This window comes from Malus domestica, chromosome 17 (assembly GCF_042453785.1).
Source record: "Malus domestica chromosome 17, GDT2T_hap1".
NCBI lineage: Eukaryota > Viridiplantae > Streptophyta > Magnoliopsida > Rosales > Rosaceae > Malus > Malus domestica.
The window spans coordinates 17,495,761-17,567,849 of NC_091677.1; the positions used below are offsets into that span (position 1 = coordinate 17,495,761).

The 72,089-nt window shown below is 37.3% G+C and overlaps 3 protein-coding genes across 8 annotated transcripts; all 3 read right to left on the reverse strand.

Moving 5' to 3' along the window:
- Positions 1 to 32,426: 32,426 nt before the first annotated feature.
- Positions 32,427 to 34,313, reverse strand: LOC103401754 (protein BIG GRAIN 1-like B). The gene has a single exon (XM_008340471.4). The coding sequence runs from the start codon at positions 33,909 to 33,911 to the stop codon at positions 32,535 to 32,537; it is 1,377 nt and encodes a 458-aa protein (XP_008338693.3). The 5' UTR covers positions 33,912 to 34,313; the 3' UTR covers positions 32,427 to 32,534.
- Positions 34,314 to 52,329: 18,016 nt separating this feature from the next.
- On the reverse strand, positions 52,330 to 52,944 carry LOC139193401 (secreted RxLR effector protein 161-like). The gene has a single exon (XM_070816398.1). The coding sequence runs from the start codon at positions 52,942 to 52,944 to the stop codon at positions 52,330 to 52,332; it is 615 nt and encodes a 204-aa protein (XP_070672499.1).
- A 7,596-nt stretch (positions 52,945 to 60,540) lies between these two features.
- Positions 60,541 to 70,373, reverse strand: LOC103401755 (cell wall protein RBR3-like). Of its 6 annotated transcripts, none has more exons than XM_070816735.1 (10): positions 69,170 to 70,373; positions 68,377 to 68,432; positions 67,397 to 67,610; positions 64,549 to 64,684; positions 63,659 to 64,233; positions 62,916 to 63,252; positions 62,509 to 62,776; positions 62,186 to 62,266; positions 61,271 to 61,717; positions 60,541 to 61,044 (listed from the first exon to the last, which is right to left on the reverse strand). In XM_070816735.1, exons 1-10 carry the CDS (start codon positions 69,342 to 69,344, stop codon positions 60,706 to 60,708), a joined length of 2,628 nt encoding a protein of 875 aa, XP_070672836.1. In that variant the 5' UTR covers positions 69,345 to 70,373; the 3' UTR covers positions 60,541 to 60,705. The 6 variants fall into 6 exon arrangements, with proteins under 6 accessions (XP_070672836.1, XP_070672838.1, XP_070672835.1 ...); XM_070816737.1 differs by having other exon boundaries at positions 64,549 to 64,678; positions 69,170 to 70,369; XM_070816734.1 differs by having other exon boundaries at positions 62,186 to 62,269; positions 69,170 to 70,348.
- Between the last annotated feature and the right edge of the window lie 1,716 nt (positions 70,374 to 72,089).

Below are 72,089 nucleotides of genomic sequence, written 5' to 3' on the forward strand. Positions count from 1 at the left end.
GAGCTAACTAACTTTGACAACCCTTACTCAACAGTCGCCTCGCCCTCATGGTAGTGATAACTCCATGCTTTAGACCACCACGTTCACCAACAAACGTGACAGTAAGCAGGCCCGGTTGGTGAAAAGTAACAACCTTTGCATAACAATCTAACTTGGCACGATTGTAGTGTAACCAATCTATGCCTAAGATAACGTCAAAATCAATGATATCCAAAGGGACAAGATTAGCTAACATGACTACATCTTCGACAAGGATGGGACATCCTTGATATTCCCAACTAACATAACAGATTTCACACCTAGGCATCGAGAATTCCAACTCATAGCCGAGTGAAGTAGGGTGTGGTTGAGTCGTTTGAGCAAACTTATGGGAAATAACTGAATGTGCAGCACCAGAATCAATTCAAACTTTAGCAAAATGGCCTAGAACATTTAACATACCCATGATCAAGTCCAGATTAGCCTGAGCATTCTGTAAGGTGATGTTGTTGACTCTTCCCTGAACTTGTTGCCTGCCTCCATGACCCTTATTTGCTTGAGACTAATTACCTCGGCCCTGATGGGGTAGATTTGCATGTCTGCATGAACCTCCACTGCTAGATGCTACGTCTAGATTCTGATATTGTCTTCTAGTATACATATGTGCTCCACCACCCTGATACGACGTATAGTCTCCCTAAAACTGTGGATAACCTCCCTGAGTCTGCTGATAGCCTCCCTAAATCTACTGATAGCCTCCCTGATAGTAGGGAACCTCATGTGTGTACTGGTATGGTCCTCCTTGATACGGGGCTACGTCCTATTGATAGTGGAAAGCTTCACTATGGCCTATCTATTGACGATTACCAGGTGCTGGAAACTATTGTAGGGGGACTGCATGTGGTAGATTAGCAGGCTGATTTTTCTGATTTTGAGGACAATTATAGGCCATATGCCCTGCCTATCCGCAAGTGAAACATCTTCTACTTCCTCTCTTACACCTGTCACAATGATGGGTGTTACACCTGCGACAAAACTGAACACCTGAACTGTTGGAGTTTCTTTGATTCTGAAAACGAGAACCACCAGTGGATCTGCCTCATCTCTGAGGTGTACCAAAGTTAGAACCCTCGCTTGACGACCCAGAGCTGTTTTCACTCCTTTTAAAATTCTGAGCCTTTTTCGGGGCAAGTGATGATGGTCCTCTGTTACTGTACCTCTGGGCATTCCTACCAAAATCTCATCCTCATCGTCAGGAGCATTCTCTGAATCTTCAACCTGAAGCAAGACCTCAAAGAATTCCTGATACGTAGCACAGGGAGTAATGGTTACCATATAACGCCATTTCTTGTAAGTTTCTCTCTTAAACAGACAAAGCATCTCCCGAGGATTAGTAACAATCTCGGGGCAATAACGAGATAAGTCTGTGAACTTTCGATGATACTTAGTAGCTGACATTTTACCCTGCCTCAGATCTGAAAACTCATCATTCTTATGTTCCAAATACTCTAGAAGAACAAATTTGGTCTGAAATATCCACTTGAAAACATCCCAATTCATGGCATCCTCATCAGATAATGATTTCTTCTCCTGATCCTACCAAGATTCTGCTCCCAAACAAAAGAACCAGGTCATTATCTCGACCCATCTCTCTAGGGGAAGATTACCATGCCTATGCATAACTCGAAAGGTCTTCTCAACATGATCGAACTATATCTCTGATTTCTCTGATCCCTCATTAACAAAGAAATCATTAATCCTTAGACGAGATACAATATCCAGAGTATTCCTTGGGGCAGGACGGAGTGAAGACTGAATAGCATCGGTAATAGCCTTACCAAACTATCCAAAGTTCGAAAAATTATTTTCAGCTGAAGTATGTAGCTCTCTACGAGGTGGCATGGTTTTGATATAAGAAGACAAGAGTTAAAACACACTAGGAAGTGTAGGACTGTCTAAACCTATGCTCTGATACCAAGCTGGCCATCACCGTGAGGTGAGGTAACCATAAGGGTAAGTGATGTAAAAAGTAAATAAATTTAAAACTAATTAGAACTAATTATACTAGTGCGCAAGCATGGGATGAACCCACTACAATTATTTAGAGCGTAATAGACAATGAGACTACAGAATAGTAGTCAAAGTAACTAAAGTACACTTATTACACAACAGTGATAAGTTTGTACGTCTAAACATAAAAGAATGTCAGAACTGCCGAGATTCCTCGAGTGCCACAAAAGAGTACAGCTATGTAGGTCCTGGAGGGGCGAAAAACAAAGTTGAGTGGGTTAACAAAACAATGCTTATACGAAATCCTTTATGTTCGAATATACTAAACCCTCATTGTAAAACAATATAGTTTCCTTAAAACATACTACGTAGGTATGTAAACAATAAATCAACAGCATTATAATAGTATTATAACCAGAAATATGCCAAGTCATGATGTATTAAATGCCACAATAATATAATCATGTGATAATCAAGTGTAGCTAAGTGCTCATCCATCTAGGCTAACACACGAGTTCGAACAGATAATTTCTGACACGAACAAGACTGGTGTAATCAATATGCTCTAGTACCATGATCACGTGAAGGCTGGTGCAGAAGCACAATCACATACAAGTCGGATTGCCTAATGGAATCTACCCGAAACGACTGGCACCTAACTTGGATCCAAAGAGAGCGAACGGTACGATGTGAACATACACGTGAAGGACTGGCCCTGGCCCTAGGGCGAGTACTAACACTAGTGCAGCAAGATGAGCATGTACAAATATATATAAATGTCATGACAGTAATAACCCAACCATATAGCAACATTTATCACAATTATATCACAACAACGATACTTGGCAATATAAGCATAAAAGTGAAGTAAATACACATTTATGGAAACCATAATTATGTATAGGTATAAAAACAAACTGTCCACTCACAAGTACGTCGCTGGGTCATAGCCCCCGAGCCTAGCTTGGCCTTGAACGTCCTTGGGATACGTTTCCCCTATATGTGAAATAACTTAAATAGAATTAATTAAAGCACATATACGGAAACCTAAATAAAACCCCCATAGTTTGCTCCAACCTAGGGTTTAAATATACCATCGTGACCTACTTGACGTCACGAACATCCCCAAATTTTTAAAATAATTTTTGGATGGCTTACTCGCCCCCACACGCCGTCAAAGGCACTGCCAAACGGGCCTCCACGAGCAGGCCAGTTTCGTTAGTTAGCCTAACGCCATCAGGAATATTCCGTTAAATGCTAACAAAAGTTAATGGCGTTACCTAACACCGTCAGGAATATTCCGTCAACTCTGACGGAATATTCCATCTTCTTCTACGGTTGTCCTTGCCGTCACCGTCGTCTGCAACTTGATTTTTCGCCGGTTTTTTGGAAAATTTTCAAACTCACTATTATCTTTCATTTCTCAACCATTTTTGACGTACTTTATATGGATTTGAAGCTAGTAAAGTGTAGAATCGCGCTATAAATGTTTAGTGTCCAAAAGGTGGACGAAGGTTGTTGAAAAACACCTTGAAAGTTCCAGCCAAAAGTGAACTCCTTGAAACTCAGTCGTTTCATGTCGACCTTCTTCCAAAACAAGCTTAGGGCCCTTAGAATGTCATGTAGAAGCCTTCCCAAGCTTTAAAACATCCTAACTCATTCGAAAACAAGTCGAACTCAGTTTGCCCGAGTTCGGACCTTCCAAGTTAACGAGTCAAAACTCGTCTAAACCAGGTTTCAAAAACATGGTTGTGATCATGAAGATGACAGGAGTATAATGGTGTGGCTTTTGGGTTCAATCTGTGAGCTTTGAAGCTCGTTTGAGTGTTTTGCAGAGAAAGAGAGTATACGGGAGAGAGAGAGAGTGTGTGTCCCTTTTCTCTTTTTTTGATTGGAGGACAGAAATGAGGGAATGGATGGGATTGGTGGAGTGCACAGGATGGCATAAATAGAAGGCTAGGGATAGAGTTTAGATTTTGTACAGAAAAGGGTATCGAAAATCTATCCAAAAAAGTGTTTTCACACTGATAAAAATTTACGTATACTCGTAACAACGTGTACAATTTAAATGCGATAGCGAGATATACAATAAAAACGATATGAATACATCCACGTCACTTGCCAATAAGGCACGGGTCGTCACAAATTAACCCTAACCTAATTGTACAAATGTAAATAAAACTAAAAATATTAATGTAAAAATTTAAAAATTTAAAATTAACCCTAATCACTAATCTAATCCGTGCCCTACCCTTAACCTAATCCCCTTAATTACATTCCCCTAATTTGGAACCCTAACCTAATCTAATTACCTTAAATTTGACGCTAATCACAGTAAACCCTAAGTAATTTAAAATGAATTTTAAAAAATAATTACAAATGTAAATTATACCTGTATATATATGGAGGACGGCAGCTCTGTGTCAAGGGAGAGAGGGATGGCAGGGTTGTTGGGTTTGAGAGAGAGGGAGAGTTGCACGAGAGAAAATAGAAAGTGAGGGGAGATGAGAAGGTTTTTTTTATTCACACCCCATAATTTGTTGAAAACACCCCATAATTAAATTTTCTCCCTACAATTCCAACTTTACCCTTCGTTTTGTTGAATTCACCCCACTTCCCAAATACAAAAAAATCTAACACAGCCACCCACCCACCATCAACACCCTTCTCCCGTAAACACATCCTAAACGTTCTTGATCATAGGATTGCCAATTGGGCATTGACAATCCGTTAAGATCAGTACGTGCTGTGTCTTCTCTCAGGGAGAGTGAATAGTCTCGAGTTATTGGTGTGTGTGACATCAAGACAAGTACGTAGGTGCTCAATAGAGAATGAGTTCACTGAACACGATCAATGAAGAGTTCTCATATTCATGTCACATGAGAACTCATGGTTGGGATAATGCAAAGTAGTCATTTGACCTGAGGCATCATAGTTGTCTTGTGGTTAGGTACTTGATCTTTGATTATGTCAAAGTCACCCCATCCGCGGGTGTCTACCGCATAATCGGGGTTAAGCCACTTAGTCATGGAGGCAAGTGAATGCGCAACAAGGGATCTCTAACCTTCAAACCGTTTGGGGGAGAATACTCTATGATATGATTAAGAATCTCTGGTCAGAGTATGAATGAGATTTAGGAAGTAGTTCCAAATCACATTCAAGGTAATCATATAAGCACACGAATCACATTGGATAGTAGACATGAATAAACTATCAAACCAAACAATGTGGTCAAGAGTATTGTATTAGAGAAAGACCGTATTGCATTTGTAATCCTAAACTGAATAGGTTCTCCACCTCTTCTGATTAGCTTGCGTAACCATGATATGCTGCTAGGTGTCACTCATGGTTTGTGGAAACCCTGAACGTGTATAATCACTAGAGGGAGAATTGAAAGTAAGTTTCAATTCACAATCGATTTGAAATGGTTTTAATTGCCCACTGCCTCACTAAAAGGAACTTAATGGATCGTACACCGTGTAAGGTGGAGATTGAAGAAACAATGGAGATGAGTAAGAATAATTAAATGGTTTAATTATTTATGGCAAGGATTAATTAATATGTTAATTAATCAAACGAATAAGTTCGTTAAAGACCTCGGGATAGTTTTGGACCCTAAGGCCCAATGGGCTTTGAACGTCAAGCCCATTGACTTAAGTTGTATGACAACTTAATGAATAATGATTCACAAAGGCCCAATTAGCCCAAAAATACCCCAAGGCCGGCCATTTAGAGATGGAGTGAGTTTTGGACTTATTTACAAGTTTGCCACTCCAATGAATTAAGGTATAAATATGACTTTATAGCCAAAATTCATTTAGGGTTTCTTTTGGAGAAAATTGGAGAGAACATGTCTCTCCCTTTCTCTCTAAAGAGGCCGGCCTCCTTTGGAGGGTGTAGCTAGCAATCCTACTACTCCAAGGTCACTCATTTCTTCTCTAATCTAACCTTGGTGAAGAGACTTAGAGGTTCTCAATTTTGGGAACTTGGAAAACCATTTCATCCATCCAAATCCATAGATCTAAGATGCAAGGAATGAAGGCCATCTCTTTGGGTGATTAGCCTTTGCTTATGCAAAGAGGAATCTACAAAGGTATAATTTCTCATAAAGACTTTGATTTGAGTTGAGTCTTGGTTCACCAATCTACTAGGCTTTGAATTTCATGGGTAATGTTTTGTTTTTGAGTGCATGCAAGCATGATTCCGCCTTTTAATTGTTAATTGCATGCTATAGATGTTATTCAAATGAACATGTTTTCACAAAATCATCCTTCACGTTCCCCTCAATCCTATGTCAAATGCCAAACAAAAGCATAACTATGAAAGAAACAAAATTAAGAGTGAATGGGGTCATCGGCGAAGTTATGGGGTGGGTAGCTGTGGGATTTTATTGTTTGTGGGTGGAAGGTGAGGTGGAATCAACAAAACGAAGGGTAAAGTTGGAATTGTAAGAAGAAATTTTGAACGTGGGGTGTTTTCAACAAATTGTGAGGTTTAAATAAAAACAACCTTGTCTGAAATAATTAAAACGAACACTTTTGCACGACGAACGTTTCATCTCGTGAACAACTAAGCATCGTAAGGTCTTAGTCACACAACGCATTAATTCGTTGCGCAAATTTTTTGAATTTTCGTGAAAATTTAAATTTTCATTAAATATTAAATGGCTCGTCAAATATTACGGACTGCGCGATGAAACAGGGATATTAGTAGCACTAAGTGTATTTGAGTGATGAATTATTGGTATTTATCGCGCAAATGCCTGAAATTTAAAAAAAATCAAATTTTTGGGCTAACCCCACATAAAATTAAAACACTTGCGTAACGAAGTACAGGAACTCGTCGTGGAAACATTTTAAATAAATAAATAAAATTGAATTTATTTGATTAAAATTATTTTATGATCAATACAATTGCATTTAATATAAATATATGATCAACAAATTAGAATAAATATCCTTTCATATTATTTAGAAAGCAATTCACATTTAAATTACATTAATATTAATTCGCCTCTAAACTGTAATAACTTTCATTATCATCGATGTCATCATTTTCAGTGTCTCATTCATCCTCATCCATAGGTACTTCATTGTTGTCATTCACTCCCTCTGGTGGATTGTATTAGGGAAGATCACCGAGGTCAATTAAAATTGACTGAATCGCTCTATTCCATAAAATAGTTTTCGCGACGAAATAAAAATCGGCGCGTAAAGAAGATTTTTGTCGCCTAAAATGATACACGACGAATACTTCGTTGCCAATAGTTCGCCGTGCAAGGCTCATAAAGAAAAGTATTGCGTGACGAAAAGAAAAACAATCGTCACGCAAAATAGTTTGCACAATGAAAATAGAATTCATCACATTAAGTTCAAAGGGACGAAGCAGACAAGATTACTATCATGCAATGTTTCCACACCAATTTCTATCAAAGATTCTAGACGTCAGTCAGCAACGTTGATGTCGTCGTCAGCACTAAGAATACAGTATGGTATAGCATATACATTCTTATGAGCAATCCTCTGAACAACTTTCCAGCCTCTTCAAGCCTTAGGGTCATCTACATAAAAAAACCTATTTTGCCATACTTGCCAAAATGTAAGGGTCATTAGCAAAACAAGTTATGTTAATGTTCACAGATAGTAAGCCATGGTCTATTTTAACACTTTCTTTCCTATGTAGATTTATCAAACCATTAACACTTAAACAGTATCACTTGGCAACGGTCTTTGTAAAGAACTTGTATAACACTTGATAGTTTGCCATAAAACTCGATGTCTGTACTTTCGCCACCACCCAAGACATGGACACCACTGTTTTACGTACATACCTTGTCATCACGCTTAGACCCCAAAAACTTGACGCCATTAACATGACAACCTGAGAACAATTTAGTCCGAATATAACTCTTTAGTGTAAACGGGTGCATTGGATGCTTTCAATTGATTCACCTGACACTATACAACAACATAACTTGTTAGAAGTATTGGTGTAGTTAGTACAATATGTTCAATGTAAACGCATAAAATGTACATATTCGAGAAACCACCGAGGAAACAATTCATGGTGCTTCTTTGTATATAAATTACAGGGATATTCTCGCTTCTTCATATCTTCATACTCATCCAAGTATGCCATTATCTCATCACAATTGTTGAGTATGAACCAATGCACAACCTCCATGTCTTTTTTGGAAAATAACTTGCCTCGTACGGTTCACCAAAGCATTGTGTGACTTGGGCAAAAATCGAAAGTTTCTCCTTTCTCACACCTCCATCATTATTGCAATGAGGACGATTGAAAGTTGTCTAAATATCTTTTAGATACATTCCACAAAATGTAAGGGACTCGTATGCAACCAAAGCCTCTATAATAAACCATTCGGACTTTACCTTGTTTCGTATACTCTTTTTTAGGTCTTCAAGAAGCCTGTAAAAATAAAATATTATCGTACAAATGAGATAAAATCGTTGTATGACGATGAATAAACAATTTAAGAATGAGTTTATACCTTTCTATTAGGTACATCTATCAATAGTTTACTGGTCCAGCAAGCAATGCCTCATTAGGTAAGTGAACAATAACATGGATCATACTTGCGAAAAAATCTGGAGGAAATATATGTTCGAACTTGCACATGACCTGGACAATGTCATGACACAACTGATTAAAGTCTAACTTTTGTAATTGAAATTAATTACGAAAAAAATTCAGATAACAATATGATTAGCTTGACCACATCAACGGGCAGCAGGTATCGAATACCAACCAGAAGTAGGGGTTGTAGAATCACATGGTAATCATGACTGGAAAGTTTACCCTCGTCAATGTTCACGCAATGCCCAATATTTGAAGCATACCCATATGAAAACTTGATAGAAGATAGAAACTTCAAAAACTTTCTTTTGTCTTTCGGTTTAAGTGAAAAAACGCAAAGAACCTTCTTGTTATGTCGCCGTCTCTATCCATCCATAAACCGGGCCATATGCCCATTTTCTCCAAGTCGAGTCGAGTTTTGACCGTGTCGTTAGTCTTCCCCTCAATATCTAGAATTGTGCCTACCAATGTGTCGAAGACAATTTTCTCAACATGCATAACATCGAGGTTGTGTCTGAGTTTTAACTTAGACTAGTACATGAGCTCAAAAAATATAGACTTGTATGTCCAGTTTAGATGTATTGTTGGTTGAGGCCTAGTTATAGTTTTCTCGAACGGAGCAAAATCCAAACGGTTAAGTTGTTCCAAAATTTGATCACCAGACCATTCCCTGGGTCTTAGGCGAAGCTCTGTTTTGCCATCGAACTATTTGTCCTTCTCACGCCACTCGTGGTCCCATGGCAACCATCTCCGACGACCAAGATAGCAAACTTTTCTAACGTGCCAACCAGATGTTTTTCTATCCTTGCAAACTTGGCATGCCATATAACCTTTAGACCATCTTCAATCCTGGCCTATAACCTAAGTTTCCACTTCTATTCACCCCCCCCAATAAAACCCAACCCAACCCAAGTTAAAAATGTGGCCTAAAACCTAAAACTCAAATGAAGGCCAAATACCAGCCCGTTTTTAGGCCAGAAACTTGTGTAGGCCCCACCAATGAGAGTGAAAATTGAGCTGTGAAGCCTAAATGCCCAAACCGACTTGCCCAACGCGCTAGGCCGAATCCCAGCGAGACCCTACCCACATGGGCTTGTCTCCTAAATGTCAAGCCAATTTTTTAACCTAATGGCTACTTTTGGTAATCCAACGACCATATTTAAATAAGCCGTTGGTTGATCCAACGGCCTAAATTCAAACTTTTTTTTTAGTTTTATATTTATATATTTATTGAATCCAATGGCTAAAATAATTAAAAATAATTATTAATACCTATGTATTTTTTCAAACATCCACACAAAACTCACTATTCTCCAACAATTCTTCCAATTTTTCTTTCAACCATTTCTTCCCATTTCCAAATTTTCAAGATGGAAAAAGAGCATATTAGAGGTCGTAATTGGACATGTGAGGAAGATGTTGCTTTACGATAGGAGCATGTTTATGCGACTTAGTTAGCTTGTTTTCTTGCATTTATGTTGTTAGTTCATAGTTATTTTAGTATTTTAAGCTATTTTTGTGTGTTTGTAGGTCCAAAGGGCTAGAGAAGCAAGAAAGTGCAATTTGGAACATTTTAGAGCAATTTTGGGCTTGGAATGGATAACACATGCCTAAAGCAAGGTGGATGGATGAATTTGAAGTTTAAAATAGGCTAGGAATGTGCTGAAGAGATGAAGGAAATAAATTCAAAATAAGGAAGACAAGGAAGCTCAGCAAGAAAGAAGGAATGTTAACCAAGTTACCTTATTTTGTCCTAATCCTTTTCTAATCCTTTACCACCAAGGTTTCAGCTTCAAAAGATGATCCTTAATTATTTTAGGACACTTAAATAATGATTCTAGAAGGCCTAAACCCATTCCTATAGGGTGCCGCACCACCTTTCCCTTTCCCTTTTCTTTTCCTGCTGCATATCCTTTTCCCTTTCTCTCTTGGATTCTGACATTTAATTACCCTTTTTCTTTGAGGATTTTGTGTACAAATCTGTCTCCAAAATTATGTAGGGTTTGAACTCTATTTCCCTATATATATTAAACCTTGCCGCACCATTCATACATATCATCCTTCATCATCCATTCACTACTATTCATACTTTCAGCCATTCCTCCATACAATTCATCACTCAAACCTTCACCCACACCTTGTGCTACAGCAAGGAAGAAGGAAGACCCTTGGACGTGCTTGCCATTCAAGTTTGTATTACTGGAACATTCTTAGGTGTAATCCATCTTTTGTTTTCAATGTTTAAGTTTAATTATCTTTGTTTTACGAACATGAGGAGCTAAACTCATTTTAGCTAGAGGAGAATTCAAAGCCATGAACATATTTGCAATATGAATTGATTACTTCCAATTGTGATTTCATAAATCGTGAATGCAATCTACTTAACTGTTTGATTCAGAACTTATTCTTGTTTGTTGATTAAGGATGCATACTTAATTTGCATGCATGAATTTGATGTTAGAATATAAGGGAGTTTCACCTAATTGTTATAAACTTATATTCATAAGTAGTAGAGGTTGCTAGTCATAATCGTGTTAAGTAAATTCCTGGCAAGAGCATCATGTTGTTTATAGTTACGAATGCCTTGTCAATGCTTATGATTTTCACAAAGCTTAATGATCTTTGATTGTATCTATATGATGTTGTTCATGTAGGGAACTACTGAAGAATAATCTGGTTGCCGATGCGTTATCCATCCAATTCAATGACTTAAGGAAAATCTGAGGGTTAATTAGTGTTGTTCACAGTTAATATGGGGCATTGAGGTTCATGGTTTATTGGAAAAGCAACTGGAAATCATTTTGTATGCAAGTGTGTCATGTGTGGAGAATGACCCTCTAGCTAGCCAATCACCCATATTTTCCCCCAATTTCATGCCAAACTTGTTTAAGTTTTTAATCTACTTGTCTTTACTTTAAATTCGTCAAAACCCCAATCCTCTTTACTTTGTTGTGTCAAATTAGTTAGAATTTGTCCAAACTTGTGTTTTTAAGTGTTTTGAGTGAAGTTAAAATCAATTTTCGTCCAAATCACCCTTTAGTGTCCAGTTTGAGTCTATTTGATTATTTTGTGCTGTTTTGAGTCTTTTTAGTTTGTTTCGAGTTCTTTGAGTATAGTTAAGTGTTTCCAAGCCTAGTTTTGTGTTTTTGAGTAAGTTTAAAGTAGATTAGCAATCCCTCCTAATCCCCAGCCTAGAACGATCCCTACTTACATCTTTACTACAATTGTCAATAAGAGGGTTTATTTTGTGTGCTAGTTTTTAACGCATCACTTTATGCTTGGCATGGGTTTCTATTAACGAAGATGGTGTCGTTGGCACGAATCAAAATAAAAAGGTTTTGTGGGGTAAAATCGTTGATAAATTTCTTGAAAACTTCAACGCCAACCAAAGAGAAGGTGGTGGTGTTTACGATCAGTGGAAGGTTATCAACAAAGTGTCCACTTTATGGAAGGGAAGCTTGGAGAGAGCCATGGTTGGCATGGCTAGTGGAAGGAGCGCCGCAAAAATTGTGAGTTTCTTTGTTGATATTTTATTTGTCATGTACATAATATTATTTTGCAACTAATTGTTTTTATGTATCTTTTGCATAGGGTGACAAAGCAATGGCAATTTACAAGACAAGAGTAACACCAAAAATCAATCTTTTAAGTGGCATCATGCTTAGGACGTCCTTAAGGATTATCCTAGGTGGGGAACCAATGCGGACCAACAATGGGGAATATTATTTCAACGTGAAGCCACACCAACAAATGATGTCAATGAAGGTGTCGATGAATTGACCCAACTTCTTCTTTTGCAAGGCCCACGGGAAGAGATAAGCAAAAAGAAGCAAAGAGAAAAGGGAAGTCCCAAGATCCCATTAGTGAACAAATTGCTACAGGATTTGCAAGATTGATTGAAAGCCATAAATCTCAGGAGGAAGATGTGACCCGAATGCATGTGGCTATGACACATGAAAGGGATAAGGAGCAAGAGAGGTTCGAAATTAATTTCATGAAGGAGGACCTCAATAAATACACTTCATAGAGGAAAAAGTTCTACGTGGTAAGCAAAAGGAAATTTTGCGAAGGTATGCCATAAGTAGTATATTTCAAGATGATGATTCATCTCAAGGCTATATCCCAAGTCCACCACCAAGTCAAGATGGTGGATATCATTATTACGTTTATGTAGTTTATGAATTTTCGATTGTATTAAGTTTATGTGGTTTATTAATTGTCCTTTGTATTAAGTTTATATGGTTTATTAAATGTCATTTGTATTAAGTTTATGACTTATTAATTATTTGTTCCATTAATCTAGATGTCTTCAATAATTATTGTACTTATTGTTGCACACTTTGATGTACAATAGATGCCTTCAATAATTTTGACAACATACTAGTGAAAAGACTTGTCACAAGAAGACATTTCAATTTATTGCTATAAAATACCAACATAGTACCTGCAAAATTATTACATAACATAACACATTAATACACTTAAGATTATCCATCATCAACGTTCTCCTCAGCGCCTAATATGCTTAACCAAATCCTTGCAGAGTGTGTCATGACTTTAAGGAACTTGAATTCTATTTAAACGTCTCATATACTCATTTAGTGTGACCTTATCCTGTCGGGTCTCATATGTTGTTGTAGCGAGATATTCAACATTTCTTGCCATAGCTCTGACATATATTGGTTGATCATCATCCACATCTTCGTCAAAATCTTCCTCAATTTCGATGTACTCATCTTCCACAGTCATGTTGTGCAAAATTATGCACATCATCATGATTGAATGAAGGTCTTCCACATTCCACAAGTGTGCAACCTCTCTAACAATGGCCCATCGAACTTGTAAGATCCCGAATGCTCGCTCGACATCCTTCTTGTAAGACTCTTGTTTCTGCGAAAATAATTTCTTCTTTGCACTATCGGGATGAGAATAACTTTTCACAAAGGTAGACCAACTAGGATAAATACCATCAGTTAAGTAGTAACCTAGCTCATGCCTATCACCATTTACTTTGTACCTCCATTCTGGTGCCCATCCATTGATAACATCATCGAACAAAGGGGAAGAAAGCTTCATTGTCTATAGGTGCAGGCACATCATCCCATTCCTGATTGGTGTTCATCAAGGAAAATGGAAAAGTGTCATTTATAATATCCATAATTTGTTCGTTATGATCCACATTCGTTTCAACATTTTCCACTTGTGTGATGTTTGAACACGAAGCATGGTCTAATTGTTCCCCATGATGATTCCAAGTAGTATAGGTACTAAGTGGAATCGAACATTTTCAAAAGTCACCCTTAAGGTATTGTTACACCTACTACATGGACACCGAATTCTAATTGCCAGAGATTGGGTCTAGATGTGAACTCAATAAACTTATTTATTGAGTTCGCATGATGATTCCAATTGGTCGGCTGCACATATGTTCAGATTCTGTATCCATAATGTCTGCAAGCACAATAAAATTTCAATGATTACAACTTTAACGATATATTGTCACCTTGCACCTTCAGTCAAGGCCCTATCTTATCCGGAAGTCCACTGTAATGTGACGTCATTTACGGCTCCATTGAATTAGATTTCAATGTGGAAAAATTTCGGCAGCATCTCTCTACAGTTCTTCAAGTCCATGACATATATATAAAATACCTATCTAGCATTCGAAGAACGTAAAGAGATATGACCGTAATTCCCACGATCGAAACACAATCCTTATATCGTAAACTAGGCCCAATAAACTGTCCAAATAATGAGACAATTCAAGAATCATTCAGACTACAGTCATGCTTTCACATCCATGCGTGAAATTCAACTAATCTTTGACAGGAGACTAAGATTTTATTGAAAATACGCGTACGAAGTTAATTACTATTAACTTTGTACAACACAAAACAATTGTGTAAGTGACGTGTACATTTGGTTTTCATGCAAAAACCAAATAACGAACAATACACCTCTAAATAACAAACAAATTGACACCCTAATTAACCAACCTCATTAACAAACCTAATTAACAAACACATTAAATAATTTAAATAAATTGAAATGTAAAAATCAAATAATATACCTCTAATTATGCGTTCAATGAGCAATAATCTTATACACCAACCAATAGAAAATAAATTTAATGGCGTTAGTTTGAATTCGCAACGAAATTTTGAAATACAAAATAAAAATGCTTACCGAATAGAGCGAGCTATTGATTTACGGAGAGAGGATGGAGATTGAGTTGAAGGGAGTAAGAGAGGATGATGTATTTGAGAGTAGTGGAAGGAGGATTTTGCACTGCAATGTGCAAGGAGAAAGGCTAGCAAAGGCAGCAGATACAAAATTTGCAGTTTCTGCCTTTGCAATTGAGGAATCTAATTATAAAGGTGAAGACTTTGTGTGACGAAGCCTTCGTCTCGCAAAACACATACTCTCAAAATTTGGCACCAAAGCTAACCGCTTTTTTTGCCCACTTTGCGCGACGAACATTTCGTTGCACAATAACACTTTGCAGGACAAAAAGCAATGTTTGTCGTGTAAAACATTAAACGACCAAATATTTAAGTATTTGTTTATAATTATGAAGTTTACGTAAACATAGATCTAAATTGTCTATGTTTACAGAAATTTCATAATTACAAACAAATACTTAAATTCAATATTTAATCTTATAATTAAAAACTTAAATCAATTAAATTAACCAAATAAATTAATTAATCATGCAACAAAACATTAATTAAACTAAAATTTTAATTCAAATACATATCATAAAGAGAAAATTAAAAACATCGTCCTCAAATACATAAATTTAAAAATATGTTTGGCCACAACCCTTAATTAACACTACTGCTCCGCTAGTTCGTCAGGATTTCCCTGTAATGCTGCTTACCGTTGGACGTCAGAATGCCACTACCGGTAACACCTTTTGAGCGTCTCATCGATCAAGTTCATCAACTCTTGGTTTGTAACATGAATAATATAGTTACACCGTTACACAAAAAAATAAGTACAAATTAATCATTATAATTAATATACATTTTAACAAAAATAATTATTTTTTAATTGTTCACACTTACTAATAATTCATCTAGCACAGACTTCTTCAGGTCTTCGGGCACATATTTCCAAGACAACCACTTCGCCGTAGAACATTTGAACCACACTACTACCTCAACGTCGTGCGCAAACTCCGTATTGAAGGAAAAATTTTGTCCTAGCTAAGAACATGTAAGAACATTTGAATACATATGCAAACTATTAACACTTTAAAGTAGGCATGCATTCAAAAACAATTCATAAAACCCATGACTTTCAAAGCCTAGTATATGGTGAACCAAAAGACTCTTTAACAACATAAAGAGAAGTAAAGATTTAGAGTTTCTTTACCCTTGAAGCTCATCCTTGTTTACACAAGGGATTCACCCAAGTGGAGGGCCTTCAAGTCACCTCCAAGCGACTTGAATCTTGCTTGTGATTTTCCCTTTTTAGTGCTCCTTTGCTCCTTGACGATGTGAGGAAAGGATCTCCAAAACACCAAAGGTTTGGTGTCTCTAAGTCTCCACACCAAGGGTGAGGTGTGAAGATGAAATGGATGACTTAGAGAAGAAAAGATTGCTAGCTAAATCTCCTCTAAGTGGCCGACCTCTTTGTAGAGAGAAAGAGAGAAAATGTTTCACCTCTTTGCCTCAAAGAAAAACCCTAATGAAAATAAAGCTATAAAGTTTCTTTTATACTTCATTACAAGTGAGTGGCAAACTTGTAATTAATCCAAGTTTGCTCCATTCACCCTAATGGCCGGCCGTACCTTGTTATTGGGCTAATTTGCCCATTTTGTTTTAGTTGTCATACAACTTAAACATAATGGGCCTTGTGGACCAAAACGCTTTTGGGCCCCGGAACCCAAAACCAACTTAAAAGCCCAATACGAACCTTTCGTAAAATTAATTAACTAATTTAATTAACCTTTGACCATTCTTCAATTAAACCATTTAATTGCATATCCATTTCATTTAATTTCTTCACTATCGCCCTTACTCGGTCTACGATCCACTAGGTTCCAATTAGCGAGGTAGTGGGCGATTGTTACTCTTAACGATCGATTGTGAATTGAAACCACATTTCAATTCTCCCTTAAAATTAGTGTTTGCTAATCATTAGGGCTTCCACAAACCATGAGTGACACCTAGCAGTATGTCATGGTTACCCAAGCTAAGTAGAAGTGGTTGGAGAACCTATCTAGTTACAATTACAATGCAATACGGTCCTTCTCTAATACAATACTCTTAATCACATTGTTTGAATGATAGTTTGTTTCATGTCTACTATCCAATGTGATACTTCTCTATATGATTCAATTGAATATGATTTGGAACAAACTTCCTAAGTTATATTCATATGCTTTGGCCAAAGACTCTCGAATCATATCTTAGAGTATTCTCCTTCCACCATGGAAGGTTAGAGATCCCTTGTTGTACATTCATATGCCTACATGACTAGATAGCTTGACCCCAACAATGCCGTGGACACTCCAATGGAATGCCTTTGACATGATCAAAGATTAAAGACCTAACCATTAAACATCTATGATGCCTCAGGTCAAAGGACTACTTTGCATATTGCAACTATAGAGTTCTTACATGACATGTATGTTCGAACTCTCTTTTGATCGTTGTTCAGTGTACTCGATTACTCTTTCGAGCACCTATGTGTTTGTCTTAGTGTCCAACACTAAGTGACTTGAGACTAGTCATACTCACGCTTGAGTCAACATAACACATACTAACCTTAGCGGATTGTCAATGCCCAATTGGCAATCCTATGGCTAGGAACGCTTTAGGAATGAACATAAGAGAAAGGTCTCGATAATCTAACTCACTTAGATCACTTATCTCTTAGATCAAATACATTCCTTGGATTCCCTTATTGCTTAAACACATGATACAATAAATAGTGATTAACAACAAGCTTTGCCCTTCATTAAACATATAAACGTTTAATACAATAAGTATTCCAAAAGCTATTTACATCAAATGAGTGGCTTTGTGGGCATACTTCCAACAATCTCCCACTTGCACTCAAAGTCATCCTCCCATGTATCTAATACACATCCTTTCCATATGACGGTCAAGCTAGATTTGAGACATTGGCTTTGTCAGTGGATCTGCTACGTTTTCGGCTGAATCAACTTTGAGAATGTTGACTTTCCCCTCGGCAGCATATCTTCTAATGATATTAAAGCGCCTGTCAAAAAGCATGTTCTTTTGATGTGCCCTGGGTTCCTTGGCTTGAACTATCGCCCCACTATTATCACAGTACAAAGTTACTGGTGATGTAATGGTTGGAACCACTCCAAGTTCAGTGATGAACTTCTTCATCCAGAACGCTTCTTTGCCGGCTTCAGCTGCAGCGACATATTCAGCCTCTGTCGTGGAATCAGCAATTACACTTTGTTTCTTGCTTTTCCAACTGACAGCCCCATTATTCAGAGTGAATACATATCCGGAGTTGGAACTCCTATCATCGACGTTAGATTGGAAATCTGCGTCTGTATAGGCTTCCACTCGCAACTCTGTTGCTCCTCCATAAACGAGGAACATGTCCTTAGTTCTTCTTAAGTACTTAAGGACAGTCTTGACAGCTGCCCAGTGTTCTGATCCTGGGTTAGATTGATATCGACTAGTAATGCTCACAGCATATGCGATATCAGGCCTTGTGCATATCATGGACCGAGTAAGGAATAACATTCATGAGACTCCCTATAGCGGAAGCATAAGGAATAACATTCATTTGCCGTATCTCTTCAGGAGTCTTAGGTTCCATGGACTTAGAAAGGTGAATTCCATGTCTAACAGGAAGAAAACCTTTCTTAGATTGTTCCATCTGGAACCTACTTAGCACCTTATCAATGTACATAGATTGGGATAATCCAATTAATTTTCTGGATCTATCACGATAGAGCTTTATCCCAAGTACATAAGATGCATCTCCTAAATCTTTCATGTGGAAGGTTTTGGACAACCACACTTTTACAGAAGAAAGTACTGCAGTGTCATTCCCCAATAGTAATATGTCATCTGCATATAACACTAGCAATACAACTGCATCCCCAACAACCTTTTGATAAACACAATTGTCGTCTTCGTTTTAAGTAAAACCAAACGTTTTAATTTCAGTGTCGAAACGAATGTTCCAGCTCCTGGAGGCTTGCTTAAGTCCATAAATGGACCTTTGAAGCTTGCATACTTTAGTCTTTTCAAACTTGGACACAAAACCTTCGGGTTGAGCCATGTAAAGCTTTTCCTCTAGGTATCCATTTAGAAAGGCCGTCTTCACGTCCATTTGCCAGATTTCATAATCATAGTACGCAGCTATAGCAAGCAAAATCCGAATGGACTTAATCATGGCTACAGGAGAGAAAGTTTCTTCATAGTCAATCCCTTCTCTTTGCCTGTAACCCTTGGCTACTAATCTAGCCTTATAAGTCTCCACGTTCCCATCAACGCCTCTCTTCCTCTTGAAGACCCATTTGTTTCCAACAGGTACAATACCTTCTGGAGGGTCTACAAGAGTCCAGACCTGATTTTGATACATAGAATCCATCTCGGATTTCATAGCCTCTTGCCATCTATTTGAATCAATGTCGGACATTGCTTCAGTGTAGTCCCTAGGGTCCTCCTTTGTGTCATTGTCACCTAGAAGGTGCAATTCCGCAAAGTCATTGTCTAAGCCATACCTCTTAGGTGGCTTACTAACCCGTTCAGATCTACGTGGAGCTCGGGGTTCAGGAACAGGGTTGTCAACTTGTCGAGTGCTTGTTTGTGGTTCATTATTAATCTCATTAATTTCCATCTCTTTGCTTATAGTTCCTTTGAGAACAAATTCGTCCTCTAGAAACTTAGCAGTTCTGGCGACAAAGACTTTCTGGTCGTCTGGATGGTAGAACTCATATCACATAGTTTCTCTAGGATATCCCACAAAATAGCACCTTACTGATCTCGCTTCGAGCTTAGTAGCTTCAAGCTTCTTGACATATGCTTCACAACCCCAAATCTTAACATGATTAAGACTTGGCTTTCTTCCATGCCATATCTCATAGGGCGTTTGTGAAACTAACTTGGAAGGTACTCTATTAAGCAAGTAAGCTGTTGTATATAGAGCGTATCCCCAGAATGTTACTGGTAGATCAACGGAACTCATCATAGAACGAACCATGTTCATCAAGGTTTGATTTCTCCTTTCAGAAACTCCATTAAGTTGTGGAGTTCCTGGTGGAGTCCACTGTGATATTATTCCACACTCTTTGAGATAATCTAGGAACTCATTACTCAGATATTCACCCTCTCGATCCGATCTTAGGATCTTTATCTGTTTCCCAGTTTGCTTCTCAACTTCATTCTTGAATTCTTTGAACCTTTCAAAGGATTCTGACTTGTACTTCATAAGATACACATAGCCAAACCGAGAGTGACCGTCGGTGAATGTGATATAGTAGGAGAAGCCTCCTCTCGACGTAGTAGACATAGGTCCACATACGTCAGTGTGGATTAACCCTAGAATTTCAGTGGCACGCTCTCCTTTTCCAGTAAATGGAGATTTGGTCATCTTCCCTTTCAAGCAACATTCACAAGTACCCATCCGGTCATCACCTAATGGGCGGAAATATCCATCTTTCGACATCTTGCGAATCTTATCAAGGTTCACATGTCCAAGTTTAAGATGCCACATCTTTTCTTGGTTAACTTCTTCTCTAGCCCTTTTGGGTTTTGAGGTATTCCCGCTTGCAATACAGTGCATCTCACTATTCGTCTCTAGGTGAAAAAGTCCCTCTATCATATTACCATGAGAGATAATACGACCGTTCAAGTATAAAGTGCAACTCATTTTGTCAAACAATACTGAGTGCCCATCTCGTAAAAGCTTAGAGATGGAAATCAAATTCTTTATACATGAAGGAAAATATAAACAATTTTTAAGTTCCAGGACTTCCCCAGAGGGTAGGTTAAGCATGTAGGTGCCTATTGCTTTTGCAGAGATTTTAGTGTCGTTCCCAACTCGCACAACCATCTCCCCATTACGCAATGACCTGCTCCCTGCTAGTCCCTGCATCGTATTACAGATATGTTGATTAGCGCCTGAATCAAATATCCAGGAATTGGAGTTCATTGTAAAAGCACTCTCTATGACAGAAATAGTCTCTTTAAAAGTTCGTGTCATAAGGCTCGCAATGCGCACCCTGTATTTCTTCTTCCAACGTTCATCCTTTCCACAATGAAAGCATGTTCCTTTGGGTTTCTTTGCCTTCTTCTTATGCAACCCTTTCCTTGTGATTGCATTCTCACTCCCACTGTCCCTTTTGAAACCTTTTTCAAATTTACAGCACATGTCAATCATCTCGTTTAAAGCATGATCGAATCTATTCACTTTATAGTTTATAATAAACTTAGTGAAATCATCCGAGAGAGATGCAAGGAAAAAGTCTTAGGCCATTTTTCCATCGATGGAAGTTCCTAAACTTTTAAGATCTTTAAATATCTTTTCCATCTTTTGTCCATGTTTATGGACCGATGTCCCCTTTGCCATTTTGGCATTCATTAGACTACAAACATTTGAGAATCGTACATTACTAGTCTCAATGTCATGCATCTTATGCAAACTTTCAACCATGGCACAAGAAGTGTCCATGTGCTTATGTTGCTTCATAAGCTCCTCACTAAGTGAAGTGAGGATTAAGCATTTAGCTTGTAGGTCATCCTCATAGTGTCTAACATATTTTTGACACTCCTCCTTTGAAGCTAGTTTCGTAGGAGGTAAATGAGGAGGGGATTGCTTAAGCACATACAATATGTCTTTCACCTTTGAGACATTCTCAATGTAGCGATACCAAGCAAGGAAACGTTGGCCTTTAAGGCCCTTTTTGTCAAGTATAATGGTGGGTATAATTTTAGGCATGTCATTAACTACATAACATAACAGAAATCGTATTAGATTGTTTGTTTTAAAACTATTTGATTGGGTCTTTGAATCAAATAGTACCACCCATTATTTTTGGCAAATTCCACATCCCTCAATAGAATTCTAGAGTTATATTGAACTCTTAGCGGGGTATGGGAGACTCACCATTACCAAGCCCACCTCACGATGATACGATGTTTGTTAGCAAAAATAATGATGAGAGAATAACGCTTTATTCATTTACAACTTTTGTAATTACCCATCCGTTTGGCCTCTAGAGAATGTTGCCTCACGATGATACGATGTCGGCTCCATTGCACTTAGTTAAGTTATTCCCACCATGCTTAGTTTGTGAAGGGGTTCAAGAATAGCCTCACGATGATACGATGTCGGCTATCCTCGTTGCCTACACTCACCTCATCATATGTTTATGGACTCCTCCTGGATGTAAGCACATACTTTGAACTCCCCCATGATAGGGTGAAGCCGGTGCATGAGTCACAAACGATTGGAGCCCACCACATTGGAAGGCCTACGAAGAGATGTTCAAAACATCTCTCGCTTATCAACTTAATATTCGTTTGTTGAGGGAGTAGTTTTGGGCTACATCAAAATCATTTTAATCTCATTAAAAGAACTTGGGCCTATCATAACCATTGGTCCAAGTTAATATGAATTAGTAGTTTATAATACTCCCACTATTTCGAAGAAACAAGCGAGACTATATGGAACTACTAACGAATACATTGCATCCTCATATGGACTATATAGTCATATTAGGTTTTAGGATGATTATGAACCGTTTAATTTGATCCAACACGAGCCTTGTGTTGGACCTTGGGTCTAAGGTAGGTAGTTGTTGATTTTAAAGAGACAAAACCATTTTGTTCTCATTTTATTTGGGCCAAAAGGAAACTATGACCACAACAATTGGGCCACAATGCAAAAACACAAACTTTTGGGGTCACTTTGAAAAAACACAAAAGTCCACAACTTCATGTAATTTCAACTAGAACCCAAAATTTTAATAATGTAAAAATATCATTAAAGGATCAAAACAATTTGTCCTTTAGAGTTTTGGGCCTTAACGTAAAAACGTAAACTTTTGGGCCAAAGTGAAAATACACAAAAGTATCAAAACTTTATGTAATTGCATAAAAGGCCCCAAAAGTACCCCCACTAGGGGGTGGCCGGTTTTAGAGTAGTAAAGGAGTGTGAAAGGGTTTTATGCAAGTGGAGCATGCATGTGCAATATGCAAGTGGAATAGGTAGGTGAGGAAAAAGGGTGATTGGTGTAAGTTGTAAGAAAATGTTTTGTAAAACATTAAAGGCTTTAATCACCCATCACCAATCATCCATCACCTTTCAAAATAAACTAAAACTTTATTAAAACCACCAAACACTTTGAATCAAAATTCCAAACCTTTTTGTTCTTGGTAAGAAACTCAAGAACATTGAAGAACACACATGAAAACTCATAAGAGCTCCATGAATGTTTTCACTCATTAAAACTCAAATTTTCACTACTCAAAAGAGGGCTAACATCCTAGGGTACTTAGGGGTTCCAAAAGTCACCTTAAAACCATTTTAACAAGACAAACATGAACCCAAAAAATCACCCTTTGGATTTGGCCGAATTTCCAAACATTCATGGCACCAAATTTTAGTTCCAATATTCATGCTTAAATGAAATACATCTACAACATTTGAGATGCTAAATTTTCTAGCAAAATTTATATTCAAAGCAAGAACAAAGCTTGTAACATTTACAACATTTAAATCACAAATCATGAAAATCACAAAACCCAAAAGGATTCACCATAAACTAGGCCTAGGCTTTGATACCACTTGAAGGAAAAAAAATTTCCTAGCTAAGAACATGTAAGAACATTTGAATGCATATGCAAACTATTAACACTTTAAAGTAGGCATGCATTCAAAAACAATTCATAAAACCCATGACTTTCAAAACCTAGTATATGGTGAACCAAAAGACTCTTTAACAACATAAAGAGAAGTAAAGATTTAGAGTTTCTTTACCCTTGAAGCTCATCCTTGTTTACACAAGGAATTCACCCAAGTGGAGGGCCTTCAAGTCACCTCCAAGCTACTTGAATCTTGCTTGTGATTTTCCCTTTTTAGTGCTCCTTTGCTCCTTGAGGATGTGAGGAAAGGATCTCCAAAGCACCAAAGGTTTGGCGTCTCTAAGTCTCCACACCAAGGGTGAGGTGTGAAGATGAAATGGATGACTTAGAGAAGAAAAGATTGCTAGCTAAATCTCCTCTAAGTGGCCGGCCTCTTTGTAGAGAGAAAGAGAGAAAATGTTTCACCTCTTTGCCTCAAAGAAAAACCCTAATGAAAATAAAGCTATAAAGTTGCTTTTATACTTCATTACAAGTGAGTGCCAAACTTGTAATTAATCCAAGTTTGCACTATTCACCCTAATGGCCGGCCATACCTTGTTATTGGGCTAATTTGCCCATTTTGTTTTAGTTGTCATACAACTTAAACATAATGGGCCTTGTGGACCAAAACGCTTTTGGGCCCCGGAACCCAAAACCAACTTAAAAGCCCAATACGAACCTTTCGTAAAATTAATTAACTAATTTAATTAATCTTTGACCATTCTTCAATTAAACCATTTAATTGCATATCCATTTCATTTAATTTCTTCATTATCGCCCTTACTCGGTGTACGATCCACTAGGTTCCAATTAGCGAGGTAGTGGGCGATTGTTACTCTTAACGATCGATTGTGAATTGAAACCACATTTCAATTCTCCCTTAAAATTAGTGTTTGCTAATCATTAGGGCTTTCATAAACCATGAGTGACACCTAGCAGTATGTCATGGTTACCCAAGCTAAGTAGAAGTGGTTGGAGAACCTATCCAGTTACAATTACAATGCAATACGGTCTTTCTCTAATACAATACTCTTAATCACATTGTTTGAATGATAGTTTGTTTCATGTCTACTATCCAATGTGATACTTCTCTATATTATTCAATTGAATATGATTTGGAACAAACTTCCTAAGTTATATTCATATGCTTTGGCCAAAGACTCTCGAATCATATCTTAGAGTATTCTCCTTCCACCATGGAAGGTTAGAGATCCCTTGTTGTACATTCATATGCCTACATGACTAGATAGCTTGACCCCAACAATGCCGTGGACACTCCAATGGAATGCCTTTGACATGATCAAAGATCAAGGACCTAACATTAGACATCTATGATGCCTCAGGTCAAAGGACTACTTTGCATATTTCAACTATAGAGTTCTTACATGACATGTATGTTCGAACTCTCTTTTGATCGTTGTTCAGTGTACTCGATTACTCTTTCGAGCACCTATGTGTTTGTCTTAGTGTCCAACACTAAGTAGTGACTTGAGACTAGTCATACTCACGCTTGAGTCAACATAACACATACTAACCTTAGCGGATTGTCAATGCCCAATTGGCAATCCTATGGCTATAAACGTTTTAGGAATGAACATAAGAGAAAGGTCTCGATAATCTAACTCACTTAGATCACTTATCTCTTAGATCAAATACATTCCTTGGATTCCCTTATTGCTTAAACACATGATACAATAAATAGTGATTAACAATAAGCTTTGCCCTTCATTAAACATATAAACGTTTAATACAATAAGTATTCCAAAAGCTATTTACATCAAATGAGTGGCTTTGTGGGCATACTTCCAACACGTATATCTCGTCATACGCATTCCCTTGCATTATCATAAACGATTCGCGAACGGTGTCTTTCTTCCATTCAAGCTCGCACCACCGCTCTCCTTGTATTGTTATCTCCATAAACTAAACAAAATCAGAAATTTCAAATTCAAAGTAAGTTATACATATCTAAAATTCTATTTCCAAAAATATAAATATTAGATTGACATAATTTGAATTTTTACCTTTCTTAGATCATTCAGCAGCAGAATCAGCCATCTCACCAAATGTTTAAGATGAAGAAAACAGGAAGAAATTTAGGGTTGTAGGAAAAATGTGAGCAAAAGTGGAAGTGAAACTGTGCTTATAAAGAACCCATACGACCTTTATCGCGCACAATACGTAGTAAATACGATGAATTCAATGCGCATGACCATTTCAGACTTCCTTTAAGCAACAAATAGTTGCACGATGACATGTAAATATTTATTTTATTTCGTCTCGAAAACAATTTTTCGAAATACTAACGTAATCAGACATTGGCGTGAACTAACCATCCCAAGTAGCACAGATTTGGCCAATCTATGCTACTTGAATAAGCTAGTTAACTACAAATTCGACTACTTGTCAATAATAGTACTTAGAAAATATGTTTTCGAGATGAAACAAAATAAATTCAATCCATATAAAATTATGATTCTAATAAAATCAAATGTCATTATTTAATTAACCATAAAATAAAAATAAAACAATTTTACTCCGCCAATGGTGGTTCAGGTATTTGATGCAGTTCTGCCTCACGTTCAGCATCAAACTTCCACTTCCGAAAAAGAGAACTTGAATATGTTGTCAATGTACATCATTAGATTTGAGTCACTTTTGTCGATGTCCCAATCAGGATGTTATGCAAAAATTAATAAATTAAAAATCAATCTAATATATTATTTAAGGAACATAATTATTATTTAACTAATTAATAAATACTTCTAACTCATCAATCAAGTGCGTCTTCATCTTATCGAGGACGACTTTCCAAGACTCCTACTCCACAAAACATTTCGTGAGAACTAATGCCCCAATGTCAGACCTAAACCTGGACCACATGTCCGACTCCCTAAATCCCTTTAATTCTTCATAAGTGATTCAGTAGCAACTCCCACTAAAAGTGTAACAAACTCGGGGTACAGCTCTCTTCTTTTCAGCTCTCTTCTTTTTCTTGTCTACGAACAAAATATAAATTTAAAATTGTCGAGCTAAATATGTAATTTATACAACACACAAAATTTAGTACATATTACCTTTTTCGGAACCTTCGCTCTCGACTCTCTTTATCGAACTAGTAGCTGAGTCGGTCATCGTATGGAAATTCGAACAACAATTGGAATAATAATCTGAAGAAAAAACAAAGTAAGGAGCTTTTGGAACAAATTGTGAAAAAAGGGAGAGCGAACTTGCAAATTTAAAGGAAACTTGGGGTCTTTGCGCGACGAAACCTCCGTCACGCAAAACCTTGCAGTAAATATGGCATTCATTATTCTGACTAAAAAAACTGACCATCTGGTAAATGTTGGCTCCATGTGCAACAAAGACTTGTCACGCAAGGTTTTCGACGTCACGCAATTTTTTGGTGCTAAATTATGGTCCTATGAGCGTTTTTCTGCGAAACATTGCATGACGGAATCCTTTTGTCGTCCCGCAAAGGGACTTTCCTCTAATTATTTACTTATTCTTTCTTTTAAGAAGCACACTCTCTTTCCTATTTTTTTGTTTTTTGTTGAAAGTTATTATGTGGAGACATAAATTAAATGCAGCTAATAAGAGAACGGCAAGTGAATTATTAGTTTAATATGACGAATTTATCCTTAAAGTTGAGAGAAAATCACACATAAGACATTAATGGGCTAAGCATCGGCATATCCTATTGATCTTTGGCCTTCGGGCTCATATACATGTCAAGGTATTATTTGGGCCCATGATATCCCTAGTTCTGTCACTGTGCCTTCCCCAACTCAAGGAAGTAGGGGTCAACTCTTCGAAGTCTCCCCTGGTTGTACTCCGCTCCTACAAACTCATTCTCCAAAGACAGCGCCTACCACTAGGCCAATGACAATAAAATGCAGAGTGTGGTATACACAATGCTAGCAAAACACAGAGGTCTACCTAGCATGACCTGCAACCATCCTTCCAAGCTGCCTATAAGGATCTCTCCTATAAATAGCCAAGTCAAATAGGGAAATCGGTAATCGTCACTTACTACTCAGAATTCTCTCTGTTCAGATTCTCTCAAACTATTTATGACTTGGGTATAAGAGACCCTTTTGATGGACACCCCCTTCCACTTTTCTTGGGTGTTCTCCAATTACTTAATGGTGTAGGTTTGACTTTCGTCAATCTATCCTTGGCAGAAATTTGCATCCACATATTATAACTTTTTTAAACCAAGCAACTTGCAAATCATATTATGGCTTGCTTAGTAATGATGTATGCTTGAAAAAGTCAATCAACTAGAGTAAATAGATAAAAAGTTTGAAATATTACATTTAATTGACTAAATAAACTATCTATATGTTTGCTACAATTGATTAACTAACATTATGTTTGGATGAAGAAATTTAAGATTACTAGAGAAGAAAATTGAAATGATGGGATTTTATTTTCTAGAAATTGTGAATTCTCTTGTTTGGATAACCTAAAAGAACAATGGAATTGAATACGGACTTTGTTATTTTTAAACTCTCAATCATAGAAATTGAGAAATGGCATCTATTTACATAGAATATAAACTCGGGAATTGGAGGCTCCAAATTCCAGATTTATTTTTTCACGAGGAAATTCTAAATTTCTATGTTTATGAATTCAAATAAGGGAATTAGTGCATGTCAATTTATAAATTTTGACTTTTATCTAAATTCCAAGTTTATTTCCCCCATCCAAACATAATACATGCAAGAGTTTTAATTAATTTCCTACCGTGATAATCTTAACAGAGTGATTTATAAATATAACTAATTTTAATAATAAGCATAAGATTCTGCAAATCGGCCACTAAGAATTTTTTTAGTAAGAATTCCTACTAACCAAGAAAAGATTCCTTATACATTGCCTATATATACCAACTGAAAGGTTAATGGTCAGAGCGGAAAGGTTTGGAATTGATTAACGGGCGATGAGATTTACAAACATGATAAGGGTTAATATCCAACAAAAATTGGACAACTCATGGATGGGTTGGTGGTCTCATAACCCACCATCGTTCTAATGGTACCATTGAAAACAACTTCTCCAACTTCACCAATCCTATACCATAGGATAGATGCAAAATTACCATTTGATATCTTATTACATACAAAATAAAAAATAAAGAACTTATTCCCACAAAAACATACAGTCAAAAACTCAACTACCAATCACCATGGGATGGCCCAGTAGTTGGGGAACAAATTTTACGCCCGTATTTCACACGACACGTCTTTGTTTGATTAATGCCGTTGATGAATTGCACGATGGTAGCCAGGAGAAGGTTTAAATGCATATGTGAGTTTGCCGTGACAAAGTTACCAGCTTGTCCCCTTTAAAAAAAAAAGAAAAAAAAAAGCTCAATTGCCGTCTTCTCCTTATTCCAAATAAGAGAAACAAAATAAAATTAATGTTATATTTCATGAACAGAATATATTTCTTCAAACTTAATGAGATAGTGCTTTACTAGCTCAAATTATATTAACCTATTTAAAAAATTGATAATTAGAATATAACAGAATGGATATTTAATATTTCAAATCTTAATTAGTAGGTTTTCTGTTCATGTAATCATTAATACATTTGAGATCACGAACGAGAATAAGTTTCGATGTTCTTAACCAATTGAACTATAAATAATATAAAATAATTTTAAATTTATATCAATCAAGAATCAACAATTGATTCCGTACAATTGAATCCACAAGCACTAACCAAATTTAAAATACACGTATCAATTATGCCAAATTATATTCCCACTCCTAACCTTTTTTTTTTCAAACTATATATAGCCATTTCATCCTATACCGCTTTCGACCATAGGGTAGCCTTTTCTTTTCCTACAATCCAAGTTAGCTATGAATTGTGTCCTTAAACAATTTAGTTAAGAATGATGCCATGATAATTTATTTAGCATATCAAACTGTTATGATATTTGTGGTCCTCACAAGTCTCTTAGAATATATATATATATATATATATATATATATATATATATATATATATATATGCATAAAATAAAACTATAGGTTAACTTTTTTTTTTTAACAAACGGTATAATCCATTTAATGTGGTTCAAATTTGTCATTGGTAAAAATCGAACCTAAGACCTCTCACTTACAAAAGTGAAGAAGAATATCACTAAACTGTTATATTAAATGACTACCATAGGTTAACTTAATTGTTCATTCCTTCCCAAAAATTCTCAGCAACCAAATTCTCACATCTTCCAAAAAAATTCCCATGTGTTTTGCACATTCAATTCAAACAAAGTTGTGGCAACCTATAAAGGTGCGTCCTTTGAACTTTTTCCTCGAACCACCTTCCGTTTAAGTGAAGTAACAGAGTTTTTTTTTTTTTTTTCCCTAAAGTGTACGTAACTGGTTCGAAACACAACTGTTAAAGCTTGTGTGTCTTTTGACATTTTGCATTTTGATCTGAAGCACTTGCCGAGCTTCTAAGCACCAATCATGGAGAGATGATGCCAACAATAACACAAAAAATGAAATAAAACCAAGCCAACAACATATATGTGTGTCTTCTTGTTGTTGTCTTTTTTTCTTACCAAATCACATATATAAAAACATCAGTTTCCTTTTCCTTGCCTCACGAAACTAAAATCAAACAAGCAAAAGTGAAAAAACCTTGTTCATTTATTGTACCTAGACTTAGCATTCGTGTCGTGTTTCTAGGCCCTATCTTACCGGGTCGAGAAATGGCGAGCGAATGATTCACATTTTCTGGAAGTAGAGGCTTGGGTGTTACACATGCAAATTATTGCAACCAGATTGCTGACAACAACCAAGTCGCTTACGACATTTTTGTAGGCTTCTATGTCGCAAAAGAAAGACGAGTACCTTGCCAACCTTTCCGAGTAACAACCGGACATTAGAGGAGATAACACCTGATCCAGAGGTGTCTCTACAATTGCTGGTGGACAAGGCTGGCCAATAGAAAGGCAAAGAATTCAACAGCCTAGAAGCGAGTCTGATTCGGGACCGAGCGGGGTCTTTTTCTTCATTTTGCTCTCATCCTCCAATTGGGACGTCTTCCAGACTGCAGCAGTTGGAGATGGAGCTAGCACACCAAAAGGAAGAAGTTGTGCCGGCAAAGAGAAGAAGTTGCTCGCGACGGAGAAGCTGCTGCGCGTGACCGAGAAGTTGTGCGTTAGTACACTGCTAAGATAGCCCAAGCAATAGCAGCTTCTGACGTTCAGATTCCCGAGCCTCGGAGCAACCCTCAGCCATCTCACCAGGCACCCTAGTAGTTGTATTTAATTAGTTTAGTTTTTGTTACATAACATTGTACGAATATTTTATTTTTAATATAATTAAACATATTTTTTGAAATTGTGATTTATTTTTACTTTTTAGATTAATATAATTAGAATTAAATAAATAAATAAAATTAAATATTTTTTAAACTACCAATATTAAAATAAATATTTAACGGCTTTATCCGACGAACAATGTTGCCGAGCAAACTTTTATTGGATTTTTCGTTATTTAAATTAAACTGTTAAGTATTAATTTTCACAAACGCGACAAAGATGTCATTGGTCAAGACACGTTCGTCAGGTAAAGGTCAGTCAACTCTCCTTTACCCGTTGGCCTTGTTTCGTCGGATCAATAAAGTTCGCTCGGTGAAAATCTAATTTTTGTTGGGTGAACCTTTGGGCAACGGCTTTTACACAACCAACTTTTCTCGACGGAGATTCCTAGCCTAAAATGTTAGGCAATGAAATCTTGTTTAACCCGACAAAATAGTTTCGCTTGGCAAGTGTTTTTTTTTTTTGGAATGTAGGTCGAGCGGCAGACTGAGAGAGAAGAGAGATTGAGATCGAGAGAGAAAGGAAGGAAACTCAGGAAAGTGAGAAGAATAATGAATAAAAAGTTTATAAGTATGGGCGTTTTGGACTTTTCATGCTTTTAAAATTTCTATACCTGCAAAGTTTTAAGTTTCTCTAAGTTTTAAGTTTCTTATTTTAGCACCTTATGTTTGAAATCCTTCTATTATAGCTAATTTCTCAAAAAATATATGGCTTTATATAGGTTGATATATTGCATGTTGGTTTGACAGTGAAGTTTACGGGCAGTGTTTTAGATATGGATAATACTAGAAAGATTAAATTTTTAAACCAAATTTGTAAAATAAATAATGTGTCACCAATAAAAAATAAGCACGTTAATCAACACTTGAGTAATAAACTAATTATCAACCACCACATTATTTAGTTTACAAATTTGATTTAAATTTTTTGGTCTTTCTAGTATTACTCGATGGATATATACATGTAAATATCTTTGAAATGCTTTATTGAGAAAATGTCTTAGCTCAAAAGCCAACCGCATTTGACATCAAGGCATATAGATCGACGAGATCAAAACTTAGATCCTTTGTCGACAGCTTTGGAGACCACACATCTACTTCACTCTTTTCTTTCCCATGAGCTCATCATTCAACTCATTTTACTGCCGGTAAATCCACGCCGCCAATGAGAATCACACTCCCATCCATAACTTTAATCAACATTACCAAATTAATTAAGAATCATGTTTTATGTTATATAAAAGTGTATAAATAAAAAATAAAAAGGTGATAAACAAGATTAAGCTTTTTGACTATTAGTCCTTCTATTAGATCATACGATATGTATCTATGTAGTGCATGAAGATAGTGTTATGTTCAAGTATGCAAAGGAGGTCCACATGTAAATCGGTAGAAAATCTGCCCACCCCTTTAACTACGTCATCTAAATCTCTTTACTTCTTTTACAGTTTATGGTGTGAACGTTCTTCATCTCTCAATCTTCATTTAGTATTTTAAATCGAACTAATAAAGTGTTCTACCACAGAAGCTATAAGCTGTAACCAAGTTTCTTGATTGTGCGCAAACATCATTAACCAAATATGCTTTCTACCCTTCAAAGAGAAACATGATATGAAAAATGAAATGAGATGTAAGAATTACTACAAGAAAGAGAGAAATTGATTAATTTTATTTTCTCATGTAAACCCCCAAACCATTTACTTTAAAAAACCTAATTTAAATTTTCCCCAACTCCTTTCTTTTACCCCCTTATGGGAATTACAAAATCAAAGCATTAGCAATGGCTCGATTTCTGTCGAAAAAGGTAGTCTCATACACAGGCAATTCTTCACGGTACCTTTCTTCAACCCCAGCAGTATCCAACTCAAAGAGATCAGAACTTGCATAGCTCTCTGCGTCATCATCATCATCATCCTCATCCTCATCATCTTCATCATGCTTCTTCTGATAATTCTTGATCAAGTAATCTCTCGCAACTTCCTCGATTCTTCGGCCATGGTCATCGTCTTCATCAACATCCATTACACAACACTCAAGTCCAACATCTTCATTTGCTGGAGGTTTAATGGCCGCAGCAGCTTTAGCCGAGGCTATTAAACCCGACTGTGCTTCAAGTAGAGTCTTTTGTCCGCACGGGCGGCAATCCTCATCCACAATCACACTTACAGGACAAAACCTCACCGACCTCTTCGCGGCATCACCATTGCTGCTGCTGATGCCACTCAACTCGCTTCTCGAAAGAGGCGCTTTTCGCAAGCAAGACCTTGAAAACGAAGAGGCTGACGAACAAGTACTACTCGGGTTTGAGTACCCCATTTGTCCCAAATTTGGTAACGATTTTCTCTCCGCACCCAAATCATCAATTTTGGACTTCTTCACGTGCCCTGCATTGAACAGAGAATTGAGAAAACTGGCCAGCCGACCACCAGGCGAAATCGGCTGCTTCACCTTCTTCAAATCGCCGTAAATCTTCAGCGCTTTTGATTTCGTCTTTCCGAACCCATTCTCGTGCTTCTTCTGTGAATTGTGATGGTAATTTCTCTGGTGATCGTCAAATGGAACCTTTTCCGACGAAAGGCTGGTTCGAATTGGCTTCGGCCTGTGCATGCTGTAGCATGACGATGAGGACCTCGATTTTGATCCGTACATGGAGTCAGACTCCGACGAAGAAAACCCACCACTGGAATCTGAAGAACTGGAACTAGAATTCGTCAGGAACTCGTTCTGGTGACTGTATCTCGACTTTGTCGTCTCGAAATCCGCCATGGAATTTCGTCGCGCAGGTACGGAGTTCTCAGCCGCCTTCTTCTCCATCCATTTCTCGACCAAGCAGGCTCGTCGGAGGCTCATGATTTCACGCTCCTGGTCTTCTTTATAGTGTCCATGGCCTAGTCGGCCGCTAGTAGTGGTGGCGGCGGTGGTGCTCTGTTTTTTCTTCATGGTTCCTTTGTAGAAAATGAGGTGGCGCTGTTCTTCTCTCATCGAAACTACTTCATCACGGCCAGCAGTGGGTTCGTCGATGGAACGGTAAATGGAGTCGAGGAGGGTGGAAGAGAAAGATGGGTTGTCTCTGCTGTGCCGGTTGGAGCGGCCTTCTCTGTTTTTCGGGAGTGATTTGATATCCCACCTCTCCATTTTTGTCTGGTTTTATAGTGGTTCAAAGTACAGAATTGGGGAACAGTTGTACTAGGTTTTCAATGATGTTTAATTATGGAGCTCCCTCGGTTCTGTCTCCTGGGTAGAGGGAGAGAGAGAGGATTGAGATGATTAACGGGAGGAGAATTTGAAGACAAAGAGTCGAGCTTTGGTCTGCTTTTGCTCTCTCATGATAGTGATGATCGCTGTGTCTGTTTGTCTCTGTGTGAGAGAATAAAAGAAGAAAGAAACAAAGCGTGGGTTAGAGAGAGAGAGAGAGAGAGAGAGAGAGAGAGAGAGTAATGAAAACCAGAGGCCACGCCTGCTGCTAGAAACGGAGAAAACACAGCACAAAGCAAAGCAAAGATGCGAGAGAGAGAAGAACTGAGTGAGTCTGTTTCCTTTTTCACACGGTCTTATAAATAACAAGGGGAGGGAAGGGTAGCGCGTGCATGCAAAGTTCAAGCTGGAGAGGGGGCCACCTTGACAATGATGACGTGGTATATTGTTAATTAACATTAATTATTAATTTGAAGGACATATAATTTCTGCCATTATTGGATTAATTAGTTTGCCTGAAACTGCTGAATTCAGTTTGATGTGATCCCAAGATTTGCTTTTAATAAAATAAATTTTAACGAAAACTTTCCCATTTTAATGAAAAATGATATTTTTATACTAAAAAATTAATCCTAGTACTATTCATTTTACCCTTTATTTTGTCTTTATCGTTAAAATTCAAAATTTTTAAACTATTTTCATTAATTTTCTTTTTAATTAATCCATAACAAAAAAAAAACAAAACAAAAGAATTTATATTGAACTATTAGTTAATCTGTATTGTAGGATATAAATAGTAGATGTTGATCGTAATTAGAGTTAATTAATAGTTTACTACAACCTTTAGAGCAAGTCCACCAGAGTGGACATTGCCCTGCACCCTGTCTAAAAATAAGGCCAGCACCTTGTCAATTTAGTCCTCCCCTTCAACTTGACTAGTACCCAACCCGAGCAGGTCTCCAAGCCAGCCCAAAAGAGACTGACCAAGAAGCCAGGCTGTTTGCCTGGCATGTGCATTTCACGGGGTTGTGGCGCGAGTGCCCGACAGCCTTTCAAAGGCGGGACCCGCATCGCAAGCGCACTCAAAATTCACCCCAAGTAGGTGACGTGGCTCACGTTCTACCGTTGGATTTCCAACGACTAGTTTTTCTAGACCGTTGGATTTCCAAAGGTAAAAAAAATTTAAATTTTACTTTTAAAATAAACCGTCCGATCACAGATCAACGGTCCACGTTTTTTTCACAAAAAAGTAAAAAAAAAAAAAAAAGGCCCAATGGTCAGAAATATGATCGTTGGCCACGTGGCAACTCCCTGGCTCTTGGATTTGAATATTTTTCAAATTCAATGGTTCAGATTAATTAACTATATTAAAATTTATTAAAAATTATAAAAAATACAGAAAAATTATTAAAAAATACAGAAAATTTTTTAAAATGTTATTTTTTTTTCTATAAATACCTAACCCTCATCTTCAACTTTTACACCACATTTCAATATTTTCTACACTTTGAGAGAAAAAAATGTCTTCGTGGAAGCTCATTGAAGATGCCACGCACTTGGACAGTTTTTCCAAGTCCAGTGCATGCAGTTGATGCTTCCAATCATGCCAGGGAAGCCTCGCATCTCACCCTTCCTCAGAAGCCTTCTCATGTCCCTTGGCGTGGGTGTTCGGAGGTACTCTTTGGTGAAGAGGGCTTCAATTGCAAAGCAAAACTGCATCAGGGACTCCAGAACAATTGTTTTTCCCATCCTCGCGATCTCATCCACTTGATCTGCAGATGCTCCATATGCAAGCATTTGCAAGGATGCCGTAATTTTTTGCTTGGGAATAAAACCTAGAACATGAAAAGCATCCTTTTTTTGCACAAAGTATGGATCATGGTCGCAAATATCACTCATGATTTTGTCGAACAAATTTCGTTGCATTTTAAAACGATGTCTAAAAATATGATCAGGGAATATGCTATTGGGAATAAAATAATCTTCCAATAGAACTTTACCTCGTTTTTCCCTTTTTTCTATCAAGGTTTGCAGCACGTCTTGGTTTGGCTATCTGACCCACGACTTCCATGACACGGCGGGAATGTGAGGCCTTCTGCCTTCTATGGTGATCATCCTCATCCTCCTCCATGAAGAAAGCCTCATCTCCACCTCCACCTTCCTCGAGATTGGCCAATTCTGCCTGTTGTGCCAACAACCTTTTATGTTGCTCCTGCAATTGTTTATACACTCTTCTTGAAGAAGACATTGTAATAAGAACTCAAGATTTGAAAACGATGAACAAGGATTCTAAGCTAAAAAGAAGGATTGAGTTTAGTGTGAGGATGGATGTAGGGATGTAGGGTTTATATGGACAAAAAAAGAAAGGATGAGGTTCTAGACAATGCCACGTGGCACTACATGATTGGTTGAAAATCTTATCGAAATCTTGGCTAAATTATTGTAACCTGGAAGTGACACATGGCGTGTCGGGATTGGTCGAAAATCCTATCGGAAATCTATCCACAAAATAGTACATTCGGATAATGACACGTGGCATGACGTGATTGGTTGAAAATCTTATCGAAATCTTGGCTAAATTATTGTAAAATGGAAGTGACACGTGGCGCGTCGGGATTGGTTGAAAATCTTAGCGAAAATCTATTCACAAAATAGTATGTTCAGATAATGACACATGGCTTGACGAGATTGGTTAAAAATCCTATCCGAAATTAAAACTATTTTATTTTTTTATTGTTTTAGAAAAAATTTAAAAATATTTTAAATGGGCTGGGTGCCAGCGCATTTTGTAAGGGTGGACATCATTTGTGCCAGCGCATTTTTTCATTGGGTGCCAGTCTATTTTTTTAGGGGTGGAGATGCATTAGTCTATTACTATTCATTGGAGTATGTTACTGTTCACTGGAGTGGATAAATAGGCTGGGTGCTAGCACAAAGTCCTTAGGGGTGGACTTGCTCTTATTGATTACTTAAGGACTTTCCAGCAGTAGATATTTTGCTTTATCAAGTTCTTTTCTTCTTTCTTTCCTTTTATTTTTTTTTTACGATTTTTGGTTTTTGTATGTGTACGACAAACTCTTTGATTATTTTTTCAAAGACAGTTTAAGATTGTACTAACTGAGGCAGAATAACTCACATGATGCGATATAATATTACTGTAGTTATATCTTGTATCATGGTCATGTATTATGATCTAGAATATTATTATAGTCATGTCATGTATTATTTTCTTTGTATCGTTCAATGAAATTTTTTCGTTTCTTTTTATTTTTTGAGGTTTTTGGTTTTGTATGTGTACGACAAGCTCTTTGATTATTTTTTCAAACATCGTTTAAGTTTGTAATAATTGAGGTAGAACAACTCACATGACATGATACTATACTACTATAGTTATGTCGTGCATCATGGTCGCGTATTATGATCTAGAATATTACGGTAGTCATGCCATATATTATTTTCTTCGTATTGTGTAATGAATTTTTTTTATCCAGTGAGGTCTTACAGGCACCATTTGTTATATGTAAATTCATAAGAAAATGTTTTCTTTCTTTCTTGGAGGTATCAAATGAAACGAAAAGAGAATAGAGAATCGAACTTTGGCAGAAGATGTTCGACTAAATACTTACTATACCAGGAGTTACAAGCCCTTTTGCACAATGCTCGAAATCAAATTTCCAGCCAACTCCTCAATTCGATACAAATCAAGCCGAAGTAAATGGCTAGAAATTCATATATCTTTTCTCAAATTTGAAAAAGTAAAGATTGAAGATTCGAACTTGTGTTATATTCTGCCATCAGAATAAATAAATTCCCTAAACTAAGAGCTCGTTGGTAAAAACTACTTACCGCATGCATCGATAAACTTACTAAGATTTAGTGTGGATCGAGTGAGAACAGACACAGTTGGCGGGGCTTTGGGAGTTGTGAGGTTGGAGGAACATGATGAGAGTTTGGAAGGTGGAACTGGGCGTGAACAGGAATATCATTAAGCACTAAGCAGTAGAGTAGAGTAGTATTTGAGAGCATTATTATTGCCCTGCCCTAGCTGTTTTGCATGCTTGGCCTTCAGCAGTCAACTAATGCGGCTCGCCGATAATTAAACTTCAAACTCCAAGAACATAAACGACCCTACGTTGACAAATTAATTTCTTTACTTTTCGCTAAACAAATAAATCATTTTATTTATCAATGCTCTTGTATTTTTTTACATAAACTGAGAATTTTTATTCAACGAGGATCCGCGGCTTCATATACTGGAAATAAGTTCATCATTAAGCCAAGATGGTCCGGCCATGCTCAATCCAAACTGGAAAAATTCACAAAACATAAACGCACAGCAAGAAAATGATATATAAGGGTTAACGTTCTGTATACATGCAGGTAAAGTACTACCCAACCACCATTGAAAACCAGCTAGTCGTGCATATGACAATAATTTGTGTGAACACGACCATGTTGGATATCAGGTGAACTAGTTATACTACCTTATGTTTTGAGTGTCACATACATTGATGTCCCCTCGTTCTTATCTTCTTAGTGTGTCCTTTAAAGTACCATGCTCGTCTATATTCTTGATTACAAGTACATATCTTAGTAGTTTCGGATTTGTCTCATTTTTTGTGAGTATAATATTTGAATGAAAGAACTAAAAAATAGACGGTTATGGATCTATTTGGACCCAAAATAATAGATACTGGCTGAGTATGATTATGGGATCGGCCCAAGTTAGACAGACTCGTATGTCCCATGCATGTTTAGATAAAAGCCCAACCCAAGGTGGGTTAGCCAAGTTTGAATTAATGATGGATTTCTTGAGAATCAAAATTGAATTCAGTTAACTTTTGATTTAGTCAGGAGTCTTCAAAGATCAGGACGGCATAGTAAGATTCGTAATATTCCAAGAATCTGATTAGAACAATGAATGAATTAATTAAGTACAAAGGAAAGACTAGATTCAAAGTTCTAAGTTTGGTAGGAGTGGCCGAATTTGATCCAGATGACAAGAAGATTTGTTATTGGATCAATATATGTCGAGGAGATACAATCTAAGTAAGATTCTACTTTGGCACTAGGTGAAAATCACTCCTATAAATAGAAGAGGGTTTGCAACATTCAAAGGACCTTCAACACAACACACAAATCTGCCATACGCCATTTCTTGCTCTACGCAAAACCCTCTCATCTTTGAGGAAAACCCTAACTCCCCTATCTTCGTCAAGCACATCTTACAATTTGTATTGGACAACACTGTACTATACAACTGGCGACATCTTACATTTTGTATTGGACAACACTGCAACTCTAGAGTTAGACGATTGTGGAGCATCTTACAGTTTGTAATAACACTACTCCAAGTTTGGTTGACTACCTATCCAAGTCTTTATCAACAAGGGTTCTTTGAGTCATTGTTACCAGGTTACATTGTTCGGCAGCTTGAAAGCCGAATCTATTTTATGATTGGATATTCACAAGTACATTTTAGAGTTTGTCATTCCGACGATCAAACCACATTTACAATCATGACACTTGTCTCCTTTGAATATTTGTGTCCCTACAGTCTACTATTGATTCAACGCACTTATATTTGTACATATATAATTGAAGCAGTCAAGACCGATGCAGACAGTTCGTGAACTTCGCATTAACTAGCAACATTGCCTTCAGGTTCTAAAACCCAAAGCCGAGACAAGTTCCTTCCTCGGCCGCAATCGCAAGATACATAACTCAGCATCGCATTTGACAACATCACCACATTCATTCACTCATCGATTGAGCTCGGTCATCAAGTTGGCACACTCCGCATTCAACTGATGAACGTAGTTACCTCATTAGTTGTTCGGCCTGGCGCCACGTAGGCTTGGTAGTTTTTAGGGTCAACGGGATCATATACTCGTCACCTGTGTCTAGTTGCATGCACATGTGAGCATTTTTTTTATTTTTTGGAACAAAATGTACATGTGCTCTTAGCTCTATTTGTGAGAGAAGGGGTTAAGGGATCAAATTATCAGAGAGACAGGTCAAAGGCCCACTTCTAATAACACCAATATTGTCCCAACTTGTTAATTACCACCTGCACAATTCATCAGGTGTGGGGTTTTATCACATTACCACCTGCATAATTCGTCGGAGTGGGGTTTTATCACAAAAGACCTGGGTATTCGTAGGAGTGGGTTTGGATATTTAAACTCTTATTTTCCCAGAGATACGGTTGATGTAGAATATTTCAACACGCCCCCTCATGTGGGACCCAATTGGTGGGTTACACGTGGGAGGTCCACACATTGGCAGCCACATGAAGCCAAAGGGACTCACTGTACAAGCGGGGCCAAGGGGATCCACATATCATGTGGTAGTACGGGCTCGCTCCCTAGCTCTGATACCATATCGAATTATCAGAGAGACGAGTCAAATGCTCATTTCCAAAAACACCGATATTGTCCCTAACTTGTTAATTACCACCTGCACAATTTGTCAGGTGTGAGGTTTTATCACAAAAGGCCTCGATATTAGTTGGAGTGTGGTTAGGATATTTAAACTCTTTTTTTCTCATAGATACGGTCGATGTGAGATATTTCAATAGAAAATGGGTTTATTGGCTCCTAAACTTTCTGGCTAGAGTGGTGAGCTGGAGATATAGATATAAAACACCAAAATGAATAAGAAAGCTTGAAACTCCAAAGCTAGTTAGATGAGATTTGAATAATCTATCATAGTAGGACAAGGAGAGAATGTGTATATAGGAAAAAAAAAAGTAAGATTAAGCTAATACACTAAACAAACAAAAAGCCTCCAATAAATTAAAGCAATGTGCGTGTGTGCAGTTGGCTCTTCTTCCCTTCCCTTTCCTCACATGTATTCCCTTCAAGCTCAAGAAAATTCCCCATCATTGTATATATTCTCGATTTCATGTATTTAATAATCCGCAAAACCCTACTTCTTTGCTCAAACTAATCATGCTATGTAGCTAGCCATGAAATCCCATTTAGCTGGCAAGTTCCATGCCAAAAGTTAAACGTAAATTAACCAACTGATTAATGTGGTGGCCGTCGAGTTTGAGCATACTCGTGAACAAAAAGAAATTGGCGGGTAAAGATGTACACACTAGACTAACATAAAAAGAATGTGACCAAAATTATCCTTTTTTTTTATGTTCTAGTTACATTAAGTTAGAGAGACGAGGAGGTAACATTTTTTCGGGGTCAGTTGATAAAGGCAAAGACATAAGAGAAAGCTACAATTCATTTCAAGACGAGGAAATACTAATTTTTATTAGTTAGTTGAAACAGTATAGAAGATGCAATTGAAGATAAGATGAGAGAAAATCAGTTAAAGTGGTTTGGACATGTGAAACAAAGACCTATAGACGCTCCAGTTAAAAGATGCAATTACAAGACTGAGGTTCAGGGTCAAAGAGGTAGGGAAAGACCTAGAAAGACTCGAAAAAAGACTCTAAGAAAAAACTTGGACACTTGGTTCTAACGGAGACATGACACATAACCGTGCACAATGGTTTTCCATAATTTATATAATCAACCCCATTTAGTGGGATAAAACTTTATTATTGTTGTTGTTGAAATAGTATAAAAATATGAAAATTTAACGAAAGTCAAACTCTTTGTTATGAATTGGAGGATTGATATCTAAATTTCGGCAAAACAATAGAAAATCAATTGAAACTAGCTAGCTAAAGTGAAAGTTTGATCACTGCTCATCACATAAAATTATAAATATCGAAATTTTGAGCTTCCAAACTCCATCACATGCAATTGCACCACAAGGTGGTGGTGCATGCCTTGGTGGAATACTTATCTTGACTACGAGGTACACTATAAAGCGTAGGGTTGCGATGATAAGGTAAGAGATTCCATTCATGTCACGAGTATAAAGAGGCTGCTGCGTGAGAGATATGAAAGAAGATGAAGATTCCATTCAGTTCAGGGATTTGGGGACCCAAAAACCATTCAATGTTACATTGACATGCCTTAACCTAGAAAAAAGTTATTTCTGTCTGCACCGCAATAATAACATTCCCAATTTCCCACCACCAACACCATCATCCCACGTCCATATATAAGAATGTACGTATGGAAAACATACTCTTGGTGGATGGAGACTTCAGTTTCCACCTCCATGGATTTGGATCCTCTCCTAAGCAGGGGTCCGAATCCTCCTGACCCAATAATACGGATCGTTACATTTTGATCTAACAACTACAAATAGGGGGAGTCTCCTTTAAAGTTATAATAATTGCAGCCGTTGAATCAAAATCCAACGGCCCGTGTTATTGGATAAGGAGGATACGGACCCCCTACTCAGGAGAGGATCCAAATCCCACCGCTATCCACTCCAATTGATTCGATACTTAGACACATCACATGCCATGCATGTATTTTTTTTTAAACGTTCGATATTATGTATACTAAGAGGGAGAGAGGTGGGTTAAGCTTCATTATGGATTAGCAATAATGTGGTTCAAATTCGTCTTTGGCGAGAATCATACATAAAATCTCTTACTTACAAGTGAAAAATAATATCACTAAACCGTAGTACTAAATGGCACCATGCATATATGTTACTAAATAATAGTTATCAACCAAAATTATCCATATCTTAACTGTAACTCAGATAAGTTTCTAACTCTAGTGATAAAGTACTTATTCACACATTCAAATAAAATTTCATTCTTATAAAAATAAAAAAATTAATAAAAAAAACCATTACTATTAGGAAAGGGCATGATAGAGAGTTTGAAACTATTGCAATAATTTAGCAGACGAAGAAGTTTCAAACTGGAACACATGCGTAAAATCTTAACACTCTGTCCACTAAGATATTAGATTACATACATACATCAGAATTACACTTATTAATAGATGAAAGCTTTTACCTCTAGTGGTGGAGTAGATATCCTACACATGAACAACAGGATTGGAGCAAGAGCTTAACTTATAAAAAGAAAAATCCTCTTAATGTTTATGAACTTGTAGGTATTAGGTTAGCATATTTGATCCCTAAATAATAAAATTGTACAAGAACAGCCCAATTTTTGGGATTTGGGAAGCAAATTAGGTCAATTTGTTTGCTTGTACATAACTGAAATTAATAACAACAAAAGCCTTATATGTGATTATTTAAAGTTTTTTGCTGTTGTCTTCTATTGATAGCACTTTGATTAATTTGTTCTACAACTATACAAGCATAAATTACTATATATTGGAAATATAGTCATTGATCAGGAACATTGCGCACTAAAAATATGAGCATATATTCCTCGATTTAATATTTTGGTATCTTGAATTACATGCATATGCAACTGGTGTATGTACCCCAAGTGGTGTTATAGTGGATCCACACTCGATGAGAAAAATCGATCAAATTAGACTTTTTCTTGTTTTCTTTTTCCCTTTTTCGTTATTATTTATCATTAATCATAATTTTTTGGGAAAACTAATGAAAAATGTTTGAAAACTTTGAGTTTTAATGATAAGGACAAAATAAAGGTAAAGTGTTAAAGTGAACAGTATCAGAATCTTTTCGTTAAAATTCCCTAATTTTTTTTTTTAACAAACGATATTATCACTTGTACAAGAAAAAAGGAATATCACTTTTACCGTATTATTAAGTAGCCCATTAGTCATAATTTTGACCTAAATGAAATGATGTTAACACCTCGATGCTACAGCACCATCCACCATCCTGCGTACTTGGAAAGGATGGTTGGAAATTTTAATTTGTCCATGCTTCCATCATTCCTCTCAATCTTGTTTTCAACCTTGCATGGGTCACCCAAACCCTAATTATATTAAAACCGTAGATTGATTTACCTCCACCTCAATCATGCCATTGTAAAGCAAATTAATACAACTCACAACTATATAAAATTCCTCGCCTGCACTATTGTCATGATTCAAATCCTTGTAACAATGCTTACACATCCTTCTTTAAAAAGATGGGTCCTTGATAGTTAATTATGTTTATGTACTCGTATTATCATGATTAAAACCGTCATTGCAATAAACCTCCATTTAATTATCTCTTATACAAGTCATTTAGTACTACGGTCTCATGATATTTTTCTTTATTTGTAAGTGAGAGGTGTTAGGTTCGATTCTCGCCAGTGGCAAATTTGAACCACATTATTGTTAGCCCATTGCGAGGCTAGCTCACCCTCTCTCTCTAGTGTAGATAATATCGTTTGTTAAAAAATAAAAAAAATAAAAAAATCTCTTATACAAATTAGGGATGGGCAAACAGGTAGAGGAACCGCGGGTCGGGGTGGGTAATCAAGGTTCGGGTCGGGTATGGGTTGGTTCCAATTTTTTAATAGGGAAAACGGGGCCAGGCCGGGGCAATGGCATTTTAGGGGCGGGCCGATTCGAGATGTTAGAAAAATAGGGCTCAGGACCAACTCGTTTGTAATTGCAATGGACGGACGAGATTGAAAAGTAACATACCATCCAATCTTCACCGTTAGTTTTTACCCTAGGTCTCTTATCTGATTACAGACTTGAGTCCTTGACTCTCTCGTGTGCGTTGTCCCCTCCCTTCCACAATTCTGCCCACACTCCGTCACTCCCCGTCAGTCATTTTCTTGACCATCCCGACATCACCGTCGTCACGAGTCTAGGCCATGGCGACTACCACAATGGCCGATCTTCTCGATTGTTCTCCTCGACGACATCCCAAACTTATTGACTCTTTCGCGTGCGTTGTCCCCTCCCTTCCACGGTTCTGCCCACACTTCGTCACTCCCCGTCAGTCATTTTCTTGACCACCCCGACATCACAGTCGTCACGAGTCTAGGCCATGGCGACTACCACAATGGCCGATCTTCTCGATTGTTCTCCTCGACGACATCCCAAACTTATAGAACCCAGGCACCCACACCACCCATCTTCTCGATTCTCCTTCTCTCCTCCCAACGACATCATCTTGTGACCACCAACACTCCATTGCCGCCTCCAGTTCAAGTGAATTCTTTAACCTTTGATGTTACTTGATGCTTAAACCTGCCAAATCTAAACCTAGTCCTTCCCATATTTTGCATAATTTCTTGTATGTTTGTAGTTTGATCTATTGGGATGTATGTAATTCTTATGTGGGTTTTCGATTTGAATTGGACTGTAGTTCTTAAGCTAATTCTTATCTAGGTTTACTTGCTTGCTCACTTAATTGTTCAAAATTTCGTTTGATTACTTGTATTATTTGAGGTAATTAATTCTGATGTGGGTTTTCTTCCAGATTTTCATCAATGTGTAGCTGATGTGCTATTGTGGAGTTGCTGTAAAACAAAATTAGTTTTTTTCTCCAATCCGTGGAGCTGCTGTGCTACTGTAAAACATAATATTATTTTTACATTGCTGAAGAATATTGTTGTTGATGGGGTTTGTTTAGATGACAAACTTTTTTCTTCAATCTATGCAGCTACTATGCTGCTGTAGAATATTGTTCTCCACAAAAAAAATAAAAATAAAAAAAATAAAAATAAAAAAGAGAACCGTGGACCCAACTCGTTTCACACGGGCCGGATTAGGTCTGGTTCTTGTAATCTAATTTGTTATTCCTGCCCCGGCCCGCCCTTTTTTTTCCAACCCGAGTCTGGTCTGATCTAACCCCTTCAATTTTGGACCCAGCCCGTGCCCAGCCCTAATACAAATGGCTAATTAATCTTTAATCAAAGAATGACATCAATTTTTATTATAGGAAACTAAATTTATTAAAAAAATTCAACTGTACATCAAAGATACTACTCAAATCTAAAGAGAGCTGTTATTCCCACCTCAATGTCTTATCTTCCCACCCACATTTTTATGAATTTTTTAATTACAAATTTGTCCTTTTGTAAAATGACTAATAAGGACCTTAGTTACTCCCTTTTACATTACTTTTTTTTTTATATAAAAAAAGAAAAAAGAAAAGTTTGGACATGATAACTCTCACGTTATGTTTAGAAAATTTGTCTCCCTTAAACCCTAACTCATCTTTCTCATCTCCTTTCATTCAAAGAAAGCAAAAAGAATAAACTTAGAGGATGACGTTTCTATGGAAGAAGTAGATGATTATGTTTCCGTCGAAAAGGTAAAAGATAATTTTATGTGGGTCATCTTGATTTGCCGACATCATACAATTGAAGCATAGCTCTGTGACTTTTTATTTGAATTTGCATTAGATTAAGGTGCAATTTGTTTTTTAATGAGAATTCTTGGAATTGAAGCATAGCTCTGTAGACATCGTTCATTAGGTTAGGGTAAATTTGTTGCATACTGTTGTAGGCGTGGTTGATTTAGAATTGAAAACCTAAACAACAGTAAGCGTGGTTGATTTTTCATTAGCCCGTACTTACCACAAGCACCACCTCTTTCTCCCTTTAAGTTAGAATTGAAGCCGAATTAAGCTTCAATTGTTGCATAGGTACGGACTTGAGTAAGCTTCTCCATCTTCAATCCCAACCAAACGTGTAGGCTGAAGATTAGAAGACCTCGGTTCTTTTTTTTTTTTTTTTTGGCTTTTAGAAGAGAGTAATATTATTTGTTTATATTTTTTCCTTAAGAGAAATTTATCTCTAACTATATATAGGGTTATTTTAGGAATAACAGTGGGTGGGAAAATAACATTTTAATTTTTTAACTTTTTATAGTGGGTGTAAATATAATGTGGGTGAAAAAAATAAGACAACGGGGTAGGTCTAGCAGCTCTCAATCTAAAAGATGCATAAAAGCGAACATAAATCTCCATTTGATTTAGTATGCCAAAAACATATAAGCATTCGCATTGAAGTCCTTCAAATCAACGATTTTAGAGAAGGTAAATCTTGGAAAAAAGATATAGGGGAATGGACTTTGTATGAAAGAGGAGTATTAAAGCAATAGTGGGAAACTCAATCTGAGCTACGTCTCAAATCTCTATAAGAAGATATTAGGGCAATTAGCTAGAATGATCATTTTTTGACATTTAGCTGCAGAAATAATAAGTTTTTAGTATTGACAACATATTGATCATATGTCAATGACATAATGACCACACAATGATGATATAATGACAACTTGGTAAAAACTTATTATTTCTGCAACCAAATGTCAAAAACTGACCATTCCAGCTAATTGTTCAAAAATATTAAGGAAAACTAACGAAAAGTCCAAAAAAGTTTCCTTCTAATGAAAAGCCATATTTAAAGGTATAGTGAATAGTGACAGTTAAAGGTAGAAATGTAGTTTTTCGTTAAAAGTGAATAGTACCGGAAGTGTTTTGTTAAAACTCCCAAAATATTATTCACCCAAAAGATGACACTAACGGAAAGGAAAATTAAATATAAAATTTAAGAGGGGAAGGGAGGAATCAAAGGCACTCTACCTCTTCTCCCCCTCCACTAGCGGCTAGTGTTTTTCATTTTTCACAAGCAAGGAAGAGTTTTCAGAACGACTTCATTTTTTTTATACAATGATATATTAAAATTAAGGGATGAAAGAATAGATTGATTTTGAACTCGTCATCAATAAGATTCAAATATAAAACTTCTTACTTACAAGTGAAAATAAATATCACCGTACATAATACTACGTGGCTAGAACGACTTCATTTTAACTATAAACACAATAATAAATTACCAACACACAAGAAGTGCTGGTTAACGTTAGGATTTGAACGGACCGTTAGTCTGAAGAAAGACATGCGAAACCTTATTCCCTCCTGCTCATAAGTTTGGACCACCAACGATTGCTGACAATCTGTTAGAGACCTACACGTGCATTATTTCTTAAAGACTATAAACCATGTAGGATTTTTTATTATATAGAAGTTGACCTAACCTACAAATATAAACCAATTTAACTATAATTAACTGTTGAAAAATAAAAGGGAAATTATTTTAGGATTTGATTTAATTAGTGATTGTATTCTTGTTCATTTGTAAGTGAGAAATCTTAAGTTCGATTCTTGCCAAAGAAGATTTTGAATCACATTATTGCTAGTCTATTGTGAGGCTATGCTCATCCCCTTTCCCCTTAGTATAATTCATTTGCTCAAAAAAAAATATGGTTTTGATATTATTTGATTTGGTCTAGGTTTCCTTGTCTTGTTGACAAATGATTGTTTTGATTTATTTCCTACCATTGATCTTTTGTAATCTTATAAATACCTTATTATGGGGAAAATAAAGAATTGAACTAGTATTTGAGAATTGTGAGATTGTAAAGAATTCTAAATTTACCCTAAACCCTTTATTTTCAACTTGGTATCAGAGTAGAGCTCTTCCCTTTGGGTGTATGAATCTTATTTTCTTCGTGCACCCACATGCCATGAACCTGAGGGTGAAGATTGTCTACGATTGCTAGGAGAAGATAAATTCCATTGCCATGAAGAAAAAAGAAGAAAGAAAAAAGTTGTGGTTTTCGCTACCTTGGAGAAGAGATTAAAAGAAAGAAAAAAAAATTGTCAAGGTAAGATACGTTTCCTATCATGAAGGCTTTTGGGTTTTGTTTCATTTTTTATTTTTAATTTAGTTTGATTTTGAGTTTGAAGAAGAGAGAGAATAAAAATATAAAAAAAAGAGAAGTTTGGTGGTTGAGATTTCCGAAAAAAAGACGTTAGTTTCAGTTGAGCTTTCTAAAAGATTAGCATTTGTTTCAACTGAATTTTCAAAAAGAGACATTGGTTCCAATATATCAAGAGATTTATTTGTTGGGCTTTCGAAAAAAGACATTAGTTTCAATTGGGCTTTCGAAAAGATTAGCGTTAGTTCTAGTTGGGCTTTCGAAAAGAGGTGTTAGTTCCGATGATTATGATTTGTTAGTTGGGCTTTTGAAAAGAGGCATTTGTCCTAGTTGGGCTTCCGAAAAGATTGATGCTTGTTTCAGCTAGGCATTCGAAAAGAGGCGTTAGTTCTGACGGATTGTGATTTACTGAGCTTTCGCAAAGATTGACATTACTTACAGCATATCAATGAAGATTTCCTTCTTGGCAAACTCGTGATTTCACACTATGAATTTGAGGAAGGGTGTTGGAAAATAAAAGGGAAAGTATTTTAGGATTTGATTTAATTAGTGATTTTATATGATTTAATTAGGATTTTGATATTATTTGATTTGGTCTAGGTTTCCTTGCCTTGTTGACAAAGGATCATTTTGATTTATTTCCTAGTATTGCTCTTTCGTAATCTTATAAATACCTCCTTATGGGGAAGAATAAAGAATTGAAGTAGTATTTGAGAATTGTGAGATTGTAGAGAATACTAAATTTACCCTAAACCCTTTATTTTCAACTTTAACTACTAATTAAAGAGTTTGAGGACTGAATTCTCCCCCTCTCGTCTAGTCTATGAGATTCGTAATCTTATAAATACCTCCTTATGGGGGAGAATAAAGAATTGAACTAGTATTTGAGAATTGTGAGATTGTAGAGAATACTAAATTTACCCTAAACACTTTATTTTCAACTTTAACTACTAATTAAAGAGTTTGAGGACTGAATTCTCCCCTTCTCGTCTGGTCTATTAGATTACTAATGCAGGAGTAAATATTTGAATTTGAACGTTTCTTGACATTAGAAAGAGAAGTATCATTACTCAATAGATTAATTTGTGATTGGTCAGGTCAGATTAAGCTGTGAGTACAGTAGTATCACTAGATTATAAACAAGGCACCATACTGAGAGGAGAATATTTGTTAGTGGTTCAAAAAATTTGTAAAATAATACTAACCAGAAATCTTAACATAGACAAGACAACTGAATTTCCAAATGTTGGATAAACAATCACAGGCCATAGCCAATGGATGCAAATATCATGGTGAAAATTTGGAAATTGGGGGCTTCAGCTAGCTTTAACCTTGTGGGGTTGTAGTTGTGTATCATGAACTTGTTTGACACACCATATTAGGTACCGGATTGGAGTATTTTATTACAAATCAATTGTTTGGAGCACTTATGTATTAATAGTCTCGGGATTAATGAATTCCGTCCAAGTTGATTAATACGCTCTACACTCGCTAGTAAGTATGTTAAAAAAATTCGATATAATTTTAGTAGGGCTCAAAACTAAAAAACACATCTCGCATCCTACTTACATTTGCTCCGTTGTCTCGCATTTGCTGCTGGAGATTAAGACCTAAATTGCAACTGGTTGCATCATCTTCCTCATGTGTGTTTTCTCGTTTCACACTTATCATCTTCCACTTCCTGCAATTTTTCAAGTTTTTATTTTCTCTCTCTCTTTCTCTCCCTATATTGTATCTTTCAATTTGTGATTTTTTCTATTTGATGGATTTCTGATTCTCGATAATTTTAGAGAATTTTTCTCTTCTTTTTAATTTCTAAATTTTCTTTCCATTTAATTGGGTAATTTTGCAGCTTATGATATACAAACATCCTTAGCTTTTAGACTTTTTCTTAAACTACTTTCTACAATTTTGATGCCACATTTTTTAAATTGTACTCTTTCTAAAATTCAAAATTACATGAACTGCCATTAATCCACCAATTTATTACAAAAATAATATCCAAGGCTTCTAAATCTAGCTTCTTCTTTCTCTTTTTTTTTTTTTAATAAACGATATTATCTACACTAAGGAGGAGGAGGTGAGCTTAACCTCAAAATGAGCTAACAATAATATGGTTCAAACTCACATTTGGCAAGAATTAGACTTAAGACCTATCACTTACATGTAAAGAGGAATAGCACTAGACTATAGTACTAAGTGACAAATCTAGCCTTCTTCAAACCAAAGTTATTATTATTAATCCAAAACAAAGAGAGATAATTATTAAGTTATCAACCAATAATACACACCCAAAAACTAAAAGTGAACGTACCAAAAACTAAAATCAAATGTACCAAACATTAAAACTAAATGTATCCATCAACCAGATGCACAAAATTAAACGTACCAAAAATCAATCCATTACAAAGAGAGATAATTATTAAGTTATCAATCAATGATATGTACAAAATTAAAATGAAATGTACCAAAAAACTAAAATCAAACATACCAAACACTAAAACTAAGCGTACCAATTAACGAGATGTACAAAACTAAACGCACCGATCGATAATATGAACCAAATCTTATGAGAACCAATAATAAACATACGAGTATGTTTACAAAATAATTCTCTCAATAAAGTGTATACATAATCATTTAAAAAATATACACATCCACCATTTTTGTTATCTTGAAGATAAAATATAACAAAGAGATAGTTGGATAAATATTTTGAATGAAAAACCAAGATTATCTCCTAAAGAAATTCTCCACAATTTCTATATTACTAATAGGCACAGACGTTTAATAAACAAACTTTAAATTTTAGGTGTTTAAAACTAATTTAGACTTGGTATTCTTCTTACTTGTAAGGGAGAGGTCTTAGGTTCGATTCTTGTCAAATATGAATTTGAACCATATTATTACTAGCCCATTATAAGGCTAAGCCTACTCCCTCCCTTTAATGTAGATAACATTATTTGTGTTGTAGGCCTAATTAACTGAGCAATCTAAGGAATAGAGAGAGAGGGGACCGGCGGCAACAAGAGAAAAAGAGGGAGATTTAATTCTGAGGTGTGTTGTATCACCCCCTTATGCCTTTATTTATAGTAGTAGGAAAGGTAGAATCCTTACCCTTTTAGGATTACATCTCTCAATATGTAATCAACTCCTAATAGGTAACTACAAGATACTTCTAGATATACTAGGATTTACACAATCACATTCCTAATCTAATAGGACTGCAACACTCCCCCTCAAGTGTGTAAATACTCAAACAAAACGTCGTATCAGATCTTCAGCATATGAGATAGAACAATTGACAAAGTCTTCGGCATAAGGGGTGAACGCGAGTCTCAAACACAAGTAACGTAAGTATGCATTGGTAGTAAAACTCACAAAACCTTGCTATGGTAAAACCCAAGGCATGGAGAAAACCCATAGACTAAGGAGAAAAGTGAGAAGTATGCATAATGTCTAAAACAAGCGTCAAACAGGACGAAAGTAGTGAACTCAACGGAGTATAATCATCCCAGGATGGGTGCCTCGTTAAACCCTCGTTAGGTAGCAAAAACCCAGTGGAAAAAAATGCTCATAATCGTAGGAAAAAGATTACATTAAGATCAAGTGAGTATGCTTTAGGATACTCCCCCTAGGTTAGACATAACTTACGAATAAGACTACAAGCGATTCAACTTAAATAATTTACGCATACCGATTCCTTGGACGAGCTTCTGAAAAGTAGACTTGGGCAGTGACTTCGTGAAGAGGTCAGCAACGTTGTCCTATGAACGGATTAGCTTGACTTCAATGTTTTAATGTTGTTATTGCTGGTGAGAGTAAAAGAACTTTGTCGCTATGTTCTTAGTGTTATCTCCCTTGATGTATCATTTCTTTAACTGCTCGATACACGCTGCATTGTCTTTAAAGATCGTCGTAGGAAGGTCAACGACGGAAGAAAGACCACTAGTACTTCTAATATGTTCCATAACTGCTCTCAGCCAAAAGTACTCTCGCAAGGCTTTATTCAAGGCGAGAATCTCAACATGGTTCGAAGAAGTCGCAACTAACGTTTGCTTAGTAGACCTCCAAGATATAGCGATGTCTCTAATGGTCAAGACATAACCCGTTTGAGAACATGCCCTATGAGAGTCAAACAGATAACCAGTATATGCGTAACCAATGAGGCAAGAATCAACCCGAAGACCGAGGGGGGCGACGGCTCCTCTCGAGGATTCGTGGGTGTAGAACAAGCCCAAATCCATCATACCTTCAAGGTAGCAGAAAATCTCTTTAACACCATTCCAGTGTCTGTGTATAGACACGTTGTCATCTCTAGACATCATATTAACAGTGAAGGAGATGTCGGGTCTAGTGCATTGAGCCAAGTACAATAAAGCACCAATTGCACTTAGGTATGGAACTTCAGGCTTCAAAATCTCTTTCTTATCCTCGTTCGGACGGAATGGATCTCGTTTAGCATCTAGAGTCCGAACGACCATAGGAGTACTTGCAAGCTTCGCTTTATCCTTATTAAAACATCGCAACACCTTCTAGGTGTAGTTCGATTGATGTACTAAGATTCCATCCGAACAATGCTTGATCTTCAGGCCAAGATAATATCAAGTTTTCCTAAGATCTTTCATCTCAAATTTCAATTTCAAGTGCGTGGCAATTTCCTCAAACTCTGTGGGAGTTCCAATAAGGTTCATGCCGTTAACATAAACTGCAACGATCGCAAATCCGATATGTGACTTCTTAATGAACACGCATGGGCATAGTTTGTTGTTCACATAACCTTGACTTGTCAAATATTACTCTGATGGTTATACCACATCCGCCTAGATTGTTTCAATCCGTAAAGTGACCTCTTCAATCTAATCGAGAGAGTGCTCCATGGTCTAGAACTATTTGAACCAATCAATGGAAGTCCTTCTGGAACTTTCATGTACATTTCCGTATCTAGATACCCAAAAAGATACAGGGTTACCACGTCCATAAGCTGCATATTCAGTTTTTCGAAAACTACCAAACTGATAAGGTAGCGAAATGTTATGACGTCCATTACGAGGAAATACGTCTCCTCATAATCAATCCTAGGGTGTTGAGAGAAGCATTTCACTACGAGGTGTGCTTTGTATCTCACTATTTCATTCTTCTCATTACGCTTCCTCACGAAAACCCACTTGTAGTCCACGGGCTTCACATGTGGTGGAGTAAGAGCTACAGGCCCAAACACCTTTCATTTCATGAACGAATCGAGTTCGACCTGGATTGCTTGTTTCCAGTTTGACTAATCCGTTCTACGTCGACATTCATCAACAGAGCGTGGTTCAATGTCATCGCTAAGCATGATGTCGGAAGCAATGGTATACGTAAATACATAGTCAACAATCATCTCATTCTAATTCCAAACCTCATCCAATATGGCATAATGGATTGAAATCTCACGATTCTCAGGCGGCCGGCATGTTTCATCTGAAGCATCACCATAATCTAGAATAACCTCATGCGTTGGAGCGGATGAGTAAGCATTAGTCAGATTCAGACTAGGTTCATTAGTTTATGTTATTTTCCTCTTCCGGGGTTGTGAACCATTCCACAACGGTGTTACGACGTACGATCGGTACTTCCATCCTTGCAGGTGCATTTGTAGCGGGTATATGTGATCTTGTCACCTTCGCTAGATCAGTAAAAGCATTTGGCATACTTTGAGCAATGCTCTGAATATCTAGAATGCGTCGCACTTCAATTTCAAACTGAGGCATGCGGGGATCTAAATGAGACATAGTAGGAGTAATCCACGACAATTCGCGGCATTCTACAAGAACGTTCGTGATCTTAACTCCCTCTAACGACTGGAAAACTGCCTCATCAAAGTGATAATCAGCAAAACAAGCAGTAAAGAGATCTCCTGTCAAGGGCTCTATGTAGCAAATAATGGATGGCAAATCATAACTGACATAGATTCCCATTTTTCTCTGAGGACCCAATTTAGTACGTAATGGCGACGCTATTGGCAAATAGATTGCGCACCCAAACACATGTAAATACGAGACGTCGGGCTCGTATCCAATAACCAACTATAATGGTGAATGTGGTTAGGTAGCGGTGGGCCTCGGGCGGACCAACATAACTACGTGCAATATTACGTTACCCCAGGTAGATACCATCAAATTGGTTCTCATCACCAAAGTCTAAGCTATCGTTTGAAGGCGCTTTATGAAAGCTTCTGCCAGGCCATTTTGGGTGTGAACATGGGGTACAAGATGTTCAACTTCAATCCCAACAGACATGCAATAATCGTTAAAAGTTTGTGACCTAAACTCTCCAGCTTATCCAATCGAATCGCCTTAATTGGATAATCAGGGTGGTGAGCCCTAAGCTTAATAATTTGTGCCAAGAGTTTCGCAAATGCAGCATTGCGTGTGGACAAAAAGCAAACATGTGACCATCATGTCGATGCATCAACCAACACCATGAAGTATTTAAATGGTCCGCATGTTGGTTGGATAGGTCCACAAATATCCCCTTGAATCCTTTGAGGAAACTTAGGAGGGTCATGAATAATCTTTGTAATTGAGGGTTGAATCTTCAACTTCCCCAAGGAACATGCTTTGCAAAGCGGATGGCCGGGATAAGATTTCAAGTGATGCCCATGAGATGCTTTAAGGATACGACGTATCATATCTTGTCCAGGGTGTCTCATTCGATCATGCCAAAGCAGCAAAATGTCCTGGAACCCAGCACTAGGGCCAGCCATATGGTGGGTCTCTACAGCTCAAATGGTTGTTATGTACAACCCACTAGGGAGACATTCCAGCTTCTCGTGAATACACTTCCGACCATATTCGTAAGAAGTGATACAAAGAAATTCAGAACCATTCTTTTCAGTGGTTTTAACATGATATTTATTATCTCAAATGTCTTTAAAAATCAGCAACGTTCTTCCGGAACGAGGAGAATAGAGTGTCTCTTTAATAGTTAATTAAGTACCATTAAACAACATTATAGGGCCTTTCTGTATCTTTCTATTAGGTTGGATGGGCCTCAGAGAGTTGTCATAGGTGCATTCTTAGGTACAAAGTTAGTAAAATAGTGTTTCTCACGTAATATGGTGTGCGTGGTTGCACTATCAGCCAGAAAACTAACTTCCCCACTAATCATACCTGGAAATAAACTAATTGAATCGGTCACATGCATACATATAATTCCATTCATTCAATTAATCAATTCGAGAAATAATATCCATAAAATAATATCCAAAGTTCAAAACAAACCAAACCAAACAAATAATTCCAAAGACTTAGAAAAATTGTTCAAAATTAAACCATAAACCTAGAAATTAGAGGGGGGTTCGGCCACTAAGAGTTAAACGCCCTAAAAACATGTCTAAATTTATTCTTCCGTAGAAGCGGATGCCTCCTGAAAATCTAAAACCTCCAGAGATGTAGTAGCTGTTTCAGGGATCTCTACATGCACAAAGTTGGACTCATGACGGGAATGATACTTGGCAATGGCCTTGGGGGTAGCTCGGCATACGCGTGACCAATGATCCCTTGATCCACAGTAGTAGCACATATCCAGTTAAGTGGAATCCAATTGAACGGTAGTTTTTCCCTTGTTCTTGAAGTTTGGGGCCTTCGGGGCAAGGGGTTAGCACTTTTGGGTCAAGTTTCCTCCCTTGGATGGGCCTCTGTTCGGTGGACCTTGGGCCTATGGTAGGGCTTGCCGCCCTTTCCCATGGCCACAACGAGATCTTCATCAGTTGTTGTTGTTCAAGGTTGTCACGTGTGCTTCAGGCGGGGCGTTCAAGTCGGTAAGTCGAGCTTGATGATTCTTCATCAAAAGCTAGTTCTGCTTTTTAGCAAGAAGTAGAACATATATCAAATCTGAAAATTTGGTGAACTTATGTGCCCTATATTGTTGCTGCAGGACTGTAGACATCGAAATTCGGTAAATAAATATTGACCGATAAATCAAAGTTTCAATGCTCATGTATTACATAAATTTTACACGTAGCGTGTGTCTAAACAAAAAATCGAGAATCATCAGAAAAGTCATCAAACAGGACACGTGTCAACACTTGGCAGAAACAACTTATTTCATCTGGAATATTATATTCAAAATTAGGCCTTGGAAAATTCTATAAATAGAAGTCAATTTCATTCATTTTTGGGGAACCAATTCATATTACACCTTGAAGCTCTAAAGCTCTGAAACTCCGAAGCTCTCAAGCATCCAGGTTCTCGAAGAATCAAGAAAGCCTTTTCGTTCTTCGTTCATCGTTCTTCCAAGATCAAGCCCCGACGGCCCCTTTGAAGAACTTCCACCAATTCAAGATCAAGCCCCAAAGGCCCTTGAAGAACTTCCACCAATTCAAGATCAAGCCCCGACGGCCCTTGAAGAAAGTGTTAATCGTTCATCATCCGTTCATCCCGAAGAATCAAGAAAGCCTTCTTCGTTCTTCGTTCATCGTTCTTCCAAGATCAAGCCTCGACGGCCCCTTTGAAGAACTTTCACCAATTCAAGATCAAGCCCCGACGGCCCTTGAAGAAAGTGTTCATCGTTCATCATCCATTCATCCTAAAATCAAGCCCCGACGACCCTTTGGATCAACAACGTCGACAAATCCACACATCCAACCGTCCTTCAAGATCAAAGCCCAAAAGCCCTTTAAGGTCCGTTCATCACTGTTCTTCAAGATCAAACCCAAAAGCCCCTTGAAGATCCGTTCATCACCGTTATTCAAGATCAAGCCTCAACGGCCGTTGAAGAAATGCTCATCCTCAAGATCAAGCCCCAACGACTCCTTGAAGATCCGCTCAAATCCACCTTCAAGATCAAGCCCATTGCCTTTGAAGAACGTTCATCCTTAGATCAAGCCCAATGGCCCTTTGGATCAATCGCACATCCACAAATCACACCTTATGGAGATCGAATTAGAAGATCAAATTTAAGAGAGATTGTAACCCAAAATCATCAAATACAAATATTATTTTGTGCACGTTGTTCTTGTCTCTTTCCTTTCAGGAAATTTTCGTGTTCACAAGGACAATATTGGTGGCATTAAAGGTCGAATAGTTATTCTCCAGGAGATCCTATTCAGTTAAGTCCTCATTACAAAACTTAAGCTGTGATCGAATTCTACAAACTTCAAAGTTGTATTCATTCACAGACTTAAAGTCTTTGAAGCATAAATGCTGCCAGTCGTCTTGCTTCAAGCAAGAAGATGTCTTTCTGGTGATTAAAGTGATCCGCTAAAGCGAGCCAGAGGGTACAGGGATCCAACTCTGCGAGGTATTATGTCTGCAATGCATCATTGATGTGTCTTCAGATAAAGATCATAGCAGTGGCTTTCTGAGTTTCATCGACAGATGCATCGTCGATTGGTTCCTCGATGGTAGCTCTAAGACTTTTTGTAGTAAGGTGGAACATCATGTCTTGAACTCACTTCAAGTAGTTTCTTCCAGAGACTTCCAAAGCGGTGAAATCGAGCTTGTTCAAGTTCGACATATCCCTAAACATAGGGTATAACAAAATGTGGTTAGTCATATGGAAAGCCATAGACGTACATTGTAGAACGTTCGGGTTCTATAGACATGTATTGGTTTAATTTATGCATGAAAGCTACAGGTTTCATGTGGTAAGTTTTGAATGAAAACTTCGGGTTTCAAAGGCACTAAATTCGAAACTACAGGTTCGATTTAGTTTATGAACATTTAGTTCATATATAGGGGTACCTGCAAGAACACATAATACAATATACAATAAAGTGAAGTGGATTTATGGATTGCTTCAGGAACCCAAGTGTGAGTGCTTCAAGATTACGAAAGAGAGTCAACGATTCAAAGAGACGAAATAATTTATTGAATCGTTAATGCCAAAAAGTGAGCTTCAGGCCAATAATTTTAGATTAATTGTTAGATTAGTTGACTATTGGTCACTTGAATTAATTCAATAGATTGAGACCATTCGGGGTCCATCGTAGAAGCAAAAATAATTATAAGATTCGGGTTAAAATGATTTAGAATGCTAAAAATTAGCATTGGATTCAAAAATCGATAGCCTAAACACGGTGAGCATGGGTGTCGTGAGTAAGGCAAGGCACTATAGGCGTTTTGGGCTTGGGTTGGCTGCAGGCCACAGGCCGAAGAAAAAAGGAGCCCAGCAGCAAGGCTACTGGAATTTGGACTAAGATCAATACGGGAACAAGTCCAGCCTAAAGGCTGGCTTACGGGTCTCACGAGGAAACCCCGGCTGAGGCTAGATTCCGATTTTTTGCCATAAGGGTAAGCCCAACCCTGTGGGGTGGCTGATTGGAATGCGGGTCGTGGCTAAGCCCAGCAACACAGCTGCTCGTGTGGGCCAAGAGGAGGGACCAGCCTAGCTTGGGTTGGCTCTGGTCGGGGCTTCAGGCCCGTGGTGCGAAACCAAACCTATGGCCTGGTGTCCACAGTATGCAGTGAAGCCCAAAGGCTTCAACAAAGGTCCAAGACGTCGAACGATGTTGTCTCGAGGGGGTCCATCCCGTGGCTGGGCTTCATACCAACGCGGTGGTGTCCCAGAATTTTCCTTTTTTTTTTTTAAATTCTAAGGTTGAAAACCCTAAGTGCTCTAAATTAATTTCAATTATTTGACTCGCAATTCAACATAGCATATATGCGTAATGCATGAACAATTATATATATTGACAAAATATATGAACATATATACGATGTATATAATTGGAAGGAAAATATAAATATAGGGGGTTCATGCATCATGGTGAATGTTTTTATGCTTCAAGGTTTTTTCAAATATCTTAATTTATTTTAGAAGAACCTAATTGGCAGAAAACGAGTGAAAGCCCTTGAATTTGTAGAAGATAGCATCCTCCTACGATCCTTCAGTTCCTTAGCTTCTGGTAAGAGTGTGTTGATAACATGTTGTATGCCTAATTAACTGAGCAATCTAAGGAATAGAGAGAGGGGGCTGACGGCAACAAGAGAGCAAGAGAGAAATTTAATTCTGAGGTTTGTGTTGTATCACCCCTTTATGCCTTTATTTATAGTAGTAGGAATGATAGACTCCTTACCCTTTTAGGATTACATCTCTCACTAGGTAATCAACTCCTAATAGGTAACTACAAGACACTCCTAGATGTACTAGAATTTACACAATCACATTCCTAATTTGATAGGATTGCAACAATTTGTTAAAAAAAGAAAAAAACCTAATTTAGACAATTCTTTTATATAAAAACTAATTACACTCTTATCGGTTGTTATTCTGGCAGCAACAAAAAATGTATAATATAATAAGTATTTAATCTGAGACAACACGACATGTTTGACTATGTTAGTCAGTGAATGGTCATACATGAGAGATATATAACAAAACAAAAAAAAGGAAGACATGCGGTTGGCAATCCCGAGGTAAGGAGAACATTTCTTTTGTTTTGTATTTTTTTTTTTTTTTTTGGAAAAAAACATTTCTTTTGTTATTGGATCTTTAAAGTGTTAAACCAAAAAACTTCGACCAAAAAAAGGGGACCAAATCTTAGGGTTTCGGACTCTTGAAATTTGATTTAATGACTACAAATAAAGAACATTTCTAAAAGTTATAATAATTATAATCGTTGGATCAAATTCCAAGAGTCCGAATATCCGGATCCCTAGGATTTGGTTGGAGGGATTCGAAGAAGATCTCTTCTCCGAAAAAAGACCTTTAAAGTGAAGGACAGAAAAAATTTGAACTTGGAACTTTTTCAACCAACACCCTCTTCGAAAAAATTTTGAACTCATAACTTTTTCCAAGAACACCACAGTGGTTACGGAATTGCCCTTAAACACCAACACACCACACCCCGCTTTATGAGAGTTTTCGGGTTGGGTCTGATTCGAAGAATGCTTTGCTTTGATGGAGCAAGAAGCACCTTCCAGTTGGAGATGAATTTATTTGCAACTGGAACACAAAGGTGGCAATATCCCAAATTAACGAGTAATGTGACATACACAAAATAAAAGCCAGAGTGGCACGAGATAGGCTTAGGATACCGCCGCATTGGTGTAATGGTTGCATAATGTATGTTTCACTCTTCGGGTTGACGCATGAAATTTTGAAAATGGAACACCACATGATGCCTTGATTCATTAAATAACAAAAGATTATGGGTCATACTTCATTTGACAGAGAGAAAAACCCTTCTCTATACCCTCCACTGCTTCAACCCTTACTACCAAGGAGTTAGATTCGCATTTTTCTTTTTCCTTTTCTTTTATTCAGAAGTTCGATTGCCAATTCAGGTGGTTCAGTTGGGGTTGCTGATATGCACCAACTTGTGCCCCAGGAGCAGCTGCGCCAACCCCAACACCGACATTACCGCCCATAGCAGGGCCCATATGGTGCGGGTTCGGAATTGCACTGGGCTGAGGAGGATGGTACAAACCTGGGAACTGCATGTGAGAAGATTGAGCTGCAGCTGCATTGAAGGAAGCATGAGCACCGTGAGATGGCATATAAGCACCGTGCGGCGTTTGCGCAGGCATGTTGTAGTACGGGGTGGATTGCATGCCCGGGTGCTCCCTTGCATTCTGAATCCAAATCTCTGATGTCTCAGCCTGATATGTCAATCGTTAAAAACATACATTAACACCACGTATTATTGTAATTAATAGTGGATGGTAAAAACGAGATCATCAAAGCCTGTCCGTCTCTCCCACATATTCATATAAGGCAATTCGTTTCAACGATTACAATCAACTTCCTTATCAGCAAATCGCCCACTGGAGAGCATTATAATTTTAGCATTCAATGTAAGTACCTACATAAAATGGTAAACTTTACCTGAGGATTTGGGACGTATAGATTGCCATCTTTGTACTTGATTCGAGATGAATCTTCTAGCCCAGCGGCACCTCCAACACCAGGGGCGTTGATTGCATATCCGTTGGGATTAGTAAAATTCCCAAACCCTGTCGGACTTCCAGCAGGGACAGGCTTAAACTGCTGCACTCCATACTTGAGGCTGTTTGCATTTAGGTGCGAACCGCCTCCAGGCATCAGCAAGTAGCTGTTGCCATTAGACAGGTGAGGATATGCAGGGTTGTTAGAATAGCCAGGAACAGCCATTGGTGGAACATAAACTGGTGAGAGAAATTGGCGATATGGCATGAGATTAGCATAATGTGAAACATGAACTTGTGGGTACATCTGTGCCACTGGGGGTGGTTGCTGTTGCACCATGGCAACTGTTGATGCAGCCATGCTGTTGACGGTATGAGAGCTCAAGGCCTGTAACCAAAGAAAATAGCATCTGTTAAATCCAATTCACTATAAATGGGTTAAATTAAGGTAGTACATATTGTAAACTTGAGAGAGAGAGAGAGAGAAAGAGAGGGAGAGAGAGAGAGATGGTCTCAATTACACCCATAATGTCTAACACAGAATATTTTTTAAAGCAGTTTATGAAAGCAAAAACTGATGACTTGAATGATGCATAGAAGTTCTAAAGATAATCTACAAGTTATGGAAAAGAAAAAGTATTATTCCCTGCAGTATTGTCTTAAAAATGGCAGGAACATCATTTTTGATCGTGGAAAACATAGATAGATTGTGCACACAAAATGCTCACAAAGGTATCAAGCAGCAGGTTTAGGGCATCCAACATTACCACGCAGCAGTTCTATGCATCCAATGACATGCCTAGTTATGGAGACAGTAACTGTAACACATCACAATACCGCAAGCACTTGACTTTACCTCTTGAGGAGGATGTCCACGGCTTTCCTCCATATTTGGTCTGAAATAAGGTATGTCATAACCAGTCTGAGAATCAAATGCCTGCTTCCAAACAGAAGACAGAATGAACGTTCAAGAACATGTCAATATATGTCACAACATGCGAACACTTCTTCCCAATGAAGGGCTTTTATTCTTATATAAACAAATAAAGCTCCAGAAAACACCATTAATCACATTAAAAAACTATCACAAATAATGGTTGACAAATGAAATTGCAAAGGTGACACTAATCTTATATATACATACTACAAAGGCGACACTAGTCTGACTAGTGTACTCACCGAAAAACCTTGTAACTCTGATGGATCTTGCTGCTGTGAATCGGAAGGTGCATAGGATGAACTGTTGTCTTGAACCAAACCAATATCTGCATAATTGCCCAAATTCTGGGGACTAGAAGTTTCTTTTTTCTCAGGCAATTGATGCTCAGCAACTGCACCTGATACTGGGGATTCAGAGCCAGAACTTCTAACTTGGTGATCTAATAAATCCACCGGCTTGATGCCAGAAGCCTCATCACTGCACAACTCTGGAGCTGATACTGACAAACTGCATAATAGAATCATTTATAAGTCAAACAAGCTAGGATGCCAACAGATGTTAACTGCAAACAAATTTCTCAAAAACTGCATGAGGGGTATGTCGCAGCAAATTAACTCATCACTTGCTATAATTAGATAACACCTACCTTGCTGCAGCTTCCCTGTTTGACTCCTCTGTATCTCCAGCTTGAAATCCATTAACTATATTCCCTGTTGAATCAAGCTCTGTCCCCAAGCTTCCAAACGTTAATTGAAAACGATCACTGTCTGGGACCCTAATACTCTCTGCTATGACAACATTACAGTTATCATATACATTTACTAATGCGAGCTTATCTTGCAACTTAGCTGCTTCTGACTCTGAAACCTTAGAATCACCAGAAGCAGGTGAAATAGACTTTGTTGGTGTTCCAATGACTCCAGGACTGTTAGAACTTGGCTTTTGGCTTGATTTAGGTTTCCACTCCTTATTAGTCTGGGAAGCTGCATCCGGAAACATGATTATTACTCTTGCAAAATTTTCAGCAAGACATGACTCACAGGCTTCAAAAGTGAAGACAACATTTCAAACAAAAGCACAAAAATATTTTTTTTATTTATTTGAAAAGAGAGAAAATTTTACTGCACTTTGCACAGAACAATAAAAATACAAGGTGGACAAGACGTCCACAAAGTAAAAACAGAAACAGGATAAACACCAAAAGCACCCTGAAACTTAGAATCTAAATGAATACTCCACAAAACAAACTAACAGCACCATTCCAATTGGTGAGCTTTTCTAACACGAACAGACATTTTATGCTTTAACTCTGTTATTATAGAATTTGTATGCAGATTATTTTATATTAAGAGGAATGAATTTAAAGTCCATAATTAAAGCAAGTATTACCTTTCTGATGTCCCACAGGTGGTGGGTGTGGCCTGACGTTGTGCTGATTACTTAACAACGGTCTGCTGCCCGACATGCTAGGTATCACAGACTCAGAAGTTTGGCTCACTTGATCAGCTTTAGAGATTCCAGTGAAAGGTCGAAATGACTCAGTAGAACCCTCTTTTCCCAAGAGTGAATTTGAGACAGAAGTCACAGAGCTACCTGGAGCAGAGGGCTTGGAGTTGCCAGAAGCTTGCCTCCTAATACCAACTTCTCGTTTAATAGCACCAACAGAAGCAGCTGGTCTGGAATCAGGAGATGGCACATGAACAGGATCTGTGGAAGATGAATACACTCCAACAACAGAGTTGCTCGATACTACCACTGGAGAGTGTGGTTGGGAATTGTTTGGCTTCCCAGCTTGCACCCGGGAAGCTGCAATTGGAAGAGTGACTCGCTTCTCCACTAATGTCTCTGTTCTAACATTACCAGTTGAATTAGCACCACTGCTTCTAATTTGAGTTTGCCCATTCAATCCATGAGACGAATTTTGTCTGCTAGATGGCTTTTGACTCTTTGAACTTGCTGTTTGGCTGAAAGCACAGTACAACAATCATCATAAGTTAATGCAGTAATAACACAGCAAAGACAAATACATACTTTTCAACACAATGGAAAAATAAAAGCAGGAAAATTTGTATAAATACCAAAAGTCCTAAATACAAATAACCCTGAAACTAAGGGTCTTCAGAAACAGCAACCTCAAATGTTACTTAACAAAACTCAGTTTCCTCTAGGTTTATACAACAATAACTTGTGGCATTCTATGGTAAGGCATAGACATATAGCCAAGAACAATACGTAGCTACACACATAAAGACACAAGATAATAAGGATAAAAAAAATACCCCTTTTCAGAATCATTTGACGCTTGCTCATTGGTGGAAGTTGTACACTGTAGTGAAGCAGGCTTCATTTCTTTATTGACATTACCGTTAATTCGGTTGTCTCTCACAACACGGAATTCTCTGCTGATTCCTGTACCTAGTAAGAGTCTATCATTAGCTGTAATTCAAAGGAACATTACAGATGGTAAAGTAGCCAAAAACAGTACAGAAAAATTTCCTTGAAAACACAAGTTGCAAAAGGTTATCTAAATGAAAATGACAGTACAACATGGCCATACAAAGCCTGATCTAGGCCTGGGAGATTCTTTTTAAAAGCTATTGATGGTTTTGATCATTAGTGGATATTTACCCTCAACTTCTTTATAATACAACAAAATAATCATCTTCCATTTCTAAATTACCTTTGTTAATTTGGCAACACTTCTATCATAAAAACTACAAAACTACATAATTTACCTAACTCTCAACCACCCTTTATTTTCAGTAGCTTTTGTATTATATTACCAAAACACCAGTTCAATGCTTCTATTAGAAAAAAATTTCAGAATCTTTCTTTATAAGATCTCTACTAATTAATAAAACACTCATTGTCAACCAAACCCTATGAAATTACCAGTTTAACCCTCTAATTAAAACAGAACATGAATAAGAAATATGGGGCAGAAATGTAATTTCACACAACCAAATTTTGCTGTTTTTTTTTCAAAGCCTCACCTACATGTAATCCTAACATATCTCTAATTAAAAAATAATAATAATAATATTCCCACTCCCACATTATGTATCACTCTCTGCCTCTCTCCTATTTCTAAAACAAAAATAAAAAAAATTTCTCACACTTTGTGTGTGCCCATATTAGCGTATTATATTAACAAAACAGTGGCCAGGTTGACAAAAGACATGGATTTGCCCTTGTCATTGACTTGGAAACAAAATCAGTTTCAGCTTGGCCCTCTAATTGCCCTTAAACCTCTAGGCCTAAAGATCCGAATTGCACAATCACGCAAGTGCCCAAAGTGCCATTTTAAATGCTTTTCCGTAAAAGGAAAAGCACTTTTTCTTTCAACGACTCCTTCGAGTGCAGCAAGTATTACAAAGTTGGAATTTATGGAGCTCTTACCAGAATCAACAGTTCAGGTTCCTCATTATCCTCTTCCACCACTTTCTTCATCTTCAATCTTGAGCTTATAGCACCAACTTCATGACACCAACATACTTCCCCATGCTGCAGTGCTACCCACTTCAGCTTTATAGCTAAATTTCTTGCCACCAACAGAAGTCTAATATTAACTAGAAAGTAGTTTTCTCTTATCACCACTTTGATTGAAACTGACAGTAACCTGTTTCACACCTCTATACCTTAATCCTAGCTTCAATTGAAAATGAAAAAGGTATTGTTCTCTACTGGTATTAAATATTCTAAACAAGTATTGCCTATTTTCTCAAATGTTCTGAATCACTAGAAATTGAGGAGCACAACAATCACAATCTAGCCACCATAGTTGACATCTTTGCATTCATTACATATATAAATAGACTCCAACTTGAGAGAAATTGCGAGCAGGGTGTTCAAGAAAGCAACACCACATTCGCCGATCTCAGTTACCTCCAGCTTGCTCTTACAGAATAACAGTAATTGAACTATTAGAAGGGATAAAGAATTAGCTTCCCTCAGTTATGTCCGAAGGGACCTCCAAATTCTTTGTCATGAACCATGTCTTAATTCTCAGAGACCAGCATACAGTTCCATATGTCACACTCCCATGAACACTTTCTCCAGCTTTGAAAGATTCAACGAAGCCACTGCCATATCATACAGGGCATCTTTTATATGCTCTGTTTTCAAGCCTTGACCAACTAACGTTGAATTGGAGACAGCACAATAGTTCTCAAATTTTTCTAGTTTACCTTCTTTTCTTGGTAATATTTTTGAATATGTTACCCTGAGATTGCCATAATGTATTATATTCACCAGCAGAGGATTTCATTCATTAGTTTCAAAGCTACTAAGTTGTCTGACCACTCATCACTGGTTCCAGGCACAGGACCTCTTTTACTAAAGTCTATTCTCAGTCATATTGTCAAATTTGACTTGAAGCTCTTTAATCCATCACACCACTTATCTCCAACTTCCCATTAATCAGTAAGCCGTTCTTAAATCTACCCTTACTTCCCATTAACCAGAAACCCTTCTTAAATCTACCCTTACTGGAAAAATGTGCAATCCACTTATTCACTAATCTCATTACCCACTCCTAACGATTCTTGATCCATTTGCAACATGAAAACCTTATGTTTTATGTTTTATCATAAAACATTTGTGTCAGTCTCTGTATAGTCTGTGGTTCCCCCATCCCTTAAACTTTGGTAACAAAGAAGCATGAACCCAAGCGAAATATACCATGAACTTCCTAAATCTAGATACTGGTTTCCTTTCAGCATTATAAAAGGACACTCATCTATAATGCATCCACTTTCATCAATACTTAAACTTTTTTTTTACAGGAAATCCCTAAACATCGTAGTACTAGATTAATTAAATATACACTAAAAGCGATACGGTGGCTTTGCAAATAAATAAATAAAAATATCCAACTAGAGCAAATTAGCACATCAAGTAACCAATACAATGTTTCTCAATCAACAATGAAACATAAGCCTACATATATCTTTTTCCATGCAATCAACCTAGTTAACACTAAGAAGGAATAAGGTATTTATCAGAGCTAGTTGAAAAAAGACAATAATTAAGAATCATGAGGCCTTGTTTACAGTAAAATTAACCAAAAGGAATATACCAGAAGAAGAATTAAAAAGCTTGTAATAAATCATGACATATATGAATTACCAGTTGAACTGCCACGAGCATAACCTCCTCTTCTAACATTACGATCAGAAAATGTATTGCGATATGGGGGACGATCAGAAAATGTGCTGTGAGATGAAGGACGATCAGAAGTTGTATTTTGAGAAGGGGGACGATCAGAGGATGTATTTGATGTGGGTCCTTGGCCTGCACTCTCAAAATGTCTCCTTGCATCCACAGGAACCTGCCCATTACTCTAAAGCCACAGGAACGGTAAACCAGTAAAACTTTTGCATTGCAACAAATTCCCTTTAGAACTATTTGAAATGTGATTCAACATAAAAATAAAAATAAAAAAATTACGATTGTGGTAAATAAATATAAACTTAGTGAGACCCTCAACACCACAACTATCTCCCAAACAGCTAACCAATAAAAAATAATAATAACAATTTCACAATGTGGTCGTTCAAAAGCAGTTACAATGTCTTCAAAGTTGACAGAAGTCGTAACAAGCTTAGTTAGGAGAGCCACCAATTACTGATGAAATGAAACACATGACACAGAATTACTCTGCAGTTCATTAATTGATTGCCAAAGGCCTTTCATATCCAAATAGACTAATTGATAGCAGTATTCTTTTTCACAGAAACATAAAATCCTTGGTGGCATCATAATGTTAATTACTACTTTTCTGGGTCACTTTGCCAAAAAGATCATGAATTTGATTAGTCAAACAAGAACCGGTAGATTAGCGGTACACTAAAGTATGCCTGTCACTATTGAGTATTGACTGATGACTTGTACAGTACAGGAAGCCACAACCTCAAAAGTATTTAACCATGCATCATTACACCAGTTCTTAAAAGAGTTAAGATCTTCATGCAGAACATAAATTCTGCATATGAACAGTAGTTCACTTGATCTTAGTGACATGTACCATCCTAAAATATATAAAGCTAAAGGTGGGAAATGAAGCCACAAGAAAATGAAGAGTAACTCAAAGGCAAACCAAAACTTACATTAGAGAATACCTCCTTCCTTTTGTCTCTTTTTCTCTTCACAACATGAAATGGGTCTGGGTAAAAAGAAACGAGAATATTCACAGTAAGAAACTGAACTGGTACGTGAAAAATGAAAGATAATGGTATTACACAATCTACAATGAGAAATTGTGTTGACAGGTCTCGAGAAAATAAAGCAAATACAATTTCTCTAATATAGCTTCAAAAGTTCTAGGGAAGCATGTAATATGTACATATGTGAAAATATAGCTCAAAAAGGAACTTCTAATGGAAGAAGATACACAAAAAAGAAATACGACATGAGGTTACCAAAAATCAAAATATCAGTTCTATCTATAGGGTTTCACCAAACCCATGTACCAACTCCCAAAAGTTCAACTACTTAGAGGTAAGTACAATGAGGGAATAATCGCCAAGGCAACCGTAAAATACCACTCAACACAATCAAACTTGGTTCACCACTCACAGTCACAAACTCAACTGAAAACAAGTTCAATCAATTAGCTCATAAAAACTAACCAAGGACAGAATCTTTACAATGAAAAAACCTCAACAATAAAAGCACGAGTGCCACATTCCACAAAACAACCCTAAAATCAATAACTAACTAAAATAACCAAACGCAATAACAATTAGAACACCAAACAATGGACTCGGTAACCACAAAGGTAACCCCAAATCGAAAATTAAAAAGAAATATTCATTACCCAAAACAGAATAACAACAAAAAATTCACCAAACAAAGCTATAGAGCCACATAACTATGCAAAACAGAGTGAAAGGCAGAGACCTTGGTTGAGCAATTTCTGGGCGGTTTCATTAGGATCCATGTCGGTTTCTTTGAGAGCCCAATAGATATCAAAATCCGAGTAATTACCCACTATTTCTTTAATGGATTGAATCGTTTTTCTCACTCCTGCTGAGATTATCTGAGTCCCACCTTCGATTCGCGACCCGGCGACCATCTCTCTCTCTCACTCTACCTTCGGCCTCGAATTCAAAATTCAAAAACAACAAAAGATAACGGAAAACCCCAAATACTATACGATAGATATACGTTCTAGGGCAATATATATATATATATATATATATAGCGGAATCAAAACCCTAATGTTGCGGGGGGGGGGGGGGGGGGGGGGGGAGAGAGGGAGCGAGGGCTAGGGTTTTGCGAGCATCCGGTGAGAGAAAGGCGAGAGTGAGAGAGGGTTTTGAAAACGTTTTACCACTCATAGACCTCGGTTTGAGAAATTTTTCTAACGACCCGGCACATATGCTGACATGGAGTTTCACCAATAATTACTTAACATCTTTACATTTTTATTTTTTTAAATCTAAAAAATTCCAGCTGTTTCAGAATTACCTCAAAAAAAAATTCAGAAACTCACTACTACCCTCAATATATCTTACGACACCGATCAACCACCCAGTACACCCACCTCCATCACCGGCCGACGATTGTACTAGCTTCATCCATCCCTTCTCTCTCTTCGATTTTCTCCTTTTCACCACCACCAAAAACCCCGCATATTGATCGTCCAAGCACCCCTTTTCACCACCACCAAAAACCCCCACAAATCAAAATTAGTTCAACGGCCCAAAATTCAAAAACAAAGGGAAAAAAATTCCAGTTTGAACCACAAATGGAACTACTTCTGGAAACTAATTTGGTATCCAGTAATTTCTACAAACATTTCATCCTCCTAATCTGAAAGTTCCTAACTTTTTAAGTTTTTTTGGTGAAATTAACAAAACCCATAAAACTTTTCCACTGAAAACAGACAGTCGCAAACAAACAGATACCAGCAGAGAAACCCCAGAAAATTTTCCATGGAAACAAACAGAATTCAGCAGAGAAAACCCAGTAGGAGATAAACTAAAACATCAACGGACAAAAGGGAAAAAATAAGAAAAACCTCTCCGGCGGACGGTGGGGATGGTGTATGGGTCGGGGGGAAGTTGGGGATGGGCGTGACGGAAAATCCTCTTCTTTCTTTTTTTATTTTAAATTATTTTCTGAAAATAAATATAAGGATAAAATAAGTATTTTAATAAAATCATTAACCTTAACTGCCACTTAAAGAGTAGTGGCATAGGTGTCAAATATTTATTAGTGGGGAACTCCATGTAAGATTATGTGCCAGGTCCTTGGAAAAATTTCTCCTCAATTTGAGAATTCGGGGAATTATTTGGCCTTGGTATTTGGGTGTTCCAATAGAAAATAACGACGTTAACCAAACATTAAATAATAATTCAATTATTAACAATCACATTATTTGGTTTATAAATTTGATTTAAAATTTTAGTTTCCTAGCATAATTCTTTGAGATTTAAATCTAACTAATCTTAAGAGATCTCAAGTTCAATTCTCGCCAAAAACGAAATTGAACCATATTATTATGGCAAGCTCATTGTGAGACTTAGTTCACTCCTCTATCCTTAGGGTGTGTTTGTTTGACTTCCTTAGACTTCACTGGACTGGACTACACTAAATATTAGGATAATCCTATGTTTGTTACCTACCCGGACTAGTTTTAATGGTATTAAGAGGGACTCACCTTAACAAACAGCTTGCTAGCTGGTCTTGGCAAATCCCCGCAAAGCATAGGATTGCTAAGACCATCTCGACTGGGTTTGCATTCATCTGTTTCGCTTCATCAAGCGACTTCTCGATCTGACTGCACAGCTCAGATTTGCGTTTCACAATCTGGGCATCTTCCAAAGGCACTGCCTTGGGCTCATCTGACACACCCCGATCCTAGAATCAAGGCGTGTTGGCCGTCACGTGGGCGTGACGTAACCAAAAGTGCGATGCGGAAGCAAAAGATAAAAGAAATACGAAGGAATAAAAACCAACTACTAGCAATAATATCCAACTAGCATGTTAGAGTGAGTTTAAGTATGAAACACACATATTCAGAGCATAAGTACTAAGTGCAGTCAAGTAGGACCATTACTAAATAACAACACCCGAAGGTGAGTCCTACATTTAAGTAGTCTGTCTGAATGTCGTGGGAATCCTCGTAAGTCACCAACACTGTTAACTAGAACCTGGAGGGGCGCAAAACAAGATTGAGTGGGTCAGTAAAACAAAGCTTTTCAAAAATATTTCATTTAACAACACTTCTAACCCCTCATTGTAAAACCTGTATACTTTCCCAGAAAAATAGTATATATATAACCATATAACAGCAATTAACTCAAATCACAAGTCTATAATACTTTTCAAGAAATATGTCATGCTATGCTTCGAACATAATAAGGATGCATCAATATAACAGGTAAAATAAGGAATCAACCGAAGACCCTGCAGCTGTCCTGTATGGTTAATTCTATAGCTCAATATCCAACCCAACTGGAGTCACCACTGTGACCTGTACGGCACTACTCTGCACATAAATCGGAACTACTTGAAGTAGTCTGTACGACAAGAATAGTGTAAGAATACACTCTAATGCTTCTCTCATCAACAACTGTATAATAATATAAAGTCACCTACAAGTTGAAACCACCTCTAATGGTCGTACGACATGTTGGAACCACCTCTAATAGTCTGTTCGACATGCACCTACTTGGATCCAAGGTGAGCGTGTGGTGCGAGGTGAATAATATAAGCACTAACACCAGTGGTGCAGGTTATGAGCTTTCAACACAATTCATATCATTAATAATTCACATGAACACATAAAACTCACTTAATACTCACCTGTGCG

Excerpts from the sequence above, each read along its gene's own strand:
- LOC139193401 (XM_070816398.1), bottom strand. The coding sequence starts at position 52,944 with ATGGTCGTTCGGACTCTAGATGCTAAACGAGATCCATTCCGTCCGAAC.
- LOC103401755 (XM_070816734.1), bottom strand. The coding sequence starts at position 69,344 with ATGGTCGCCGGGTCGCGAATCGAAGGTGGGACTCAGATAATCTCAGCA. Across the intron at positions 64,685-67,396 it reads TGCTCGTGGCAGTTCAACTG|GTACAGGAATCAGCAGAGAA; the intron begins GTAATTCATATA and ends GACTCTTACTAG. Across the intron at positions 62,270-62,508 it reads CAGAGTTACAAGGTTTTTCG|CAGGCATTTGATTCTCAGAC; the intron begins GTGAGTACACTA and ends TCTGTTTGGAAG.
- LOC103401754 (XM_008340471.4), bottom strand. The coding sequence starts at position 33,911 with ATGGAGAGGTGGGATATCAAATCACTCCCGAAAAACAGAGAAGGCCGC.